The sequence below is a fragment of the Gymnoscopelus braueri genome (genome assembly GCF_963280865.1).
Source record: "Gymnoscopelus braueri genome assembly, chromosome: 1".
In the NCBI taxonomy this organism is placed as follows: domain Eukaryota; kingdom Metazoa; phylum Chordata; class Actinopteri; order Myctophiformes; family Myctophidae; genus Gymnoscopelus; species Gymnoscopelus braueri.
In genome coordinates this window covers 10,236,582-10,308,670 of record NC_137603.1, presented here as the reverse complement: position 1 = coordinate 10,308,670, position 72,089 = coordinate 10,236,582, and the positions used below count along the sequence as shown (strand labels likewise).

At 39.3% G+C, this 72,089-nt stretch overlaps 4 protein-coding genes across 5 annotated transcripts; all 4 read left to right on the top strand.

The window, feature by feature from the left end:
* Positions 1–1,311: 1,311 nt before the first annotated feature.
* Positions 1,312–10,140, top strand: LOC308087611 (uncharacterized protein; the record flags this gene model as incomplete). The annotated part of the gene is made up of 5 exons (XM_080431582.1): positions 1,312–1,441; positions 1,848–1,937; positions 3,958–4,059; positions 5,972–6,349; positions 10,112–10,140. Exons 2-5 carry the CDS (start codon positions 1,880–1,882, stop codon positions 10,138–10,140), a joined length of 567 nt encoding a protein of 188 aa, XP_080287708.1. The 5' UTR covers positions 1,312–1,441; positions 1,848–1,879.
* Positions 10,141–18,966: 8,826 nt separating this feature from the next.
* On the top strand, positions 18,967–27,913 carry LOC308087602 (uncharacterized protein; the record flags this gene model as incomplete). The annotated part of the gene is made up of 4 exons (XM_080431572.1): positions 18,967–19,148; positions 19,555–19,647; positions 21,808–22,692; positions 27,837–27,913. The coding sequence occupies exons 2-4, from the start codon at positions 19,587–19,589 to the stop codon at positions 27,911–27,913; spliced, it is 1,023 nt and encodes a 340-aa protein (XP_080287698.1). The 5' UTR covers positions 18,967–19,148; positions 19,555–19,586.
* An 11,844-nt stretch (positions 27,914–39,757) lies between these two features.
* Positions 39,758–45,966, top strand: LOC308082534 (uncharacterized protein). 2 transcript variants are annotated; one of them, XM_080424346.1, is made up of 3 exons: positions 39,758–39,863; positions 40,272–40,364; positions 43,597–45,966. In XM_080424346.1, the coding sequence occupies exons 2-3, from the start codon at positions 40,304–40,306 to the stop codon at positions 44,907–44,909; spliced, it is 1,374 nt and encodes a 457-aa protein (XP_080280472.1). In that variant the 5' UTR covers positions 39,758–39,863; positions 40,272–40,303; the 3' UTR covers positions 44,910–45,966. The 2 variants fall into 2 exon arrangements, with proteins under 2 accessions (XP_080280472.1, XP_080280473.1); XM_080424347.1 differs by having other exon boundaries at positions 39,820–39,906.
* An 11,589-nt stretch (positions 45,967–57,555) lies between these two features.
* LOC308087594 (uncharacterized protein) lies at positions 57,556–65,111 on the top strand (the record flags this gene model as incomplete). The annotated part of the gene is made up of 4 exons (XM_080431558.1): positions 57,556–57,686; positions 59,683–59,784; positions 61,905–62,252; positions 65,083–65,111. Exons 1-4 carry the CDS (start codon positions 57,626–57,628, stop codon positions 65,109–65,111), a joined length of 540 nt encoding a protein of 179 aa, XP_080287684.1. The 5' UTR covers positions 57,556–57,625.
* Positions 65,112–72,089: the final 6,978 nt, after the last annotated feature.

Here is a 72,089-nt window from a genome sequence, read left to right as displayed (position 1 = left end):
AATCGGTGGCCTCATATGCCACCGATTGGAATTGGATGCTTCGCGACCCTATCGGTTGGGAGATGTATTGCACTCTGATACATTATAACTCAATGAGAAAATCAGACACTGATCGGATTAACATGCTTTTTATTGAACAATACGACAGATACAGGTCTTTTTGAGGGCCCGTACATAATCGTATTATCCGTGGCCATTGGGTAAGCACTTTATATTTGAAATCTGAATGTTTATGTTGATGTACTGACCCCAAGTGCGAAAGTGCAAAGACTATTTTGAACTAACTCCAATACTGTCAGATAATATATGACAGTCTCGTATCAAGTCTTGTAAACCAGTAGGATCTTTACTCTGTCCACAGTAATGTTAATCTATGATGTTAATGTGATTGTCAAGTGAAGTTGGAGCTCCATGTCTTCATGAACCAGACATTGAATCCTTACCAACTAAACATTTGTCATGCTGTAGCGTGTCAGGCCTAGAATGACCATCCAGGTAATGCATGGCATTGAAAATAGTTTCCCTGTCTTGTTCATGGGCTGCAAATTGACAGTTTAGCTCCAAACTCACCTTTCTGCTGTTATTATAATTGACAAAGGTTTTCTCCTCATTTCTTCAAATTATATAGCGTGTATACTTCAAGTTTATTGTTACATCACAATTTAAGAAAACGGCAAACACGCAGAGGGAACATTAATTCAGCTCTAAATGCTGAAAATAAAATAAAAAACGGTTGAATTTGCATCATGTCTATAATATGCATACAGGCAATAGATCGTTTGACATAGACCCAGCCTATATTTTCTTTCTTAAGTGTTGACAAATGTTGGGCACACAAATATTTTTATTGAGATTTGGCACTTGTAATTGATTTTTCATGAAGAATAAGGCATTCTAATGACATACGCAAGCTTTGGTCCTACATAAGTCTGCCGCACAATTCGCCGTCAAAAAAGATGAATGAATCAGACTACTAACATGGGAAGTTGTGTAAATTCCTTTTCGTAAAAAAAAATATGGGCGTAAACAGCTTAGTGAATTGTGCCCAACGGGTCTCATTGGGATGCATCATTATTCAATACCTTGTAGATCTGCTATTTTCAGATCACCAAAGTATTATAGGTTTTAGTGGACTTGAACAACGAGAGACACCGCCAAACGTTGCAAGGTCCACTAGAGCCGACTCAGCGCCGTTCGAGTTATATACCGATAGGGAGGGACAGAATGGTTAATTATCTCCCCCCACCACACCCCAGGCAGTGCCCGAGGACTATTTTCCACCACGGAGGAAAGCCGGCCAGTGCTGTCCTCTTGGAATGAGACGCAGTGACTAGGGGCGAAGCAGTTCGGCGTGCGTCACAGAAGGGGGCGTTGCCAAGTTACTAAGAAAACGGCACATGCTGTACAGGTCCTGTAGAAGGACGGGGAAGGACTGGGTCAGGTGGGTTGTGCCAAGGTGCCAACCAGGTATACTTAATGAACTGGTGGGTTTTGTCCACACAAAAATATCATTTTAACACTTACTGTAGTACAATCTTTGGAAAAACATTCTTCCTCCGTATATATTAATATTCAATTCAATTCAAACTTTATTCCAGACACACAGGGGGTCCATAGAGTACATACAAATATCACACAACAAATACATAACAAGAAATAAAATCATACATAGAGGCTGACTCTCCGGTGTTTACGCAGCCTGGACGAGTACCAGAGACAGCTCTTCCCAGGATTGACTATATCCTCAATAATACTGTTCCGGGACTAATAATAATACCCAATGATCATGTTTTAGGGGAAGTAGAGCCATGGAACCCTAACGTCCTTATTCAATTCCTTCATTTCAGACCAGTGTGTGGAGTCCAGACTGCAGGTCAAGATGAACTCTCCAGACTCAGCCAGGGACATTAAACAGGAACCTGAAGACCACCCGCACTGTACGTTTTATGTTCTTTCTCTTTCTTTAATTTTTTCTGTTCTATTGTAGAGCTGTCGCAATATACATTTTTTACTATGCAATAATCATGACAAAATATATCATGATAATATGAAACCAATTGGTCGTGCTGTCTTGTGTTGCACGTACCATAGGCACCGGATGTCCCCCCATTATTTAGCGTTCGACTTGTCGATCTCGCCGCCCGCTGGTCTATTCTTTATTAATTTTTTCCCCGACTGGCGCTGGTCTAGCACCCCACTGTTCCCATTGTGTTGCACAATCGTCGTTGTGTATTGGCTGCATGCTTGCCTCTCGCTGCAATGACCGTTATGTTACTGGCTACGTGTGCTACGTTGCTCTCTCAACTCGATCAACTAGGTGCCAGACAAGCTTATACACAACAAATCGTTGTTCTCTGTATTCCGCCTGTGGGTGTGAAAGAAGCGGAAGCCCGTGGGGCTCGGGTTGCAAGAATCAAGTGCTGCTATGATAGACTGACTGACCAGGGATCAGATTACTGCAGCTCAATATAGGCTATGGGAACAAAGTTGTTCCCCCGTCAGTTAAAGGGTAAGACCACTTTGGTAGAGGTTTGGGTTGTGTAGTTACCTTGCCATGATGTAACTCCAAATGTGGGCAAGAAATACAAAATAATTGCTCCATTGATTGGAAATTGATAATTGAAAATATGCTCCTCATTGACTTACATTGTACGGTAAAACAGCTCTCAAAGTCACTCTTTTAGCCCATAAAGGAACCCAAACATAGCTGATTCAGACAATATAGAGCATCACCAAACCCAGTACTGTTTTTTTTTTAAATAAAAATGTCAACTTCCTGTTGATTTTACTATTTGAAGATCTGGATCCGGATCCGCTGATCCAGTCCAGGTTTTCTACTTATTAAAAATGGCAAAATCAACAGGAAGTGACATTTTAATAAAAAAAAAACAGTACTGGGTTTGGTGATGTTCTATATTGTCTGAATCAACTTTGTTTGCGTTTGTTTATGTGCTAAAAGAGTGACTTTGAGAGCTGTTTTACCGTACAATGTAAGTCAATGAGGAGCATATTTTGAATTATCAATTTCTATTCAATGGAGCAATTAATTTTTATTTCTTGCCCACCTTTGGAGTTACATAATGGCAAGGTAACTACACAACCCAAACCTCTACCAAAGTGGTCTTGCCCTTTAAAGTGAGAGCAGAGAGCGCACGCACAAAGCACATCAAACCTCTGTGGAATCAAAGTGCACCGTGGCATTTGTGATCATGGATTCCTTATTCATCGAGGTGAATGTTTCTTATTGTAGGCTGCTACAGCTAGGCTAGATTTCATATTTCATATGGAGTATAGCTGACATCTCGCCTATACTGTGTTAGAACAGCATTTTAGGTTTGTCGGGTCCATAAAATAATGGGTGCTTTTTTCATAATTGTAAGAAGCCAAAGTAAAAAAAAAAAGAAAAACATTGATTAATTGAGCAGTCCTACTTTGATCACTGCCCTCACAGAGGTCAAATATAGGCTGGTTATGTGATCCCATCCCTACTTGTGAACATTAGTTGTAACTTGGGGATGTATTTTGGGGCAAACAGTGTTTTCAGTTTTTCCACTAGATGGCGCTGTTCCCCAACCTGCGATCCGCCATTTCACTCTCAGGCACACAAAGAAACAGGAGATCACGTGATCGCAAAATCTTAGTCACCATTCGCTTCCTTGTTATTTGATTTGGGAAAACGTCTGTAACTTGCCTCCCTTGTTATCCTCTGATAAAAAACAAAGACAAACAAGAAATCTCACTACTGGCCATTATTCATTTATTTACTTGGCACAGAATGCGTTAAGCATGATTCCCTAATATGAATCTTATAATCTTTGCACAATTGCACCCAAGATTCATAATTGGAGAGTTGGGCTTAGGCCATTTTGTCTTTAGCATCTGCAAATATTGTTGTTATTCTTGACACCACTAGGTCTCCTGTTATTAAAGTCCAATTGTTCAATTGCTTCATTTCAGACCATGGTGTGGAGTCCAGACTGCAGGTGAAGATGAACTCTCCAGACTCAGCCAGGGAGATTTCTATTAAACAGGAGGAACCTGAAGACCACCCACACCTCAGTACGTATTGTTACTAATACGATAATCTTGGCAGACCAAAAGCATCTAGAACAGGGTTTGTCTGTCACACAGCTCAAGCCGCTAAGTGCTTGACGTCATGAATCAGAAGCACATGAAAGCCTGACATGCCTGGTAAAAGTTTTGTAGTAGGTGAAAACTGATTTTATGGCGTGCCTCTGTAGGGGGTGAGAGGTCTAGAAATGGGTCTGTTAGTCTGCTCTGTGTGAGATAACAGATCTTTGACAAGCTTTTTAGAAGCTTGTTGCTTTGAGGTGTAGCCACTTCAACCCTATCTGGCGGGGGGGATTTGAAAAAAATGCTGATCTACAAACTCAACAAGAGATTTGTTGTAGAGGGAAAAGAGAAAGGACCAAGTACAGAGTCGACCCTGCTCAACATTAGTATTAGTTAAAGGGCAAGACCACTTTGGTAACTACACAACCCAAACCTCTACCAAAGTGGTCTTGCCCTTTAACTAAGCATTTTTTTCACACTTTCAGAGAATATCCGTGGTCGTAATGGGGACATAGTTGGCAATAGATGCCAAAACAATAATATATTTATAATATTTACAATTGTTGAGAATATTTCCAATCTTAATTACTTCCCCGAGCCATGATGATGACTTACCCCAATCCAACCTTTGATGCTGAGAAAAATGGTGCCATATTATCATGAGCCTTAGTGAGGTCCAATTAAAGACAGGTTGAAAATGGGTGACGTCGTCCTTTAACTCATTCACTGCCTCTGACGTAATTGACGTAATTAACCAATACTGCCACTGACGTAAAATATATATATATATATATATATATATATATATATATATTTATTTATTTTTTTTCAAATTTGACCCAAAGACCAAGGAGATATGATTTTTCGAAGATCTAGACTCCCATCCACTTCCTTGTTAACTTAAAACTTAAAAATTCTGTATCTCGGCTCCTGAGTACTTTTTTTTTTTCAATGAAAAATCTCTGGCAGTGGGCAAACGCGGCCAGCAATAATTCAGGCAGTGAATGAGTTAAGTGGTTAACAACATTAAAATAAGTATATCTTCTTCAACTATTTCCAGATTTCAGTGCATGGCACGTCACTTGAAAACTTACAGTCTCCACTTTAATAATAAAACGGAATAACATAATGACCATGACTTGCAGCGCATTCTATCAGATGTAGAAAAAAGCTTGCTTGCTGGACCTATTGGCAGCATGCACAAGAAATGAGGCGCTGGACGGTACAGTGGTTTGTGAAATTAGCACCAGACACACAGACAGATTCACAGACTAATATCTAGACATACTCTACAGGGTCTGATCATGAAAATAAGTGTACATACATTTTAAACTACGACCCATTAACTTTCACCAGACATGTCAAGCTTTTGTGTTTGGAGGTGCTTCTGGTTCATAACATCATGCACTTAGTGGCATGAGCTATGATTGGTCTACTTTGGAGGTGACATACATACATACTGTACATACAGACACATCCAGTTGTATACAACTTGGCCTACAGCCTCACTTACTCCCAAATCAGAGCTCACATCTTGATTGATTGATTGGTTTAATACTTTATCAGTCAAAAAATGTAAACTGCATGGAGGTACAGTAAAACATTTGGGCTAAAAGGAACACAAAAAACACGTTTTAATGATAAATATTTGTTCTATCACCGTAATTCATTTGTTGGGTAATATAACTAAATATATTGATTCAGGTTACTTTTTAAAATATGTATTTTGCTATAATCTTGCTAACACTTTCGAGCCTTCTTTAGAGTTTCCAGAACCACCTGTAACAACCTGTACTTATTTAGTAACTGTTTTGTCAGTCTTAGTAGGTAATAGCTATGTACAATAGATATACATTTTAGGAATCCTGTGTTCACTATCATGTTATGTTTCTGTCAGACATCCTGCACATGGTTGTGTGTAAAGAGGAGGATTCTCCTGAGCAGAAGAGGAGCCCCAGTCTGCTCCAGGAGGAACCAGAGCCTCCACACATTAAAGAGGAACAGGAGGAGATACTTCAAAGACCAGAGGAGCTTGATGGGTCAATGTTGACATTATTATCAGTGAAAGTTGATGATGATGAAGACAGCTCTTCACACTGCTATGAAGTTGAAGTCAAGCTTGAATCTGACACTGAAGTCACTGAAGACAGTGATGATTGGGAGGAGTTAAGTGGAGGTGTCCACACTGGAGAAAACACTGAAGTCACTGAAGACAGTGATGATGATTGGGAGGAGTTAAGTGGAGGTGTCCACACTGGAGAAAAACCTTTCCAGTGTAAATATTGTGACAAGAGTTTCACTAGGTCAGCTTTAGTGGAAAGTCACCAGCGTATCCACACTGGAGAAAAACCTTTCCACTGTAAATATTGTGACAAGAGTTTCACTAGGTCAGATTCTGTGGAAAGTCACCAGCGTATCCACACTGGAGAAAAACCTTTCCATTGTAAACATTGTGACAAGAGTTTTAGAGTTTCAAATAACATGAAGAGACACCAGCATATCCACACTGGAGAAAAACCCTTCCAGTTAAGTGGAGGTGTCCACACTGGAGAAAAACCTTTCCAGTGTAAACATTGTGACAAGAGTTTCAGCTTTTCATCTCACCTGAAGGGACACCAGCATATCCACACTGGAGAAAAACCTTTCCTGTGTAAACATTGTGACAAGAGTTTCTTTCGGTCAAATCATCTGAAGTCACACCAGCTTGTCCACACTGGAGAAAAACCCTTCCAGTGTAAACATTGTGACAAGAGTTTTTCTAGTTCATCATATCTGAAAATACATCAGGGTGTCCACACTGGAGAAGAGAAGCCTTTCCACTGTAAATATTGTGACAAGAGTTTCTTGTCAAGAGTTTCTGTGGAAAGACACCAGCGTATCCACACTGGAGAAAAATCTTTCCAGTGTAAATATTGTGACAAGAGTTTCAGTTACTCAAGTTCACTGAAGAAACACCATCGTGTCCACACTGGAGAAAAACCTTTATAGTGTAAATATTGTGACAAGAGTTTCACTGAGTCAGGTTCACAGAAGAGACACCAGCGTGTCCACACTGCAGAAAAAACTTTCCAGTGTAAATATTGTGACAAGAGTTTCACTAGGTCAGCTTCTGTGGAAAGTCACCAGCGTATCCACACTGGAGAAAAACCTTTCCATTGTAAACATTGTGACAAGAGTTTCACTAGGTCAGCTTCTGTGGAAAGTCACCAGCGTATCCACACTGGAGAAAAACCTTTCCATTGTAAATATTGTGACAAGAGTTTCACTAGGTCAGCTTTAGTGGAAAGTCACCAGCGTATCCACACTGGAGAAAAACCTTTCCACTGTAAATATTGTGACAAGAGTTTCACTAGGTCAGATTCTGTGGAAAGTCACCAGCGTATCCACACTGGAGAAAAACCTTTCCATTGTAAACATTGTGACAAGAGTTTTAGAGTTTCAAATAACATGAAGAGACACCAGCATATCCACACTGGAGAAAAACCCTTCCAGTTAAGTGGAGGTGTCCACACTGGAGAAAAACCTTTCCAGTGTAAACATTGTGACAAGAGTTTCAGCTTTTCATCTCACCTGAAGGGACACCAGCATATCCACACTGGAGAAAAACCTTTCCTGTGTAAACATTGTGACAAGAGTTTCTTTCGGTCAAATCATCTGAAGTCACACCAGATTGTCCACACTGGAGAAAAACCTTTCCTCTGTAAACTGTGTAACAAGAGTTTCAGCTTTTCATCTAACCTGAAGCGACACCAGCTTGTCCACACTGGAGAAAAACCCTTCCAGTGTAAACATTGTGACAAGAGTTTTTCTAGTTCATCATATCTGAAAATACATCAGGGTGTCCACACTGGAGAAGAGAAGCCTTTCCACTGTAAATATTGTGACAAGAGTTTCTTGTCAAGAGTTTCTGTGGAAAGACACCAGCGTATCCACACTGGAGAAAAATCTTTCCAGTGTAAATATTGTGACAAGAGTTTCAGTTACTCAAGTTCACTGAAGAAACACCATCGTGTCCACACTGGAGAAAAACCTTTATAGTGTAAATATTGTGACAAGAGTTTCACTGAGTCAGGTTCACAGAAGAGACACCAGCGTGTCCACACTGCAGAAAAAACTTTCCAGTGTAAATATTGTGACAAGAGTTTCACTAGGTCAGCTTCTGTGGAAAGTCACCAGCGTATCCACACTGGAGAAAAACCTTTCCATTGTAAACATTGTGACAAGAGTTCACTAGGTCAGCTTCTGTGGAAAGTCACCAGCGTATCCACACTGGAGAAAAACCTTTCCATTGTAAATATTGTGACAAGAGTTTCACTAGGTCAGCTTCTGTGGAAAGTCACCAGCGTATCCACACTGGAGAAAAACCTTTCCATTGTAAACATTGTGACAAGAGTTTTAGAGTTTCAAATAACCTGAAGAGACACCAGCAGCGTAACTCTTGTCACATTAACAGTTTGAGAAGAGTTTCAGTCAGTTAAGTGCTCTGAAAAGACAAAAGTGCACCAGCGTGTTCACACTGGGGAAAAAAACTTTCCACTGTAAACAGTCTGACAAGAGTTGGGTCGCGTCAACTTAAGGTACACCAGCCCATCCACACTGGAGAAACACCTTTCCACTGTAAATATTATAACAAAGAGTTTCAGTCGGTCAGATTACCTGAAGAGACACCAGCAGCGTGTCCACACAGGAGAAATCTCTTGTCACATTAACAGTTTGAGTAGAGTTTCAGTCAGTTAAGTGCTCTGAAAAAACTAAAGTGCATTCACACCAAAGGGGGGAAAAAACATTCCAATATATTTACCTCACTTACCTCATCAAATGAAATAGCTGTATTTTGTCAGGGAGTTGGATAGAGAGGCACAAATATCATGTATATTTATACTGCTACTGTCAACAGAAGTTTCCATTAGGACTCGTCTTTTGGAGTCATTCCTTTTTTGTTTTCTTCTTTTAAAACCTTACTACAATCAGTTTATGATAACGGTATTTAAAAAAAAAAGTTTTTTACCTAGAGGTATGTAAATTATTTTGGCATTATTAAAGGTAGGGTAAGTGATTTGCGTTGGTTAAAATAATTGTTAAATAGCTCTATATTCTGATAGTACTCATTGCTATAGAGTGTTTGTTCAGTATTAGGAGTCTCTTTGTCTCTCCATCTCTTTATTAAACAGAAAATGCATTTTCGTTTCAGTTTCAGTTTCATTTCCAATTTTATCCAACCAGGACAGAGAACTCAATCAGGATACAGATTAAACAAGTGAAATTGGAAGTGATGACACTAAGAAATGAGCATGCAAAATTGGAACTGAAAACTATACAAATTAAGCTTAAAAATGGGTACCTTCTCCTGATTGGCTGAGATTTTGACACCTACCGAAAAATGTATTTTCTGTTTATTAAAGAGCTGGAGAGACGGGGAGACTCCTGTTACTGAACAAACACTCTATGGCAATGATTACTATCAGAATATAGTATTTTAACCTTTAAAAAAAATACTTTTTGTTTTAACCAAAAAATATCACTTACCCTACCTTTAATTTATACAAAAAATGACCCATGTAAAACCATATCAATTGTATGAGGTAGAACTGTTTGACTATAATGTTATAGTTTGTTTTATTATGATTTAATGTCATTTTGCTGTGTTCTATTACATGCCCAATGAATGGGCCACTATTTCAATTATTTTACTTATTAAATATCAGTTAACTGAGGTAAAACATACTCTGCATGTAGTTGTTTATGAATTATGACAGTGTTACAATTAATGGGATGGCTATGGTCATTATTTAGTTAATTACATTATTATTGTTATAGTGAATTAAAGTCTATGGAAAGCACTACGCGCGCACACATGCAATATGTTTCATGATTATGCTTTAGTATATAATACGTTTTTATGTATTGTATTATTATCAGGAAGGTGAAACATAAGCTATGTTCTCTTAACATTACTATATTTTGGATGTGTGGAAGAATTTAGTCTGGAGGCAGGAATCAGAATACACAACTTTAGTGTCACATCACATGATTACAGTCAGTTATCAGCAGTTACAGGAAGACTAGAGAAAAAAATATAGACAAAAGAATGTAGACAAAAAATTATTCAGGTACAATCAATCCATCTTACAGAACTGTTTCCCAGAACATTCTGGTACAAAAAACAAAACTGTATGTAAACAGTTCTGTTGAAAACAATGTTTCGTGTTTTTGATGTAAACCAGCATTTGTGGGGTTAACAATCTGCGGGAACTCAGAGTGGTGTGTGTTGCAACACGGATGAGAGAGAGGGACGGACACGTATCCGGTGTTAGTCTGGGTTGAAACATCCACCACGTCCGTTGTGAACGAGAGCAGAATTGCAGGAATTATTGATAAAGAGCATGATCGACAAGACAATTCATATGACACTGTGGTTGATGATATTTTTGACTTGACTGCTGATGTTCGTGAAGGTACATCTCCCTTTAAAGACCATTTTGAACAACTAAGGGGTACAGCCAATAATACAATTAAAACCATCAATGACACAGGTGAAAATAAATACAATGGAGAAACTATTTTAAACAAACTGTTCTCAAACTTCCTCCCAACTATTCCAATATGGTCAGATCTACTCTCAGGTGATTTGCAGCGATTCTCTGGAGCCTATGCTGCACAAATAAACCAGAGTAAGAAAAGAACAGCTATTAGTGAGGCCATGTTCAAAAACACAAAAGTGTTGCTTTTACAAAATGAGAAACAGACTTGACGAATGTATACAGCACATACACTCTCTATACAAGCAGTCAGCCATAGATTTCATTTACAAAGTAGGCTACAGGATACCACAGGCATCACAGCGTCCACACCACACGTGCGTATGTCACAAGTGCCACGGCAAATAGCTGTCTTGTGTCCACCGCCAATTTGTAAAGGCTATGCACTGATAATGTCCCTTTTCTGACCCCTGACCTCACTGGACGGCCCGCCACTTTCCAAAATACACCTGTCTGGCTTAGCGGAGAGTGTGGCGTTGTAGAGGGGGTCTCCCTGAAGGCGTGTGCATGTCACAAGTGCCACGGCAAATAGCTGTCTCGTGTCCAGCGTCCAATTTGTACAGGCTATGCAGTGAAAATGGCCCTTTTCTGACCCATGACCCATGACCTCACTGGACGGCCCGCCACTTTTCAAAATACACCTGTCTGGCTTAGCGGAGAGCGGAGAGCTAGGGCAGGATAGTTGTCTTTTTTTCCTTTTAGATGGTGACTATAAATTTGATTTTTTTACAAACTATTGCTGCTGCATTTGGGCTTAAAAAGCAGTATTGTCCCCTTGGGCTTTCCAGCCTCTGTGAGATGGGATTGTTGTTGACAAAGAGTAAAACTCAGAAGAGCATGGTTGAAAGCTAATGATATGTCTCCCAGAATGTAGTGTTGATGTCATACAAACAATGTGTTCAAGTGAAAAGTAGTTTAGAGAAAGCAGTGAAAACTGGGGACATGATATGGATAGCAAATTAGCACAAGCCACCACCAGACATCTGGTAAAATTCAGCTGTGGCTAGTAAGTATATACTATACTAACCATTGTGGCAGATACCCACCTACAGTATCATTTGGCACTGTTCTATTCTAAAGATCTAACAACCAACCTTTATTTGGAGGTCTCATTTTTTCTAAAATTATAATTGTTTGGTATGTTAAGACTACAATACCCTTTGGATGGTAACCAACCATCAGTAGGAGGTAGGGGGGGTTTACTGGCCACTGTGGTTGGTGTCTAATAAAATGTAGTTCACTGACCTTCAGAAAATGATCTCAATTGTGAACATGATGATTGTGAATTGGTCCTCATACCTTATCAAGCAACCACAAGACAAGGTCAATTATTTCTGCACACATGAAAGGCTACAAGCCTACGTGACAAAGATTGTACCGCTACGGTACGGATTACATGAAAAACACAGCTGGGCGGGCGTGTGTGTGTGTGTGTGTGAGAGAGAGGGGCGTGTGCGTGTGCGTGTGCGTGTGTGGCGAGGCGAGGCGATCGGGGGAAACTCTCTTATTGGCTTTTGATGTCTTTGGTCGTATTCTGGTTCTTCTTCATGTCGTAAAATCGGGGCGTTTTGAGAATATTTAAGGGCGTGTTATTTAAATGACGCTCGTTTTCAGATGTGAGATTTATCAAAGCTTCGACCTGATGTACGCCAGGATTGGCTGTGTAGGATTCATTGATAAATGGGACTTCGACGTTGGTGTACGGCCGAATATATGGAAAAATATAAGCCGGGTTATACGCTCCGTTGATAAATGAGGGCCACTATGTGCAACCAAGTATAACTCAGGCTTTAAATTGACATGTGTTACCCCGCTAAATAAATGGAAGGCAGACCAAAGTGTAGGTTATAAAAATAGCAAGTATTTTATTATAGAAAAGTTTACAAAATGGTACTTTCATTTATTTATTATCTATAGAAATGGTTAAAAAGTGTTGGAGCAAATACAATGTGAAAAGACTGGTACAAAAATAAAGTAAAGCAAACATAAATCAAAGGGAAAAGGAACAGCGGTCCAACAAGTGCCGCTTGTTCATAAGGTGTATCTACAATAAATGACAAAAGCACAAGGGTCAGTGTATAATATGCACATGGCATGATATCATATCACATCAACACAATATAATAAAATGCATTAATGCCATCTACAAAATGTCACAGATATATTACAATAGGCAAACCAATAAAAGGAATACCTTACCATATAGCTCTTAAGTTTTATGCTCAGTGGTGTCACACAGGCAAAACCTCCCTCTCAAAAGGTTAGACACACACACACCACAGAACAGGCCCCGTCTCCACCTGTATCTGTTGAGCAATGACATTATACATGAAAGTTAAACAGTGTTACCCAGAAACAAACCGCACATATATAAACCCCTGTTCACCTTTGCACCTACATATACATATACTCACATTTCTTCCGTTTAAATGCCCATATGTATCTAAAGCAGCCACACCCCAAACAATGGACCGGTCACAACAACAGTGCCGTGGAACAGACCTGACAACATAAAAACATTTCTTCATTGTAGACATACAAAATAAAACAATAAAAGCGAGGATACAAAACAAAACAAACAAACAGGCTTACCGAGTTAACAGGTCAGCATGCAAACCTCCTCCTCTCAACAAGCAACCGGCAGTGTTGAGGACCCACAGTTTACTGACCTGCTAACTGCCTGTTCAGAATCCACTTAAATAGGAGTCTCACTCAAGACGTCACTCTGTACTCACTGCTACCCTCTACCCCTCAGGTTTTACCTGTGTATGTACGGTAGCTCTGGGTTACCCACTAAACTGGCTGTGCCTCAAATAGGCTGTGCCTCAGCACATCAAGATGACATGTTGATTGATCTAATTACATTTCAATTATGAGTTCATTTGACTGGTTCAAGTGCATTTTGATTGACCTTTGACTTCCGCAGCTCAAAAGGCTGGGCTAAAACAACAGACAAACTGTCTTTGATATCTAAATGCTCACACAGTTGTCAGAGAAATTAACGTTTGCCTAAGCTTTGTGTCCAGGCGTTGTCATGACAAACAGTCAATAGATTTGGTTGTAACTTTGATGTCACCCATTTGCTACTGATGTCAGTAATGCATACAAGCATCTGACATCTGATTCTTTTTACACTCTTGTTTTTTCTCCATTGTATTCACAACATCAAAACAGTTCCCCTCCAGATTCAGAAATGGAAATGTGAATTATTTTGATTCATTTTGTAAATATGACTAAAGAAGAGGAATACGAATTTTAATGTGTCTTTTAAATAATTTTCAGTCTGCTTTGAATATTGGTCAATTGTACTTAGAATCCTGAATAAGCCCTTCATCAGAGGTGCATTAGACACATCTATTTTTGATGTGTGATGTATGAAAAAAAAATGAAAAAACATTTTGGATCAACTTAAAATGAGTCATTTGTTTTTAGGCTTATAACAACATCAACAAAGTTAAATGGAATGGGGTGGGGACAGGCGCCTGTCCAGTAGAGGGTGCCAGAAGAATAGTAGTAGTAGTATATTGTGGGTTGTATATTGAGATGGCAGGTATGTCACATTAAAAAGGACAAATAAAACAAATGGGACACTTTATTAGAACACAAAAAAACAAACGCTACAGCCTCAGTAGTCAACCAGTGAAATTACGGTAATGTACGATGCAGTGCCTCTCATAGAGAATGCATTGACAGCTGCAGTACATCGTTCTAACGTTCTAACATCTATCATTTGAGCATTGTAAATAGAGCATTTAGCCCTGGATCAAGACTGTCAGATTTTATTTTATAGGGTCTGGCATTTACATATGGCTCTATAGAAGAAATGTATGACAGTCTTGATCCAAGTCTAATGCCCATTCAAACTGCAGACATTTCAATAGAACTGTGTGTGGCTTTCACTGATGGATTATTAGGGTCATTCCAGCAATTCAGTGCCATTTCAGCCTAGTAACTTTTTTCAAAAAATAATAACATTTTACAGGATTTGAAATTTGTTCTGAAAGAGGGCATGTTCAGCTGTCAGAAAAACATATTGTCCAGCTTAATTAATTGGTCCCTAATAATTATGACCAAATTCATCAAACGAAGTGGGACAATGTCCCATTAAATAGTGTTTTCCAATAGATCAGATGTCCCTTCCTTTGCCATGCTAATGTATTTATTATCAAAGTAATTATAAACAATTATTATCTTATAAAGCACATATTTTTTATTAAGGCTCAATGTAATTTCACCCAACTTTTAATTGTGTTTATTTTACCAATCCCTTCCTTGCATATTACCAAAATAATATGCATATTATTTGTTGATTTCATTGAATTGTGATTAAAAAACAGCACTGTAACAGGGTGGACAGATAACAGGGTGGAAATAAAATACAATTAAGCTTATACAATTACTTTTTGTCCACCCAATGTAACAATGTGTATTGTGTCCACACTGTTATGTTTTACACTGTAATGAAGAACATGGTAGCACATTGTGAACACCGAGTAAGGATGTTTATATATTTATCAAGCATATTTTCATAATTATGAAAATGTATCAATTTCCTCTATAGTTAAGCATAACAGGGTGGACATGTTATGCTTTACCACACCAGTAATACATCCTAAAACATTGATAAAAATGCAAATTAAACAGTGATACTTATACTTCTTCTGGTTAAAGGTTTCCTATCAAAAATATATGCTACTTTCTGACGTCATGTGGCTAGAGGAATAGTCAGGGGACATGCACAGGTGGATTTGCATCAATGTAACAGGGGGGTAACAGGGGGGGACAGTCAACTCAGGGACACACATTAATTTTAAGATTTTAAACATTAAAAATACATTTATCACAATTAATAGACCCCTTAACAGACAACGTCACACTGGTTGCAAGCGTCATACTGGTTGCAAATGAAACCCATTCTGTCAGGTCTCGCTAGGACGCGCAGCACTAGCCAACACACAAGAGGGGGGTGGGGTGCGCACCCCGAAACAACAGGTTGAGAATTGATTGCATGGAACAATCACCTGTGCATCCAGTCTCAATCTTGGTAAACAAATAATTGGTGAGTAACATTGGAACTAATACTGAACTGTTTCCTGTTTCCCAGAACATTCTGGTTCAATAACCAAACTCATAACTATTTGGAACATACATTGCTTTGAAATAACTTGTGATAATCTTACTGTGTCACAGTCTGAATATGCCATACAGACTGAATTTATCATAGACATATTGATATAGTTACATACTGTAGTTTGAAAATAATATGGGTAATATGTTTAATACAAGGTATATGTTGCATCCTGTAACATGGTACTGTATTCTATGAGATGTGATCAGACCTGTGCAGCATCAATGTGCACTGATGAAAGCTGTGATGGATGTAGGGCTGCAACTATCCATGACTTTCTAAGCAATTCGTCTATAGATTACTTTTTTGATTAATCAAATAATTAGGAGCTGTTTTTTTCTTAATATGTTTTTACTTCTCAACAAATTGATTGACAACATCAGTTCTACAGTATGTCTGTGTTGTGTAAGACATGTGAAAATAGCTGATCTACAAGATCGAAACGCATCGCACTGTGACGTGTTGTGAGCTTGTAGATCTGCTATTTTCAATATTTTTGAATTTTAAATTTGTGGGAAGATGTTGCCTATAATGACATATCCAAAATAGCGATTGACTATTAATCGGTTAATATATCAAATTAATGATTAACAATTATTATTTTTATAATAATTTAATTTGATTAGTTGGATTAACTGCTTTACTCCTAGATGTATGTTCTCTTGTTTACAGGTCTGGAAGGTCACATAGTAGGCTACTCTACTGTTACTGTATATAAACAATGGACAGTACCCGAGACCAACAGCAGGGGGCAGCTATACACCAACTGGCGTCTAGACAAAGTGGTCGTCAGAAGAAGAATATACCCACAATGCAGTAGCTCGTTGCTCACGGAACACACTACACAGCTCAATGCAGTAGTGAAAACAACATGGTGTGTTGACTGACTGTTGTTGACACTTTAGAATACCATAGATTTATATAAAAGTAACATACAAAGAAAACTTAAGCGTGTCGTTTCTAAACAGTGTCGTCGTTAAGCAGCAGGAGGACGTTTGTTAGCAGCTCAACCACTGAAACACAGCAGGTAAAGATCAACTCATTCATGTTGGGTGTCATTTGTATTTATTGACTCAATATGGAACATAAATCTAATTGCTGTTACTTGCTAGATTATAATTCATGTGATCAGAAAAACACAACAACCAGTACTTAAAGCAATGAGGTGCAAACGTAGCTTGTACATGAGTAGCCCTGAAACATGACTGTCATACCAGTGCCGAGTCCCCCTGGTCTAAAGTTGTGTTCAATTTTTTCACATTGCCATCTCTCACATAAACATAAACGTTCAGATTTCAAATATAAAGTGCTTACCACCGAGCCACGGATGTTACAAGGCGACGCGGACCGCGATGAGTACCCGTATCTCCCGTATTGTTCAATAAAAAGTATTTTAATCCCATCGCCGGCCATTTTCTTTTCTTTTTCTTTTTTTTTTGTTGTAATGTATCAGAGTGCAATACACCTCCCAACCATTAGTGTCGCATGGTTGAAAGTATCGGAGACAATTTGGAGAAAATGGCCGGTGATGGGATTAAAATGCTTTTTATTGAACAATACGGGAGATACGAGTACTTATCGCGGTTCGCGTCGCCTTGTAACATCCGTGGCTCGGTGGTAAGCACTTTATATTTGAAATCTGAACGTTTATGTTTATGTGAGAGATGGCAATGTGAAAAAAATTGAACACAACTTTAGACCAGGGGGACTCGGCACCATGACGCTTGTGAACCATGGCTAGTATACAAGCGAACCATGGCTAGTACATGAGTAGACATGGTTCACATGACGCTCGTCTGTCATGACGGAACTTCAACCTGGTTTTGGCACTTTCTCCATTTACAACCCGTACATCTATATAAACGTTCAGGTTTCAAATATAAAGTTCTTACCTCATGGCCACGGATGTTACAAAACTGTACGGGCCCTCAGGAGTACCCGTATCTTCCGTATTGTTCAATAAAAAGCATTTCCAATCGGTGGCCTCATATGCTTTCAGCTTCGCGACCCTATCGGTTGGGAGATGTATTGCACTCTGATACATTATAACTCAATGAGAAAATCAGACACTGATCGGATTGACATGCTTTTTATTGAACAATACGACAGATACAGGTCTTTTTGAGGGCCCGTACATAATCGTATTATCCGTGGCCATTGGGTAAGCACTTTATATTTGAAATCTGAATGTTTATGTTGATGTACTGACCCCAAGTGCGAAAGTGCAAAGACTATTTTGTACTAACTCCAAGACTGTCAGATAATATATGACAGTCTCGTATCAAGTCTTGTAAACCAGTAGGATCTTTACTCTGTCCACAGTAATGTTAATCTATGATGTTAATGTGATTGTCAAGTGAAGTTGGAGCTCCATGTCTTCATGAACCAGACATTGAATCCTTACCAACTAAACATTTGTCATGCTGTAGCGTGTCAGGCCTAGAATGACCATCCAGGTAATGCATGGCATTGAAAATAGTTTCCCTGTCTTGTTCATGGGCTGCAAATTGACAGTTTAGCTCCAAACTCACCTTTCTGCTGTTATTATAATTGACAAAGGTTTTCTCCTCATTTCTTCAAATTATATAGCGTGTATACTTCAAGTTTATTGTTACATCACAATTTAAGAAAACGGCAAACACGCCGAGGGAACATTAATTCAGCTCTAAATGCTGAAAATAAAATAAAAAACGGTTGAATTTGCATCATGTCTATAATATGCATACAGGCAATAGATCGTTTGACAGACCCAGCCTATATTTTCTTTCTTAAGTGTTGACAAATGTTGGGCACACAAATATTTGTATTGAGATTTGGCACTTGTAATTGATTTTTCATGAAGAATAAGGCATTCTAATGACATACGCAAGCTTTGGTCCTACATAAGTCTGCCTCCGAGCAGACTTGAGAAAGAGCGTGCCTCCCGCACAATTCACCGTAAAAAAATGGGAAGTTGTGTAAATCCCTTTACCTAAAAAAAATATGGGCGTAAACAGCTTAGTGAATTGTGCCCAACGGGTCTCATTGGGATGCATCATTATTCAATACCTTGTAGATCTGCTATTTTCAGATCACCAAAGTATTATAGGTTTTAGTGGACTTGAACAACGAGAGACACCGCCAAACGTTGCAAGGTCCACTAGAGCCGACTCAGCGCCGTTCGAGTTATATACCGATGGGGAGGGACAGAATGGTTAATTATCTCCCCCCACCACACCCCAGGCAGTGCCTGAGGACTATTTTCCACCACGGAGGAAAGCCGGCCAGTGCTGTCCTCTTGGAATGAGACGCAGTGACTAGGGGCGAAGCAGTTCGGCGTGCGTCACAGAAGGGGGCGTTGCCAAGTTACTAAGAAAACGGCACATGCTGTACAGGTCCTGTAGAAGGACGGGGAAGGACTGGGTCAGGTGGGTTGTGCTAAGGTGCCAACCAGGTATACTTAATGAACTGGTGGGTTTTGTCCACACAAAAATATCATTTTAACACTTACTGTAGTACAATCTTTGGAAAAACATTCTTCCTCCGTATGTATTAATATTCAATTCAATTCAAACTTTATTCCAGACACACAGGGGGTCCATAGAGTACATACAAATATCACACAACAAATACATAACAAGAAATAAAATCATACATAGAGGCTGACTCTCCAGTGTTTACGCAGCCTGGACAAGTACCAGAGACAGCTCTTCCCAGGATTGACTATATCCTCAATAATACTGTTCCGGGACTAATAATAATACCAAATGATCATGTTTTAGGGGAAGTAGAGCCATGGAACCCTAACGTCCTTATTCAATTCCTTCATTTCAGACCAGTGTGTGGAGTCCAGACTGCAGGTCAAGATGAACTCTCCAGACTCAGCCAGGGACATTAAACAGGAACCTGAAGACCACCCGCACCTCAGTAAGTTTTATGTTCGTTCTTTCTTTCATTTTTTCTGTTCTATTGTAGAGCTGTCGCAATATAATTTTTTTACTATGCAATAATCATGACAAAATATATCATGATAATATTCCGATGATGAAACCAATTGGTCGTGCTGTCTTGTGCACGTACCATAGGCACCGGATGTCCCCCCCATTATTTAGCGTTCGACTTGTCGATCTCGCCGCCCACTGGGCTATTTTTTATTTATTTTCCCCTACTGGCGCTGGTCTAGCACCCCACTGTTCCCATTGTGTTGCACAATCGTCGTTGTGTATTGGCTGCATGCTTGCCTCTCGCTGCAATGACCGTTATGTTACTGGCTACGTTGCTCTCTCAACTCGATCAACTAGGTGCCAGACAAGCTTATACATAACAAATCGTTCTCTGTATTCCGCCTGTGGGTGTGAAAGAAGCGGAAGCCCGTGGGGCTCGGGTTGCAAGAATCAAGTGCTGCAATGATAGACTGACTGACCAGGGATCAGATTACTGCAGCTCAATATAGGCTATGGGAACAAAGTTGTTCCCCCGTCAGTTAAAGTGAGAGCAGAGAGCGCACGCACAAAGCACATCAAACCTCTGTGGAATCAAAGTGCACCGTGGCATTTGTGATCATGGATTCCTTATTCATCGAGGTGAATGTTTCTTATTGTAGGCTGCTACAGCTAGGCTAGATTTCATATTTCATATGGAGTATAGCTGACATCTCGCCTATACTGTGTTAGAACAGCATTTTAGGATTGTCGGTTATAAAATAATGGTTGCTTTTTTCATAATTGTAAGAAGCCAAAATAAAAAAAAACATTGATTAATTGAGCAGTCCTACTTTGATCACTGCCCTCACAGAGGTCAAATATAGGCTGGTTATGTGATCTAGATTTGTTGTAGAGGGAAAAGAGAAAGGACCAAGTACAGAGTCGACCCTGCTCAACATTAGTATTAGTTAAAGGGCAAGACCACTTTGGTAACTACACAACCCAAACCTCTACCAAAGTGGTCTTGCCCTTTAACTAAGCATTTTTTTCACACTTTCAGAGAATATCCGTGGTCGTAATGGGGACATAGTTGGCAATAGATGCCAAAACAATAATATATTAATAATATTTATAATTGTTGAGAATATTTCCAATCTTAATTACTTCCCCGAGCCATGATGATGACTTACCCCAATCCAACCTTTGATGCTGAGAAAAATGGTGCCATATTATCATGAGCCTTAGTGAGGTCCAATTATATGAAGACAGGTTGAAAATGGGTGACGTCGTCCTTTAAGTGGTTAGCAACATTAAAATAAGTGTATCTTCTTCAACTATTTCCAGATTTCAGTGCATGGCACGTCAATTGAAAACTTACAGTCTCCACTTTAATAATAAAACGGAATAATATAATGACCATGACTTGCAGCGCATTCTATCAGATGTGGAAAAAAAGCTTGCTTGCTTGACCTATTGGCAGCATGCACAAGAAACGAGGCGCTGGTCGGTACAGTGGTTTGTGAAATTAGCACCAGAGACACAGACAGATTCACCGACTAATATCTAGACATACTCTACAGGGTCTGAAGTGTACACATTTTAAACTACGACCCATTAACTTTCACCAGACATGTCAAGCTTTTGTGTTTGGAGGTGCTTCTGGTTCATAACGTCATGCACTTAGTGGCATGAGCTATGATTGGTCTACTTTGGAGGTGACATACATACATACTGTACATACGGACACGTCCAGTTGTATACAGCTTGGCCTACAGCCTCACTTACTCCCAAATCAGAGCTCACATCTTGATTGGTTTAATACTTTATCGGTCAAAACATGTAAACTGCATGGAGGTACAGTAAAACATTTGGGCTAAAAGGAACACAAAAAACACGTTTTAATGATAAATATTTGTTCTATCACCGTAATTCATTTGTTGGGTATTATAACTAAATATATTGATTCAGGTTACTTTTTAAAATATGTATTTTGCTATAATCTTGCTAACACTTTCGAGCCTTCTTTAGAGTTTCCAGAACCACCTGTAACAACCTGTACTTATTTAGTAACTGTTTTGTCAGTCTTAGTAGGTAATAGCTATGTACAATAGATATACATTTTAGGAATCCCGTGTTCACTATCATGTTATTTTTCTGCTCCTAGACATCCTGCACATGGTTGTGTGTAAAGAGGAGGATTCTCCTGAGCAGAAGAGGAGCCCCAGTCTGCTCCAGGAGGAACCAGAGCCTCCACACATTAAAGAGGAACAGGAGGAGATACTTCAAAGACCAGAGGAGCTTGATGGGTCAATGTTGACATTATTATCAGTGAAAGTTGATGATGATGAAGACAGCTCTTCACACTGCTATGAAGTTGAAGTCAAGCTTGAATCTGACACTGAAGTCACTGAAGACAGTGATGATTGGGAGGAGTTAAGTGGAGGTGTCCACACTGGAGAAAACACTGAAGTCACTGAAGACAGTGATGATGATTGGGAGGAGTTAAGTGGAGGTGTCCACACTGGAGAAAAACCTTTCCAGTGTAAACATTGTGACAAGAGTTTCTTTCGGTCAAATCATCTGAAGTCACACCAGATTGTCCACACTGGAGAAAAACCTTTCCTCTGTAAACTGTGTAACAAGAGTTTCAGCTTTTCATCTAACCTGAAGCGACACCAGCTTGTCCACACTGGAGAAAAACCTTTCCAGTGTAAATATTGTGACAAGAGTTTCTTTGACTCAAGTTCACAGAAGACACACCACCGTGTCCACACTGGAGAAAAACCTTTCCAGTGTAAACATTGTGACAGGAGTTTTTCTAGTTCATCATATCTGAAAATACATCAGGGTGTCCACACTGGAGAAGAGAAGCCTTTCCACTGTAAATATTGTGACAAGAGTTTTAATCAGTCAGCTTCTGTGGAAAGACACCAGCGTATCCACACTGGAGAAAAACCTTTCCAGTGTAAATATTGTGACAAGAGTTTCTTTGACTCAAGTTCACAGAAGAAACACCAGCGTGGCCACACTGGAGAAAAACCTTTCCAGTGTAAATATTGTGACAAGAGTTTCAGTGACTCAAGTTCACAGAAGAGACACCAGCGTGTCCACACTGCAGATTTCCAGTGTAAATATTGTGACAAGAGTTTCACTAGTTCAGCTTCTCTGGAAAGTCACCAGCGTATCCACACTGGAGAAAAACCTTTCCATTGTAAACATTGTGACAAGAGTTTCACTACGTCAGCTTCTGTGGAAAGTCACCAGCGTATCCACACTGGAGAAAAACCTTTCCATTGTAAATATTGTGACAAGAGTTTCGCTAGGTCAGCTTCTGTGGAAAGTCACCAGCGTATCCACACTGGAGAAAAACCTTTCCATTGTAAACATTGTGACAAGAGTTTTAGTCAGGCATCTAACCGGAATAGACACCAGCAGCGTGCCCACACACATCAGGGTGTCCACACTGGAAAAAAACCTTTCCAGTGTAAATATTGTGACAAGAGTTTCAGTGACTCAAGTTCACAGAAGAAACACCAGCGTGTCCACACTGGAGAAAAACCTTTCCATTGTAAACATTGTGACAAGAGTTTTAGTCAGGTATCTAACCTGAATACACACCAGCGTGTTCACACTGGGGGAAAAAACTTTCCACTGTAAACAGTCTGACAAGAGTTTTGTTGGGTCGCGTCAACTTAAGGTATACCAGCGCATCCACACTGGAGAAACACCTTTCCACTGTAAACATTATAACAAAGAGTTTCAGTCGGTCAGATTACCTAAAGAGACACCAGCAGCGTGTCCACACAGGAGAAAACTCTTGTCACATTAACAGTTTGAGAAGAGTTTCAGTCAGTTAAGTGCTCTGAAATGACAAAAGTGCATTCACACCAAAGGGGGGAAAAAAACAAAAAAACATTCCAATATATTTACCTCACTGGGAGGATCAAATGAAATAGCTGTATGTTGTCAGGGAGTTGGATAGAGAGGCACAAATATCATGTATATTTATACTGCTACTGTCAACAGAAGTTTGCATTAGGACTCGTCTTTTGGAGTCATTCCTTTTTTGTTTTCTTCTTTTAAAGCCTTACTACAATCAGTTCATGATAACGGTATTTAAAAAAAAGTTTTTTACCTAGAGGTATGTAAATTATTTTGGCATTATTAATTTATACAAAAAATGACCCATGTAAACCATATCAATTGTATGAGGTAGAACTGTTTGACTATAATGTTATAGTTTGTTTTATTATGATTTAATGTCATTTTGCTGTGTTCTATTACATGCCCAATGAATGGGCCACTATTTCAATTATTTTACTTATTAAATATCAGTTAACTGAGGTAAAACATACTCTGCATGTAGTTGTTTATGAATTATGACAGTAAGTGTTACAATTAATGGGATGGCTATGGTCATTATTTAGTTGTATTACATTATTATTGTTATAGTGAATTAAAGTCTATGGAAAGCACTACGCGCGCACACATGCAATATGTTTCATGATTATGCTTTAGTATATAATACGTTTTTATGTATTGTATTATTATCAGGAAGGTGAAACATATTCTATGTTCTCTTAACATTACTATATTTTGGATGTGTGGAAGAATTTAGTCTGGAGGCAGGAATCGGAATACACAACTTTAGTGTCACATCACATGATTACAGTCAGTTATCAGCAGTTACAGGAAGACTAGAGAAAAAATATATAGACAAAAGAATTTAGACAAAAAATGATTCAGGTACAATCAATCCATCTTACAGAACTGTTTCCCAGAACATTCTGGTACAAAAAACAAAACTGTATGTAAACAGTTCTGTTGAAAACAATGTTTCGTGTTTTTGATGTAAACCAGCATTTGTGGGGTTAACAATCTGCGGGAACTCAGAGTGGTGTGTGTTGCAACACGGATGAGAGAGAGGGACGGACACGTATCCGGTGTTAGTCTGGGTTGAAACATCCACCACGTCCGTTGTGAACGAGAGCAGAATTGCAGGAATTATTGATAAAGAGCATGATCGACAAGACAATTCATATGACACTGTGGTTGATGATATATTTGACTTGACTGCTGATGTTCGTGAAGGTACATCTCCCTTTAAAGACCATTTTGAACAACTAAGGGCTACAGCCAATAATACAATTAAAACCATCAATGACACAGGTGAAAATCAATACCATGGAGAAACTATTTTAAACAAACCGTTCTCAAACTTCCTCCCAACTATTCCAATATGGTCAGATCTACTCTCAGGTGATTTGCAGCGATTCTCTGGAGCCTATGCTGCACAAATAAACCAGAGTAAGAAAAGAACAGCTGTTAGTGAGGCCATGTTCAAAAACACAAAAGTGTTGCTTTTACGAAATGAGAAACAGACTTGACGAATGTATACAGCACATACGCTCTCTATACAAGCAGTCAGCCATAGATTTCATTTACAAAGTAGGCTACAGGATACCACAGGCATCACAGCGTCCACACCACACGTGCGTATGTCACAAGTGCCACGGCAAATAGCTGTCTTGTGTCCACCGCCAATTTGTAAAGGCTATGCACTGATAATGTCCCTTTTCTGACCCCTGACCTCACTGGACGGCCCGCCACTTTCCAAAATACACCTGTCTGGCTTAGCGGAGAGTGTGGCGTTGTAGAGGGGGTCTCCCTGAAGGCGTGTGCGTATGTCACAAGTGCCACGGCAAATAGCTGTCTCGTGTCCAGCGTCCAATTTGTAAAGGCTATGCACTGAAAATGTCCCTTTTCTGACCCCTCACCTCACTGGACGGCCCGCCACTTTTCAAAATACACCTGTCTGGCTTAGTGGAGAGCGGAGAGCTAGGGCAGGATAGTTGTCTTTTTTTCCTTTTAGATAGTGACTATGAATTTTTACAAACTATTGCTGCTGCATTTGGGCTTACATTACATTACATTACATTACAGTCATTTAGCAGACGCTTTTATCCAAAGCGACTTACAATAAGTGTATTCAACATAGGTAGGGAACGAAAACTACTAATCACCAGAAGTCTTTAGTGCATTTTCTGCAAAAACAAGCAACCAAGAGTATACGTAGCGCCAAGGTAAAAGTGCAATATATCAGCTACCTATTTCCTTAAACAGATGAGACAAAATAGCTAAATCAAATGAGCATGAGCTAAAACAAATAAGTGTATCGACTAAACAAGATCCAATAAACAATCCAATAATCCAATAAACAATACAGCAATAGAAAACAAGCGTTCGTACAACTAGTTAACAACAAGTAGGTCAGGCAGAGAGGAAGGGTAGTGTTTCCTGAAGAGGTGAGTTTTCAGCCTGCGGCGAAATATGGGCAGTGACTCTGCTGTCCTAACATCAGTGGGAAGTTCATTCCACCACTGTGGGGCCAGAACAGAAAAGAGTCGTGACCGTGTGGATCGGCCAGAAGGACCCTTGAGTGACGAGGAAATCAGTCGCCCCGAGGTGGCAGACCGAAGTGGTCGGGCAGGGGTGTAGGCATCGACCATAGCCCGGAGGTAGGAAGGAGCTGTTCCTTTCACTGCCCTATAGGCTAGCACCAGGGTTTTGAACTGGATGCGAGCCGCTACGGGGAGCCAGTGTAGAGAGCGGAGAAGGATGGTTGTGTGGGAGAACTTGGGGCGGTTGAACACCAGGCTTAAAAAGCAGTATTGTCCCCTTGGGCTTTCCAGCCTCTGTGAGATGGGATTGTTGTTGACAAAGAGTAAAACTCAGAAGAGCATGGTTGAAAGCTAATGATATGTCTCCCAGAATGTAGTGTTGATGTCATGCAAACAATATGTGTTCAAGTGAAAAGTAGTTTAGAGAAAGCAGTGAAAACTGGGGACATGATATGGATAGCAAATTAGCACAAGCCACCACCAGACATCTGGTAAAATTCAGCTGTGGCTAGTAAGTATATACTATAGTAGCCATTGTGGAAGATACCCACCTACAGTATCATTTGGCACTGTTCTATTCTAAAGATCTAACAACCAACCTTTATTTGGAGGTTCATTGTTTCAAAAATTATAATTGTTTGGTATGTTAAGACTACAATACCCTTTGGATGGTAACCAACCATCAGTAGGAGGTAGGGGGGGTTTACTGGCCACTGTGGTTGGTGTCTAATAAAATGTAGTTCACTGCCCTTCAGAAAATTATCTCAATTGTGAACATGATGATTGTGAATTTGTCCTCATACCTTATCAAGCAACCACAAGACAAGGTCAATTATTTCTGCACACATGAACTTTGACCTGAGAAAGATCTACATGGATTGGAGAAAACAAATTGAGAGTTTGTTCACTCGCCCTCTCAGAGTAACACCTGATTTATACGTAGTTGCACGCCAGTGTTGCGCACCAAAAATAGCCTATTTTAGGTGCGCAACACACTATGTGCAACCAAGTATAACTCGGGCTTTAAATTGACAGGCAGGATTTTTTACTGTGTGGGTTTTACCTGTGTATGTACGGTTGCTCTGGGTTACCCACTAAATTGGCTGTGCCTCAAATAGGCTGTGCCTCAGCACATCAAGATGACATGTTGATTGATCTAATTACATTTCAATTATGAGTTCATTTGACTGGTTCAAGTGCATTTTGATTGACCTTTGACTTCCACAGCTCAAAAGGCTGGGCTAAAACAACAGACAAACTGTCTTTGATATCTAAATGCTCACACAGTTGTCAGAGAAATTAACGTTTGCCTAAGCTTTGTGTCCAGGCGTTGTCAGGACAAACAGTCAATAGATTTGGTTGTAACTTTGATGTCACCCATTTGCTACTGATGTCAGTAATGCATACAAGCATCTGACATCTGATTCTTTTTACACTCTTGTTTTTTCTCCATTGTATTCACAACATCAAAACAGTTCCCCTCCAGATTCAGAAATGGAAATGTGAATTATTTTGATTCATTTTGTAAATATGACTGTAAAGAAGAGGAATACCAATTTTAATGTGTCTTTTAAATAATTTTCAGTCTGCTTTGAATATTGGTAAATTGTACTTAGAATCCTGAATAAGCCCTTCATCAGAGGTGCATTAGACACATCTATTTTTGATGTGTGATGTATGAAAAAAAACAAAAAAACATATATAAAGGTTGGAACAAAGCTAGCAAGTAATGCTATGTCACTGTGTTTATTCTGTGTGAAATACAGCATCTTTGTGTGTTATCGTGTATCAGATCTATGGGTAAAGCAAGGCACTAACATCAGGGTTGGGGTTCACCCGCTGGACCTCCATGTACCCTATTCCCTATGATACCATACTTCCTTTTGGATCAACTTAAAATGAGTCATTTGTTTTTAGGCTTATAACAACATCAACAAAGTTAAATGGAATGGGGTTGGGACAGGCGCCTGTCCAGTAGAGGGTGCCAGAAGAATAGTAGTAGTAGTAGCACCAGCAGCAGCAGGCTAATAGTCCTATGAGTATAGTAGTAATAGTCAGTGATGGTAATAGTCAGTGATGGAAAAAGTACTTGCATTTCTTACTTAAGTAAAAGTATCAATACTGCAATGTAGAAATACTCTGTTACAAGTAACATGTAAGTTGGGGAAATAACTCAACTACTTAACTACTTAGTGAATTATCCAGGATAGTAATATACAAATAGTCTTGCAAGATGCTGTTTGGATAATTGTCCAAAATAAATAGCCTATAAAAATTATACATGAGAATTGGGTATTGAAAACGTCCGTGACGTACCATGCGACCACTTAAACTTTAGATTTCAGATGCTAGAACTTTGGACACACTGATGGAGTATATTATAGTATATTGTGGGTTGTATATTGAGATGGCAGGTATGTCACATTAAAAAGGACGAATAAAACAAATGGGACACTTTATTAGAACACAAAAAAAAACGCTACAGCCTCAGTAGTCAACCAGTGAAATTACGGTAATGTACGATGCAGTGCCTCTCATAGAGAATGCATTGACAGCTGCAGTACATCGTTCTTACGGACCTCGCGTGGGTGCACTGTCTCAATAGTGGGCGTGAAATTTGTAGTCCAGTGTGTCTCTCACGACGGCCGTGGGGGCGTGTTTGGGTTCAAGGTGCGCGGCCTTGCCGGCGAGTGCTGCGTAATTAGACACACGTGGAAGTTATCATTTGAGCATAGTAAATAGAGCATTTAGCCCTGGATCAAGACTGTCAGATTTTATTTTATAGGGTCTGGCATTTACATATGGCTCTATAGAAGAAATGTATGACAGTCTTGATCCAAGTCTAATGCCCATTCAAACTGCAGACATTTCAATAGAACTGTGTGTGGCTTTCACTGATGGATTATTAGGGTCATTCCAGCAATTCAGTGCCATTTCAGCCTAGTAACTTTTTTCAAAAAATAATAACATTTTACAGGATTTGAAATGTGTTCTGAAAGAGGGCATGTTCAGCTGTCAGAAAAACATATTGTCCAGCTTAATTAATTGGTCCCTAATAATTATGACCAAATTCATCAAACGAAGTGGGACAATGTCCCATTAAATAGTGTTTTCCAAGAGATCAGATGTCCCTTCCTTTGCCATGCTAATGTATTTATTATCAAAGTAATTATAAACAATTATTATCTTATAAAGCACATATTTTTTATTAAGGCTCAATGTAATTTCACCCAACTTTTAATTGTGTTTATTTTACCAATCCCTTCCTTGCATATTACCAAAATAATATGCATATTATTTGTTGATTTCATTGAATTGTGATTAAAAAACAGCACTGTAACAGGGTGGACAGATAACAGGGTGGAAATAAAATACAATTAAGCTTATACAATTACTTTTTGTCCACCCAATGTAACAATGTGTGTCCACACTGTTATGTTTTACACTGTAATGAAGAACATGGTAGCACATTGTGAACACCGAGTAAGGATGTTTATATATTTATCAAACATATTTTCATAATTATGAAAATGTATCAATTTCCTCTATAGTTAAGCATAACAGGGTGGACATGTTATGCTTTACCACACCAGTAATACATCCTAAAACATTGATAAAAATGCAAATTAAACAGTGATACTTATACTTCTTCTGGTTAAAGGTTTCCTCTCAAAAATATATGCTACTTTCTGACGTCATGTGGCTAGAGGAATAGTCAGGGGACATGCACAGGTGGATTTGCATCAATGTAACAGGGGGGTAACAGGGGGGGACAGTCAACTCAGGGACACACATTCATTTTAAGATTTTAAACATTAAAAATACATTTATCACAATTAATAGACCCCTTAACAGACGACGTCACACTGGTTGCAAGCGTCATACTGGTTGCAAATGAAACCCATTCTGTCAGGTCTCGCTAGGACGCGCAGCACTAGCCAACACACAAGAGGGGGTTGGGGTGCGCACCCCGAAACAACAGGTTGAGAATTGATTGCATGGAACAATCACCTGTGCATCCAGTCTCAATCTTGGTAAACAAATAATTGGTGAGTAACATTGGAACTAATACTGAACTGTTTCCTGTTTCCCAGAACATTCTGGTTCAATAACCAAACTCATAACTATTTGGAACATACATTGCTTTGAAATAACTTGTGATAATCTTACTGTGTCACAGTCTGAATATGCCATACAGACTGAATTTATCATAGACATATTGATATAGTTACATACTGTAGTTTGAAAATAATATGGGTAATATGTTTAATACAAGGTATATGTTGCATCCTGTAACATGGTACTGTATGAGATGTGATCAGACCAATGCAGCATCAATGTGCACTGATGAAAGCTGTGATGGATGTAGGGCTGCAACTATCCATGACTTTCTAAGCAATTCGTCTATAGATTACTTTTCTGATAAATCAAATAATTAGGAGCTGTTTTTTTCTTAATATGTTTTTACTTCTCAACAAATTGATTGACAACATCAGTCCTATGTCTGTGTCGTGTAAGACATGTGAAAATAGCTGATCTACAAGCTCGAAATGCATCGCACTGTGACGTGTTGTGAGCTTGTAGATCTGCTATTTTCAATATTTTTGTATTTAAAATTTGTGGTAAGATGTTGCCTATAATGACATATCCAAAATAGAGATTGACTATTAATCGGTTAATTTATCAAATTAATGATTAACAATTATTATTTTTATAATCATTTAATTTGATTAGTTGGATTAACTGCTTTACTCCTAGATGTATGTTCTCTTGTTTACAGGTCTGGAAGGTCACATAGTACTCTACTGTTACTGTATATAAACAATGGACAGTACCCGAGACCAACAGCAGGGGGCAGCTATACACCAACTGGCGTCTAGACAAAGTGGTCGTCAGAAGAAGAATATACCCACAATGCAGTAGCTCCAGAGTAGCTCCGTTCCGTGAGCAACGATAGGACATCCGGTTTTTGAGCTATTCAAAATAAGATCGAAAATTTGTAACGTTTTTTAAAAGACACAAATCTATTTTAAAAATACATTTATGATGTATGTCTTTTAAATGGCGCATACTAGAACACCTCGTAAGTGCCAATTTAATTTTTAAAGACACAAATGTATTTTTAAAATATATTTATGATGTATGTCTTTTTAAATGGTTTATTCTAGATCGCTTCCAAGTGCTAGGTTGTTCCTGATTTAAACTGGCTATTGATCCCCATTAAATGTGCACTTAGCACAGTTTCTGATCCTGTTTTGCACTTTAACTGGATATTAATTTGTGTTTGTTACCTATGTATTGTATTGTTTGTCCATTATTGTAATAATGCTGCCTCTAGGCCAGGTCACTCTTGGAAAATTATCAGGATATAATATTGTTTATTGCAGAAGCAAATACAAAGTGATAAAAGCAACAACAAAATATGCTACAAATAATAATAGTAGATAGTGCAGGTGAGTTTTAAAAAATAAAGCAGGGGGGTTTATAAAGTTGATCTCACCTATTTAAAAACTAAAATACAATACAAATAAGAATGTAATCCGAAAAATTAATACAAAATGTGTGTGTGTGTGTGTGTGTGTGTGTGTGTGTGTGTGTGTGTGTGTGTGTGTGTGTGTGTGAGAACTGTTCCATAACTGAGCGCCCCTGAACTTGATAAAGAATTGATACAGACCAGTAGTACGGAATGTTGGTGAACATTGAGAGATAATTATAATAGAATTATATATTATATTATATATAAAGTGGCAGGCCGTGCAGTGAGGTCAGAGGCCCGAAAAGTGCTGTTTTCAGACAATAGTGGACACTGGACAGGAGACGGTTCTTGGTGCCAGCACTTCTGAGGTACGCACGCGTTCGGCGAGACCCCCTCTACACCGCCACACTCTCCGCTAAGCGGCACAGGTGTAGAAAAAAGTGTGGCGGACCGTCCAGTGAGGTCAGAGGCCCGAAAAGTGCCGTTTTCAGACAATAGTGGACACTGGACAGGAGACGGTTCTTGGTGACAGCACTTCTGAGGTACGCACACGTTCGGGGACACCTCCCCTACAACGCCACACTCTCAGATAAGCCCGAGAGGCGTAAAAAAAAGTGTGGCGGACCGTCCAGTGAGGTCAGAGGCCCGAAAAGTGCCGTTTTCAGACAATAGTGGACACTGGACAGGAGACGGTTCTTGGTGCCAGCACTTCTGAGGTACGCACGCGTTCGGGGACACCTCCCCTACAACGCCACACTCTCAGATAAGCCCGAGAGGCGTAAAAAAAAGTGTGGCGGACCGTCCAGTGAGGTCAGAGGCCCGAAAAGTGCCGTTTTCAGACAATAGTGGACACTGGACAGGAGACGGTTCTTGGTGCCAGCACTGCTGAGGTACGCACAGGTTCGGCGAGACCCCCTCTACACCGCCACACTCTCCGCTAAGTGGCACAGGGGTAGAAAGAAGTGTGGCGGACCGTCCAGTGAGGTCAGAGGCCCGAAAAGTGCCGTTTTTAGACAATAGTGGACACTGGACAGGAGACGGTTCTTGGTGCCAGCACTTCTGAGGTACGCACGCGTTCGGCGAGACCACCTCTACACCGCCACACTCTCCGCTAAGTGGCACAGGTGTAGAAAAAAGTGTGGCGGACCGTCCAGTGAGGTCAGAGGCCCGAAAAGTGCTGTTTTCAGACAATAGTGGACACTGGACAGGAGACGGTTCTTGGTGCCAGCACTTCTGAGGTACGCACGCGTTCGGCGAGACCCCCTCTACACCGCCACACCCTCCGCTAAGTGGCACAGGGGTAGAAAGAAGTGTGGCGGACCGTCCAGTGAGGTCAGAGGTCCGAAAAGTGCCGTTTTCAGACAATAGTGGACACTGGACAGGAGACGGTTCTTGGTGCCAGCACTTCTGAGGTACGCACGCGTTCGGGGACACCTCCCCTACAACACCACACTCTCAGATAAGCCCGAGAGGTGTAAAAAATAAAGTGTGGCGGACCGTCCAGTGAGGTCAGAGGTCAGAAAAGTGCTGTTTTCAGACAACAGTGGACACTGGACAGGCGCCGGCTGACGATGCCAACACTTTTGACATACGCATGCGTGCGGGGACACCTCCCCTACAACACCACACTCCCCGCTAAATAAAATCCGAGAGTGTGGCGTTGTAGGGGAGGTGTCCCCGCACGCGTGCGTATGTCAGAAGTGTCGGCAGTGTCCGCCGGCGCCGGTCCAGTGTCCACTGTTGTCTGAAAACTGCACTTTTCTGACCTCTGACCTCACTGGACGGTCCGCCACACTTCTTTTTACACCTCTCGGGCTTATCCGAGAGTATGGCGTTGTAGGGGAGGTGTCCCCGCACGCGTGCGTATGTCAGAAGTGTCGGCAGTGTCCGCCGGCGCCTGTCCAGTGTCCACTGTTGTCTGAAAACGGCACTTTTCTGACCTCTGACCTCACTGGACGGTCCGCCACACTTTTCTTTACACCTCTAGGGCTTATCCGAGAGTGTGGCATTGTATGGGAGGTGTCCCCGCACGCGTGCATATGTCAGAAGTGTCGGCAGTGTCCGCCGGCGCCTGTCCAGTGTCCACTGTTGTCTGAAAACGGCACTTTTCTGACCTTTTCTGACCATTTATCCATTTAGATAAGTTATTAATGTTTTAAAACCCGTTTTTGTCACACAGAAACATAATATGTGTTGTATAGCTTCGTTTAAATGCTTAATTTATAGTTTAATGTGCAAATTAACCGTTTTTCAATGGCTCCTTTTTGCTCTAGAGGGTCCTCTTATTCTGAAGACATCGTCCACCGGAAGTCTTATCGTTGCTCACGGAACACAGCTCAATGCAGTAGTGAAAACAACATGGTGTGTTGACTGACTGTTGTTGACACTTTAAAATACCATAGATTTATATAAAAGTAACATACAAAGCAAACTTAAACGTGTCGTTTCTAAACAGTGTCGTCGTTAAGCAGCAGGAGGACGTTTGTTAGCAGCTCAACCACTGAAACACAGCAGGTAAAGATCAACTCATTCATGTTGGTAGCTCCATAAAGAACCTCTCACTCCGCTACACAGCTCCGAGATGAGGTTCTATGTCGTTCTCTTCCAGAATCGGGTGAACGACGGCCAAGGCTCCGCTGTTTACCCTTTTGTATACATCGTATCCCAAAACTAATGGTAGATTCCAAACCACACGGATGTTTAAGGTTTGGTTCGGAGCATAATATTTTAGGTCCGGAGCGAAACTAGAAACCACCCGTTTAAATCGCTTATTTAGTCAGCCTGTGGCCATGTTTCCCATTGTAGCCAAACCGGGCAGCGGACGTAGGGGGGGTTTCCGGGTTGAATGGGAAACATGGCCACAACTGTTTGTTTTTTTAATATTTTTTTTTACTTTTTTTACTTACTATTTGAAGATCCGGATCCGCGAATCCAGTTCTTCTTAATAAAATAGCAAAATAGTTAGTTAGTTAGTTAAAGTTTATTTCGGTCAATACAACCATACACCCATATGGCATTTCATACAATTAACGAAAAAAACAATTACAAACAAAAACAAAGCAGAACAAAACTGCTTGACCGAAAAGGCGTAGGCTGAAGCTAATAGCTTATAGCGCCTACCCTTCTTGCATTGAATAATATATTAAAACAGAAAATCTTTTTTTTTTAATTATACTCAAACATTGAAAAAGAAAATATTCCTTTGCTATATAAATCAAAATATATATCTACATAAATATATATATATATAATATTTCCAAGCTATACAAAACAGAAAATCAAGCACATATCAATCATTGATAATACTTCTATTCTTCAAATAATTGCTTAATCAACAATTCCACATCACTATATTTACTATTACAGCGTATATCATTATCCTATCATATTATATTATTATATTTCATTATCATTTTAATTTTATACATTTTCTTAAATTTGCCAATAGAGCTACATATTTTTAAATCATTTTCACATTTATTCCATATTTGAATTGCTTTTGCTGAGACACATTGTTTTTTTATATTTGTTCTGGCCTTCGTTACCTTTAGCATATTTGCTCCCCTTAACCAATACCTGGTTTCTTTAGCTTCAAACAGCCCCTGAATGCAGATCGGGAGCTGATTATTGTGCGCCTTGTATGCTATTAGCACCGTTTTTAAGTGAACTAGATCTTCGAATTTTAGGGTATTTAATTTGATAAAAAGTTTATTAGTTGGTTCATAGTAATCAGTTCTATTTATTATTCTTATAGCTCTCTTCTGTAATATAAATATTGGGTTTGTGTTAGTTTTATATGTGTTCCCCCATATTTCCACACAATAAGTAATATATGGAACTATTAAAGAACAATATAGTATATACAGTGTCTTCTGATTCAAAATATGTTTGGTTTTATATAATATTGCAATAATTTTAGACATTTTTATTTTTACATTATCTATATGAGATTTCCAGTTTAATCTGCTATCAATTATTACACCCAAGAATTTATTTTCATATACTCTTTCTATCTCGACCTCATTAATTTTTAATTTTAGTTTACAATTTATTTTCCTTGTGCCAAATATCATAAATTTAGTTTTATTTATATTCAGGGATAATTTATTTATATCGAACCACTTCTTTAGTGTTTTCAACTCTACCTCTACCGCATTCAGGAGCTGCTCCAAGTTCTCCCCAGAACAATACAGATTAGTATCATCTGCAAAAATAACATATTTCAATAGGGTAGACACTTTACAGATATCATTTATGTATAAAATAAACAACTTTGGGCCAAGTACAGAACCCTGCGGGACCCCGTATGTTACCCTTGCTAACTCAGATTTTATATTATTTAACTGAACATATTGATTACGATCAGCAAGGTAACTCTTTAACCATGAGTGGGCTATCCCTCTAACACCATATCTCTCCATTTTATCTAATAACAAGCTGTGGTCTAATGTGTCAAATGCTTTTTTAAGATCAATAAACACCCCTACAGTATATTTTCCGTCTATTGCTGTTGTAATTTCTTCCACCATTTCCGTCACAGCCATCGAGGTGGACCTGTTTGATCTAAAACCATATTGGTGGTTGCTAAGAAGGTTGTTTTTTTCAATGAATTGATCCAATCTTTTGACAAATAGTTTTTCTATTATTTTTGAAAATTGTGAAAGCAGAGATATGGGTCTGTAGTTGGAGAATTGATGTCTATTACCACTTTTGAAAATCGGAATTACTTTTGCAGTCTTCATTTTAGTTGGGAAAATACCTGTTAAAAATGATTGGTTACAAATATATGTTAATGGTTTTGCTATATTTTCTATTATATTTTTAACTAGTGACATATCTATCTCGTTTGAGTCGGCTGATTTTTTTTCCTTAAATTGTTTTACTATTTCAAGTATTTCTGTTACCTCAACCCCTCTAATAAAAATAGAATTAAGATTCCGGGGAACAATACCCTCCAACCCATCCCTGTCTCTTGGTTCCACTATCTCGTTTGCAAGATTCTTACCAACATTTGCGAAATACTGATTAAATTCATTTACTATTTCCCTTGGATTATTTATAGTTATATTATTATTGTTTACATAGTAGTTTGGATATTCTGCTTTTGATGTACTCTTTCTTATTATGCTGTTTAATACCCTCCATGTCCCTTGTATGTTGGTTCTATGCTGATCCAATAATTTATGATAATACTCTTTCTTATTAGATCTTATAATATTTATTAGTTTATTTTTATATGTTTTATATCTAATTTCTGTATCCTTTGTTCTATTTTTAAAAAAAGTTTTATATAATAAATTCTTCTTTTTACATGCATTTTCTAGTCCCCTGGTGATCCATGGTTTGCTCACATCCTTGTGTTTATTAGTCTGTTTTCTGACTGGACAGTTTTTATCATAAAGTGTAATTAATGTGTTTAAAAAGGCATCATATGCTTTATTTGGATTTGCGTCTGCATAGACCTCCTCCCAGTTCTGTTTGCTAAGGTCCACTTTGAGGGCTGCAACGGCCTTCGGTGTTTTAAGTCTATACATTATGCAGTTGTCATCGCTGAATTGCCTCTGGCTCTTGAGACAGTGTTGAAGGATTGCAAAAACAGGAAGATGGTCAGTTATATCATTTATGAGTAGTCCACTTATTATTTTGGTGTCAATGTAATTTGTGAATATATTATCTATCAGAGTAGCTGTGTCTATTGTAATCCTACTGGGCTTTATGATCAAAGGAAAGAGACTATTGCTATACATATTATTAATGAAATCTGACATTTTTTTATTTCCTTGTGCTTTTAAAAGATCAATATTAAAATCTCCACAAGCTACTTGAATCTTATTATTATTACAATTACCAAGCATGGCCACTAGTTTGCTATTAAATGTGTCCAGACAAGTACCTGGACACCTATAAACACAACTAATTATTATATTTTTCGCCTTCTCAGCTTTAATTTCAATTGTTAGGCATTCTAACATATTATCTATACTTTGTGTCTTACATTTAACAATATTGCATTGCAGAGATGTATCTACATAAATAGCAACTCCTCCTCCTGTTTTATTAGTCCTGTTAGATGTAAACAGCTCATATCCTTCCAGGTCCATCTCATATCCTTTCTTACTATTAAGCCAGGTCTCTGATATTGCAATCACGCTGAATTTATTAAATTTATTAAGGTATGCTTTGATTTTACTAAAGCTACTGTAGAGGCTTCTGCCATTAAAATGTATAATTGATAACGCGCCTTCCATTTTAATATTACTTATAGGGTGCGTTCGGATATTGCACACCGGAGCGCACTCGCCTATTAGTTTGTATTGGCCAGTGCGCTCAGTGCTGTATTTCCGAACGCACCCATAAATTGCTCATCGGTGTAGTACTCGCAGTTGATATCTAGATTATTATACAAATGGCTATCAGGGTCCACATCGTTTTCAATCCCATATAATTTATGTTCAGTGAGGTCAAAAGTTTCGTAATTTATGTTTTCATACCTGCGATATAAACTATGCACATTTTCATCCCCACAATACATGTTCCTTTTTATAAAGTCCTCATCCTCTATATCTCCAAATGGCAAATGGCAAAATCAACAGGAAGTTAACATTTGTATTTAAAAAAAAACAGTACTGGGTCTGGTGATGTTCTATATTGTCTGAATCAACTTCGTTTGTGTTCATTTATGTGCTAAAAGAGTGACTTTGAGAGCTGTTTTACCGTACAATGTAAGTCAATGAGGAGCATATCTTGAATTATCAATTTCTAATCAATGGAGCGATTCTTTTTGATTTCTTGTCCACCTTTGTAGTTACATCATGGCAAGGTAAATACACAACCCAAACCTCTACCAAAGTGGTCTTACCCTTTAAAGCAATGAGGTGCAAACGTAGCTTGTACATGAGTAGACATGGCTCGTCTGTCATGACGGCACTTTCTCCATTTACAACCCGTACATCTATATAAACGTTCAGGTTTCAAATATAAAGTTCTTACCTCATGGCCACGGATGTTACAAAACTGTACGGGCCCTCAGGAGTACCCGTATCTTCCGTATTGTTCAATAAAAAGCATTTCCAATCGGTGGCCTCATATGCTTTCATCTTCGCGACCCTATCGGTTGGGAGATGTATTGCACTCTGATACATTATAACTCAATGAGAAAATCAGACACTGATCGGATTAACATGCTTTTTATTGAACAATACGACAGATACAGGTCTTTTTTAGGGCCCGTACATAATCGTATTATCCGTGGCCTTTGGGTAAGCACTTTATATTTGAAATCTGAATGTTTATGTTGATGTACTGACCCCAAGTGCGAAAGTGCAAAGAATATTTTGAACTAACTCCAATACTGTCTGATAATATATGACAGTCTCGTATCAAGTCTTGTAAACCAGTAGGATCTTTACTCTGTCCACAGTAATGTTAATCTATGATGTTAATGTGATTGTCAAGTGAAGTTGGAGCTCCATGTCTTCATGAACCAGACATTGAATCCTTACCAACTAAACATTTGTCATGCTGTAGTGTGTCAGGCCTAGAATGACCATCCAGGTAATGCATGGCATTGAAAATAGTTTCCCTGTCTTGTTCATGGGCTGCAAATTGACAGTTTAGCTCCAAACTCACCTTTCTGCTGTTATTATAATTGAAAAAGGTTTTCTCCTCATTTCTTCAAATTATATAGCGTGTATACTTCAAGGTTACAAATATTTGTATTGAGATTTGGCACTTGTAATTGATTTTTCATGAAGAATAAGGCATTCTAATGACATACGCAAGCTTTGGTCCTACATAAGTCTGCCTCCGAGCAGACTTGAGAAAGAGCGTGCCTCCCGCACAATTCACCGTCAAAAAAGATGAATGAATCAGACTACTAACATGGGAAGTTGTGTAAATTCCTTTACGTAAAAAAAATATGGGCGTAAACAGCTTAGTGAATTGTGCCCAACGGGTCTCATTGGGATGCATCATTATTCAATACCTTGTAGATCTGCTATTTTCAGATCACCAAAGTATTATAGGTTTTAGTGGACTTGAACAACGAGAGACACCGACAAACGTTGCAAGGTCCACTAGAGCCGACTCAGCGCCGTTCGAGTTATATACCGATAGGGAGGGACAGAATGGTTAATTATCTCCCCCCACCACACCCCAGGCAGTGCCTGAGGACTATTTTCCACCACGGAGGAAAGCCGGCCAGTGCTGTCCTCTTGGAATGAGACGCAGTGACTAGGGGCGAAGCAGTTTGGCGTGTGTCACAGAAGGGGGCGTTGCCAAGTTACTAAGAAAACGGCACATGCTGTACAGGTCCTGTAGAAGGACGGGGAAGGACTGGGTCAGGTGGGTTGTGCTAAGGTGCCAACCAGGTATACTTAATGAACTGGTGGGTTTTGTCCACACAAAAATATCATTTTAACACTTACTGTAGTACAATCTTTGGAAAAACATTCTTCCTCCGTATATATATTAATATTCAATTCAATTCAAACTTTATTCCAGACACACAGGGGGTCCATAGAGTACATACAAATATCACACAACAAATACATAACAAGAAATAAAATCATACATAGAGGCTGACTCTCCAGTGTTTACGCAGCCTGGACAAGTACCAGAGACAGCTCTTCCCAGGATTGACTATATCCTCAATAATACTGTTCCGGGACTAATAATAATACCCAATGATCATGTTTTAGGGGAAGTAGAGCCATGGAACCCTAACGTCCTTATTCAATTCCTTCATTTCAGACCAGTGTGTGGAGTCCAGACTGCAGGTCAAGATGAACTCTCCAGACTCAGCCAGGGACATTAAACAGGAACCTGAAGACCACCCGCACCTCAGTACGTTTTATGTTCTTTCTCTTTATTTCATTTTTTCTGTTCTATTGTAGAGCTGTCGCAATATACATTTTTTACTATGCAATAATCATGACAAAATATATCATGATAATATTCCGATGATGAAACCAATTGGTCGTGCTGTCTTGTGCACGTACCATAGGCACCGGATGTCCCCCCATTATTTAGCGTTCGACTTGTCGATCTCGCCGCCCACTGGTCTATTTTTTATTTATTTTTTCCCCTACTGGCGCTGGTCTAGCACCCCACTGTTCCCATTGTGTTGCACAATCGTCGTTGTGTATTGGCTGCATGCTTGCCTCTCGCTGCAATGACCGTTAAGTTACTGGCTACGTGTGCTACGTTGCTCTCTCAACTCGATCAACTAGGTGCCAGACAAGCTTATACACAACAAATCGTTGTTCTCTGTATTCCGCCTGTGGGTGTGAAAGAAGCGGAAGCCCGTGGGGCTCGGGTTGCAAGAATCAAGTGCTGCTATGATAGACTGACTGACCAGGGATCAGATTACTGCAGCTCAATATAGGCTATGGGAACAAAGTTGTTCCCCCGTCAGTTAAAGTGAGAGAGCGCACGCACAAAGCACATCAAACCTCTGTGGAATCAAAGTGCACCGTGGCATTTGTGATCATGGATTCCTTATTCATCGAGGTGAATGTTTCTTATTGTAGGCTGCTACAGCTAGGCTAGATTTCATATTTCATATGAAGTATAGCTGACATCTCGCCTATACTGTGTTAGAACAGCATTTTAGGTTTGTCGGTCCATAAAATAATGGGTGCTTTTTTCATAATTGTAAGAAGCCAAAGTAAAAAAAAAACAAAAAAACATTGACTAATTGAGCAGTCCTACTTTGATCACTGCCCTCACAGAGGTCAAATATAGGCTGGTTATGTGATCCCATCCCTACTTGTGAACATTAGTTGTAACTTGGGGATGTATTTTGGGGCAAACAGTGTTTTCAGTTTTTCCGCTAGATGGCGCTGTTCCCCAACCTGTGATCCGCCATTTCACTCTCAGGCACACAAAGAAACAAGAGATCACGTGATCGCAAAATCTTAGTCACCATTCGCTTCCTTGTTATTTGATTTGGGAAAACGTCTGTAACTTGCCTCCCTTGTTTTCCTCAGTACGTATTGTTACTATACGATAATCTTGGCAGACCAAAAGCATCTAGAACAGGGTTTGTCTGTCACACAGCTCAAGCCGCTAAGTGCTTGACGTCATGAATCAGAAGCACATGAAAGCCTGACATGCCTGGTAAAAGTTTTGTAGTAGGTGAAAACTATGAAAACTGATTTTATGGCGTGCCTCTGTAGGGGGTGAGAGGTCTGTTAGTCTGCTCTGTGTGAGATAACAGATCTTTGACAAGCTTTTTAGAAGCTTGTTGCTTTGAGGTGTAACCACTTCAACCCTAGCATCCCTTTGCCGGTGGGGGGGATTTGAAAAAAATGATGATCTACAAACTCAACAAGAGATTTGTTGTAGAGGGAAAAGAGAAAGGACCAAGTACAGAGTCGACCCTGCTCAACATTAGTATTAGTTAAAGGGCAAGACCACTTTGGTAACTACACAACCCAAACCTCTACCAAAGTGGTCTTGCCCTTTAACTAAGCATTTTTTTCACACTTTCAGAGAATATCCGTGGTCGTAATGGGGACATAGTTGGCAATAGATGCCAAAACAATAATATATTTATAATATTTATAATTGTTGAGAATATTTCCAATCTTAATTACTTCCCCGAGCCATGATGATGACTTACCCCAATCCAACCTTTGATGCTGAGAAAAATGGTGCCATATTATCATGAGCCTTAGTGAGGTCCAATTATATGAAGACAGGTTGAAAATGGGTGACGTTGTCCTTTAAGTGGTTAGCAACATTAAAATAAGTATATCTTCTTCAACTATTTCCAGATTTCAGTGCATGGCACGTCACTTGAAAACTCACAGTCTCCACTTTAATAATAAAACGGAATAATATAATGACCATGACATTGCAGCGCATTCTATCAGATGTGGAAAAAAGCTTGCTTGCTTGACCTATTGGCAGCATGCACAAGAAATGAGGCGCTGGTCGGTACAGTGGTTTGTGAAATTAGCACCAGACACACAGACAGATTCACAGACTAATATCTAGACATGGGTCTGATCATGAAAATAAGTGTACATACATTTTAAAGGTATCATGACATTCATTTTCACTTTTTTTATTTTCAATGTTTTATTTGGGGTTTTATGACTTCAATTACACCAAAAAAACTTGAACTTAGAACATTCAGTGGATTTTCTGTGGTCTGGGGTTTTCTGAATAATTAGGCTGAAAAGTAATCTGAGCTTGGCCCTTCGACAGTGAGGTCACAGTCGATTAATCCCGCCCACTCTCCTCCTCGCCCCTCCCCTCCCCTATCCTTTGCTTTGGGGGGGGGGGCGGAGCAGAGGCGATGATTGACAGGCAAAATCCCTCACCAGCGACACCCGCAGGCAAAGATTTCTTTTTTCATTGCAGTTGAAAAGGCTTTAGAAATGTGAGAGAAAAACACCTGCCATGGATCACTGGAATGGAATTTAACACTTTTGAAGGACCAGGACAAAGACTTTGAATGTGGTGTAAAAGTGAATGTCATTAAACCTTTAAACTACGACCCATTAACTTTCACCAGACATGTCAAGCTTTTGTGTTTGGAGGTGCTTCTGGTTCATAACGTCATGCACTTAGTGGCATGAGCTATGATTGGTCTACTTTGGAGGTGACATACATACATACTGTACATACAGACACATCCAGTTGTATACAGCTTGGCCTACAGCCTCACTTACTCCCAAATCAGAGCTCACATCTTGATTGATTGATTGGTTTAATACTTTATCGGTCAAAACATGTAAACTGCATGGAGGTACAGTAAAACATTTGGGCTAAAAGGAACACAAAAAAACACGTTTTAATGATAAATATTTGTTCTATCACCGTAATTCATTTGTTGGGTAATATAACTAAATATATTGATTCAGGTTACTTTTTAAAATATGTATTTTGCTATAATCTTGCTAACACTTTCGAGCCTTCTTTAGAGTTTCCAGAACCACCTGTAACAACATGTACTCATTTAGTAACTGTTTTGTCAGTCTTAGTAGGTAATAGCTATGTACAATAGATATACATTTTAGGAATCCCGTGTTCACGAATCACTATCATGTTATTTTTCTGCTCCTAGACATCCTGCACATGGCTGCGTGTAAAGAGGAGGATTCTCCTGAGCAGAAGAGGAGCCCCAGTCTGCTCCAGGAGGAACCAGAGCCTCCACACATTAAAGAGGAACAGGAGGAGATACTTCAAAGACCAGAGGAGCTTGATGGGTCAATGTTGACATTATTATCAGTGAAAGTTGATGATGATGAAGACAGCTCTTCACACTGCTATGAAGTTGAAGTCAAGCTTGAATCTGACACTGAAGTCACTGAAGACAGTGATGATTGGGAGGAGTTAAGTGGAGGTGACCACACTGGAGAAAACACTGAAGTCACTGAAGACAGTGATGATGATTGGGAGGAGTTAAGTGGAGGTGTCCACACTGGAGAAAAACATTTCCAGTGTAAACATTGTAACAAGAATTTCAGCTTTTCATCTAACCTGAAGCGACACCAGCGTATCCACACTGGAGAAAGACCTTTCCACTGTAAACATTGTGGCAAGAGTTTCAGTGACTCAGATTCACTGAAGCAACACCAGCTTGTCCACACTGGAGAAAAACCTTTCCAGTGTAAACATTGTGACAAGAGTTTCTTTCGGTCAGGTCATCTGAAGTCACACCAGATTGTCCACACTGGAGAAAAACCTTTCCTCTGTAAACTGTGTAACAAGAGTTTCAGCTTTTCATCTAACCTGAAGCGACACCAGCGTATCCACACTGGAGAAAGACCTTTCCACTGTAAACATTGTGACAAGAGTTTCATTGACTCAGATTCACTGAAGAAACACCAGCTTGTCCACACTGGAGAAAAACCATTCCAGTGTAAACATTGTGACAGGAGTTTTTCTAGTTCTGAAAATCTGAAAATACATCAGGGTGTCCACACTGGAGAAGAGAAGCCTTTCCACTGTAAATATTGTGACAAGAGTTTTAATCAGTCAGCTTCTGTGGAAAGACACCAGCGTGTCCACACTGGAGAAAGACCTTTCCACTGTAAACATTGTGACAAGAGTTTTTCTACGTCAACATATCTGAAAATACATCAGGGTGTCCACACTGGAGAAAAACCTTTCCAGTGTAAACATTGTGACAGGAGTTTTTCTAGTTCATCATATCTGAAAATACATCAGGGTGTCCACACTGGAGAAGAGAAGCCTTTCCACTGTAAATATTGTGACAAGAGTTTTAATCAGTCAGCTTCTGTGGAAAGTCACCAGCGTATCCACACTGGAGAAAAACCTTTCCATTGTAAACATTGTGACAAGAGTTTTAATGTGTCATCTAACCTGAAGAGACACCAGCGTGTTCACATTGGGGGAAAAAACTTTCCATTGTAAACATTGTGACAAGAGTTTTAGTCATCTAACCTGAATACACACCAGCGTGTTCACACTGGGGAAAAAACTTTCCACTGTAAACAGTCTGACAAGAGTTTTGTTGGGTCGCGTCAACTTAAGGTATACCAGCGCATCCACACTGGAGAAACACCTTTCCACTGTAAACATTATAACAAAGAGTTTCAGTCGGTCAGATTACCTGAAGAGACACCAGCAGCGTGTCCACACAGGAGAAAACTCTTGTCACATTAACAGTTTGAGAAGAGTTTCAGTCAGTTAAGTGCTCTGAAATGACAAAAGTGCATTCACACCAAAGGGGGGGAAAAAACAAAAAAACATTCCAATATATTTACCTCACTGGGAGGATCAAATGAAATAGCTGTATGTTGTCAGGGAGTTGGATAGAGAGGCACAAATATCATGTATATTTATACTGCTACTGTCAACAGAAGTTTCCATTAGGACTCGTCTTTTGGAGTCATTCCTTTTTTGTTTTCTTCTTTTAAAACCTTACTACAATCAGTTCATAATAACGGTATTTTAAAAAAAGTTTTTTACCTAGAGGTATGTAAATTATTTTGGCATTATTAATTTATACAAGAAATGACCCATGTAAACCATATCAATTGTATGAGGTAGAACTGTTTGACTATAATGTTATAGTTTGTTTTATTATGATTTAATGTCTCTTTGCTGTGTTCTATTACATGCCCAATGAATGGGCCACTATTTCAATTATTTTACTTATTAAATATCAGTTAAAGGAGGAGTTCACCCAAAAAATGACTTATTTTCTATCAATTATTCACCCCATGAAGCCTTGATTTCATGGATTTATTTTAGTTTTTATGGCATTCCTAAGACAATAATTTGATGACCGTGTGTATTTCCGGTAGGAGACACAAATAATCTACTTTGTGTCTCCTACCGGATACATTAGCCGGTAGGAGACGGGAATCAAATTATTAGCTTAAGAATGCGACAAAAACAAAAAAGAATCCATGGATTCAAAGCTTCATAGGGTGTGCAATCTATAGAAAATAAGTCATTTTTTGGGTGAACTCCTCCTTTAACTGAGGTAAAACATACTCTGCATGTAGTTGTTTATGAATTATGACAGTAAGTGTTACAATTAATGGGATGGCTATGGTCATTATTTAGTTGTATTACATTATTATTGTTATAGTGAATTAAAGTCTATGGAAAGCACTACGCGCGCACACATGCAATATGTTTCATGATTATGCTTTAGTATATAATACGTTTTTATGTATTGTATTATTATCAGGAAGGTGAAACATAAGCTATGTTCTCTTAACATTACTATATTTTGGATGTGTGGAAGAATTTAGTCTGGAGGCAGGAATCAGAATACACAACTTTAGTGTCACATCACATGATTACAGTCAGTTATCAGCAGTTATAGGAAGACTAGAGAAAAAAAATATAGACAAAAGAATGTAGACAAAAGATTATTCAGGTACAATCAATCCATCTTACAGAACAGTTTCCCAGAACATTCTGGTACAAAAAACAAAACTGTATGTAAACAGTTCTGTTGAAAACAATGTTTCGTGTTTTTGATGTAAACCAGCATTTGTGGGGTTAACAATCTGCGGGAACTCAGAGTGGTGTGTGTTGCAACACGGATGAGAGAGAGGGACGGACACGTATCCGGTGTTAGTCTGGGTTGAAACATCCACCACGTCCGTTGTGAACGAGAGCAGAATTGCAGGAATTATTGATAAAGAGCATGATCGACAAGACAATTCATATGACACTGTGGTTGATGATATATTTGACTTGACTGCTGATGTTCGTGAAGGTACATCTCCCTTTAAAGACCATTTTGAACAACTAAGGGCTACAGCCAATAATACAATTAAAACCATCAATGACACAGGTGAAAATCAATACCATGGAGAAACTAAACCGTTCTCAAACTTCCTCCCAACTATTCCAATATGGTCAGATCTACTCTCAGGTGATTTGCAGCGATTCTCTGGAGCCTATGCTGCACAAATAAACCAGAGTAAGAAAAGAACAGCTATTAGTGAGGCCATGTTCAAAAACACAAAAGTGTTGCTTTTACGAAATGAGAAACAGACTTGACGAATGTATACAGCACATACGCTCTCTATACAAGCAGTCAGCCATAGATTTCATTTACAAAGTAGGCTACAGGATACCACAGGCATCACAGCGTCCACACCACACGTGCGTATGTCACAAGTGCCACGGCAAATAGCTGTCTTGTGTCCACCGCCAATTTGTAAAGGCTATGCACTGATAATGTCCCTTTTCTGACCCATGACCTCACTGGACGGCCCGCCACTTTTCAAAATACACCTGTCTGGCTTAGCGGAGAGCGGAGAGCTAGGGCAGGATAGTTGTCTTTTTTTCCTTTTAGATGGTGACTATAAATTAGATTTTTTTACAAACTATTGCTGCTGCATTTGGGCTTAAAAAGCAGTATTGTCCCCTTGGGCTTTCCAGCCTCTGTGAGATGGGATTGTTGTTGACAAAGAGTAAAACTCAGAAGAGCATGGTTGAAAGCTAATGATATGTCTCCCAGAATGTAGTGTTGATGTCATACAAACAATATGTGTTCAAGTGAAAAGTAGTTTAGAGAAAGCAGTGAAAACTGGGGACATGATATGGATAGCAAATTAGCACAAGCCACCACCAGACATCTGGTAAAAATTCAGCTGTGGCTAGTAAGTATATACTATACTAACCATTGTGGCAGATACCCACCTACAGTATCATTTGGCACTGTTCTATTCTAAAGATCTAACAACCAACCTTTATTTGGAGGTCTCATTTTTTCTAAAATTATAATTGTTTGGTATGTTAAGACTACAATACCCTTTGGATGGTAACCAACCATCAGTAGGAGGTAGGGGGGGTTTACTGGCCACTGTGGTTGGTGTCTAATAAAATGTAGTTCACTGACCTTCAGAAAATGATCTCAATTGTGAACATGATGATTGTGAATTGGTCCTCATACCTTATCAAGCAACCACAAGACAAGGTCAATTATTTCTGCACACATGAACTTTGACCTGAGAAAGATCTGCATGGATTGGAGAAAACAAATTGAGAGTTTGTTCACTCGCCCTCTCAGAGTAACACCTGATTTATACGTAGTTGCACGCCAGTGTTGCGCACCAAAAATAGCCTATTTTAGGTGCGCAACACACTGGCCCTCATTTATCAACGTGGTGCAGCCCAAATAATGGGCGTATGGCGAGATCACCGCACCTTTCGGCATTTATCAATATATCCTGACGTGGGCTTCATCCTACCGTACGCTGAGATCTCACGTCTGGTCGAGACCAGTTGTTGACGTTGGCTGCGCCCGTTTATTCCATTCTAGACCTGCGGAGCAGCATTGTCTGACAGGCATCTGGACACATAATCCACTCCTAAATGTATATCTACACTAATAAATAATCCCTGTGAAAATATAACATTTTATAAAGTAATTTAAACAAACTGCTTTAACAGTCATTCAGTTGCATTGGCTATTTGAAAATAGCAGATCTGCAAGCTCAAAAACGGGTCGCATCGCGACGCGTTGTGAGCTTGTAGATCTGCTATTTTCAAACTCAACTCAACTCAACTCAACTTTATTTATAAAGCACATTTCAAACAACCACAGCTGCCACAAAGTGCTGTACAGTGCATAGGTAATAAGTAAAACAGTAGCTAAAAACACAGTATACAATGACAACACACAAAACAAGAAAAACTGAGGGGGGGGGGGCAGCACAGGGTCAGAGGTCTCATGCTATGTTAAAAGCCAAAGAATAAAAGTGCGTTTTAAGAGAGGATTTAAAAATGGCCAGAGAAGGGGCTTGCCTAATCTGCAGGGGAAGGTCGTTCCAGAGCTTGGGGGCCGCGACCGAAAAAGCTCTGTCCCCTCTAAGCTTCCGCTTCGCCCTCGGAACCTCCAGCAGCATCTGGTCAGCTGACCTGAGGGAGCGGGCAGGAGAGTAGGGGTGGAGGAGCTCAGAGAGGTATGGGGGGGCGAGACCACTTAATGATTTAAAGGTCAGAAGCAGAACCTTGAACTGGATTCTAAAGTGCACGGGCAGCCAGTGGAGAGAGGCGAGGATGGGAGTTATATGCTCTCTCTTGCGCGTGCCAGTTAGAAGACGGGCAGCAGCATTCTGTATTAACTGGAGGCGTGCAAGGGAAGATTGACTGGCTCCAATATAGAGGGCGTTACAGTAATCCAGCCGAGAAGTAATAAATGCATGGATTACTGTTTCAAAGTGCTGTGTGGTTAAAAAGGGTTTTACTTTGGCCAGCTGTCTCAAGTGAAAAAAAGCTAGACTTCACCACTGAACTAATTTGGCGATCTAACTTAAACTCATTGTCCATTTTAAAACCCAGGTTGGGGACTGTTGGCTTCACAAACTGAGCCAGGGGGCCTAGATCAAATGGAGGGGGGTTACAAGAACCATTTGGGGCAAACACCACCACCTCAGTTTTCTTTTCGTTAAAGCTAAGAAAGCTTAGGGCCATCCAGGCTTTAATGTCGTCCAGGCAAGAGAGAAGAGCTTTAGGAGCAGCGTCTTTCTTCTTCAGGGGGACGTAGATCTGGCTGTCATCAGCATAAAAATGGAATAGAATGCCATGTTTCCTGAGGATAGACCCTAGCGGCAGGAGATATAAAGAGAAGAGCACCGGAGCTAAAATTGAGCCCTGTGGAACACCATAGGACAACGGAGCCGGGGAGGATTCTGAGCCAGCGGCGCTGACAGACATGGTTCTGCCTGTCAGGTAGGACCTGAACCACCCTAGCGCAGTGCCACAGATACCCACTAGGTGCAAAATATACAGCGCTTCTGCGAGCGCATTTTCGGGACTCCCGACGATCTTTTCATAGACAGTGAGGTGTACAAACTTACAGTAGCTTGTCCTATGTTATGGAGTTATGTCATAGAGAGTTGAAGACTACAACCTGGCTGGGTTAAGGATATAAACCCGACGCTCCAATCTCTTATTAACGTGGCGGCACGGTGACGAATCACTGCCGCCCGTCTGAGTCTCACGGGGAATATCCTACATGACTGCTTGTGCACTGCTCGGTATGGGTTAAATAAATTAATATACAAACGTATTCCATTCATGGCAATGTGATTGGTATCATAATATGTCATTCATGTAGGCTACAAGCCTACGTGACAAAGATTGTACCGCTACGGTACGGATTACATGAAAAACACAGCTGGGCGGGCGTGTGTGTGTGTGTGTGTGTGTGTGAGAGAGAGGGGCGTGTGCGTGTGTGGCGATCAGGGGAAACTCTCTTATTGGCTTTTGATGTCTTTGGTCGTATTCTGGTTCTTCTTCATGTCGTAAAATCGGGGCGTTTTGAGAATATTTAAGGGCGTGTTATTTAAATGACGCTCATTTTCAGATGTGAGATTTATCAAAGCTCCGACCTGATGTACGCCAGGATTGGCTGTGTAGGATTCATTGATAAATGTGACTTCGACGTTGGTGTACGGCCGAATATATGGAAAAATATAAGCCGGTTTATACGCTCCGTTGATAAATGAGGGCCACTATGTGCAACCAAGTATAACTCAGGCTTTAAATTGACATGTGTTACCCTGCTAAATAAATGGAAGTCAGACCAAAGTGTAGGTTATAAAAATAGCAAGTATTTTATTATAGAAAAGTTTACAAAATGGTACTTTCATTTATTTATTATCTATAGAAATGGTTCAAAAGTGTTGGAGCAAATACAATGTGAAAAGACTGGTACAAAAATAAAGTAAAGCAAACATAAATCAAAGGGAAAAGGAACAGCGGTCCAACAAGTGCCGCTTGTTCATAAGGTGTATCTACAATAAATGACAAAAGCACAAGGGTCAGTGTATAATATGCACATGGCATGATATCATATCACATCAACACAATATAATAAAATGCATTAATGCCATCTACAAAATGTCACATATATTACAATAGGCAAACCAATAAAAGGAATACCTTACCATATAGCTCTTAAGTTTTATGCTCAGTGGTGTCACACAGGCAAAACCTCCCTCTCAACAGGTTAGACACACACACACACCACAGAACAGGCCCCGTCTCCACCTGTATCTGTTGAGCAATGACATTATACATGAAAGTTAAACAGTGTTACCCAGAAACAAACCGCACATATAAACCCCTGTTCACCTTTGCACCTACATATACATATACTCACATTTCTTCCGTTTAAATGCCCATTATGTATCTAAAGCAGCCACACCCCAAACAATGGACCGGTCACAACAACAGTGCCGTGGAACAGACCTGACAACATAAAAACATTTCTTCATTGTAGACATGTACAAAATAAAACAATAAAAGCGAGGATACAAAATAAAACAAACAAACAGGCTTACCGAGTTAACAGGTCAGCATGCAAACCTCCTCCTCTCAACAAGCAACCGGCAGTGTTGAGGACCCACAGTTTACTGACCTGCTAACTGCCTGTTCAGAATCCACTTAAATAGGAGTCTCACTCAAGACGTCACTCTGTACTCACTGCTACCCTCTACCCCTCAGGTTTTACCTGGGTATGTACGGTAGCTCTGGGTTACCCACTAAATTGGCTGTGCCTCAAATAGGCTCTGCCTCAGCACATCAAGATGACATGTTGATTGATCTAATTACATTTCAATTATGAGTTCATTTGACTGGTTCAAGTGCATTTTGATTGACCTTTGACTTCCACAGCTCAAAAGGCTGGGCTAAAACAACAGACAAACTGTCTTTGATATCTAAATGCTCACACAGTTGTCAGAGAAATTAACGTTTGCCTAAGCTTTGTGTCCAGGCGTTGTCATGACAAACAGTCAATAGATTTGGTTGTAACTTTGATGTCACCCATTTGCTACTGATGTCAGTAATGCATACAAGCATCTGACATCTGATTCTTTTTACACTCTTGTTTTTTCTCCATTGTATTCACAACATCAAAACAGTTCCCCTCCAGATTCAGAAATGGAAATGTGAATTATTTTGATTCATTTTGTAAATATGACTGTAAAGAAGAGGAATACGAATTTTAGTGTGTCTTTTAAATAATTTTCAGTCTGCTTTGAATATTGGTAAATTGTACTTAGAATCCTGAATAAGCCCTTCATCAGAGGTGCATTAGACACATCTATTTTTGATGTGTGATGTATGGAAAAAAAATGAAAAAACATATAAATATATATATATAAAGGTTGGAACAAAGCTAGCAAGTAATGCTATGTCACTGTGTTTATTCTGTGTGAAATACAGCATCTTTGTGTGTTATCGTGTATCAGATCTATGGGTAAAGCAAGGCACTAACATCAGGGTTGGGGTTCACCCGCTGGACCTCCATGTACCCTATGCCCTATGATACCATACTTCCTTTTGGATCAACTTAAAATTAGTCATTTGTTTTTAGGCTTATAACAACATCAACAAAGTTAAATGGAATGGGGTGGGGACAGGCGCCTGTCCAGTAGAGGGTGCCAGAAGAATAGTAGTAGTAGTATATTGTGGGTTGTATATTGAGATGGCAGGTATGTCACATTAAAAAGGACAAATAAAACAAATGGGACACTTTATTAGAACACACAAAAAAAACGCTACAGCCTCAGTAGTCAACCAGTGAAATTACGGTAATGTACGATGCAGTGCCTCTCATAGAGAATGCATTGACAGCTGCATACATCGTTCTAACGTTCTAACATCTATCATTTGAGCATTGTAAATAGAGCATTTAGCCCTGGATCAAGACTGTCAGATTTTATTTTATAGGGTCTGGCATTTACATATGGCTCTATAGAAGAAATGTATGACAGTCTTGATCCAAGTCTAATGCCCATTCAAACTGCAGACATTTCAATAGAACTGTGTGTGGCTTTCACTGATGGATTATTAGGGTCATTCCAACAATTCAGTGCCATTTCAGCCTAGTAACCTTTTTCAAAAAATAATAACATTTTACAGGATTTGAAATTTGTTCTGAAAGAGGGCATGTTCAGCTGTCAGAAAAACATATTGTCCAGCTTAATTAATTGGTCCCTAATAATTATGACCAAATTCATCAAACGAAGTGGGACAATGTCCCATTAAATAGTGTTTTCCAAGAGATCAGATGTCCCTTCCTTTGCCATGCTAATGTATTTATTATCAAAGTAATTATAAACAATTATTATCTTATAAAGCACATATTTTGTATTAAGGCTCAATGTAATTTCACCCAACTTTTAATTGTGTTTATTTTACCAATCCCTTCCTTGCATATTACCAAAATAATATGCATATTATTTGTTGATTTCATTGAATTGTGATTAAAAAACAGCACTGTAACAGGGTGGACAGATAACAGGGTGGAAATAAAATACAATTAAGCTTATACAATTACTTTTTGTCCACCCAATGTAACAATGTGTAATGTGTCCACACTGTTATGTTTTACACTGTAATGAAGAACATGGTAGCACATTGTGAACACCGAGTAAGGATGTTTATATATTTATCAAACATATTTTCATAATTATGAAAATGTATCAATTTCCTCTATAGTTAAGCATAACAGGGTGGACATGTTATGCTTTACCACACCAGTAATACATCCTAAAACATTGATATAAATGCAAATTAAACAGTGATACTTATACTTCTTCTGGTTAAAGGTTTCCTATCAAAAATATATGCTACTTTCTGACGTCATGTGGCTAGAGGAATAGTCAGGGGACATGCACAGGTGGATTTGCATCAATGTAACAGGGGGGTAACAGGTGGGGACAGTCAACTCAGGGACACACATTAATTTTAAGATTTTAAACATTAAAAATACATTTATCACAATTAATAGACCCCTTAACAGACGATGTCACACTGGTTGCAAGCGTCATACTGGTTGCAAATGAAACCCATTCTGTCAGGTCTAGCTAGGACGCACAGCACTAGCCAACACACAAGAGGGGGTTGGGGTGCACACCCCGAAACAACAGGTTGAGAATTGATTGCATGGAACAATCACCTGTGCATCCAGTCTCAATCTTGGTAAACAAATAATTGGTGAGTAACATTGGAAAGTTCTAATACTGAACTGTTTCCTGTTTCCCAGAACATTCTGGTTCAATAACCAAACTCATAACTATTTGGAACATACATTGCTTTGAAATAACTTGTGATAATCTTACTGTGTCACAGTCTGAATATGCCATACAGACTGAATTTATCATAGACATATTGATATAGTTACATACTGTAGTTTAAATAATATGGGTAATATGTTCACCCTCTGGAACCCACTCCCACCTCACATCAAAACCGCCCCCACCCTTGCCGTGTTCAAAACCTCCCTCAAAACCCACCTCTTCAGAACTGCTTTTCCCACCTAGCCTGATCTCCTACCACCTTTTCAACTGCCATCCAAATTTGTTTTATTCCCTGGCCCTCTGCAGCCTTTTTAACTTTTTAACTTTTATTCTCTAGATTGATTCTCTTATTAAAGTTGTTTTGTTTTGTTTTGTTTTTATTTTGCTCTTCTTAGTTCTATGTAAAGCGTCTTTGAGTATTCAGAAAAGCGCTATATAAATCCCAGGTATTATTATTATTATTATTATTATTAATGCAAGGTATATTTTGCATCCTGTAACATGGTACTGTATTCTATGAGATGTGATCAGACCTGTGCAGCATCAATGTGCACTGATGAAAGCTGTGATGGATGTAGGGCTGCAACTATCCATGACTTTCTAAGCAATTCGTCTATATATTACTTTTCTGATTAATCAAATAATTAGGAGCTGTTTTTTTCTTAATATGTTTTTACTTCTCAACAAATTGATTGACAACATCAGTCCTATGTCTGTGTCGTGTAAGACATGTGAAAATAGCTGATCTACAAGCTCGAAAAGCATCGCACTGTGACGTGTTGTGAGCTTGTAGATCTGCTATTTTCAATATTTTTGTATTTTAAATTTGTGGGAAGATGTTGCCTATAATGATCCAAAATAGCGATTGACTATTAATCGGTTAATTTATCAAATTAATGATTAACAATTATTATTTTTATAATCATTTAATTTGATTAGTTGGATTAACTGCTTTACTCCTATGTATGTTCTCTTGTTTACAGGTCTGGAAGGTCACATAGTACTCTACTGTTACTGTATATAAACAATGGACAGTACCCGAGACCAACAGCAGGGGGCAGCTATACACCAACTGGCGTCTAGACAAAGTGGTCGTCAGAAGAAGAATATACCCACAATGCAGTAGCTCGTTGCTCACGGAACACAGCTCAATGCAGTAGTGAAAACAACATGGTGTGTTGACTGACTGTTGTTGACACCTTAAAATACCATAGATTTATATAAAAGTAACATACAAAGAAAACTTAAACGTGTCGTTTCTAAACAGTGTCGTCGTTAAGCAGCAGGAGGACGTTTGTTAGCAGCTCAACCACTGAAACACAGCAGGTAAAGATCAACTCATTCATGTTGGGTGTCATCTGTATTTATTGACTCAATATGGAACATAAATGATAAATCTAATTGCTGTTACTTGCTAGATTATAATTCATGTGATCAGAAAAACACAACAACCAGTAATTAAAGCAATGAGGTGCAAACGTAGCTTGTACATGAGTAGCCCTGAAACATGACTGTCATACCAGTGCCGGTATCAAGAAGACTCACTCCAAAACCAACTCACCCCGGGGGTAGGAAAACTCACTCCGGAAGACTCACCCCACAGGGGAGGAAAACTCACCCCCAAGATTTTGGGGGGTAGGAAAACTCACCCCAGGACCTGAGAAAACTCACTCCGGAAGACTCACTCCACAGGGGAGGAAAACTCACCCCAATGGTTTTCACAGAATGCTTTCATAATGTGATGGTGAAAAATGTTTTAAAAAAAAAGAAAACCTTTCTTTGAAGGTATGGAATTACCAAATGATGTTGCTTTAAATACAAGGTAGATTTCATCAGAAAAGTGAACATTCCAATGTCAAATTATGTTGTTCAATTACATTTAGCTAATTAAAGTGCTTTAAATACAAGGCAGATTTCATCAGAAAAGTGAACATTCCAATGTGTTTATAATCAATGTGTTTATAATGCAAACAAATACTAACTTAACAAAGAAAAATTACGAAAAACTCCAGTGAAGGTAAAACACAGGTATAATGTTTTGTTTTCTGTATGAACACATTTGTGAGAAAAGCTTTTGGTAAGCATTATTGAACTTTAGTTACTATTAGATATACATTTCACTATTACACAAAAATATAATTGAACGACATAATTTGGTCATTCTATACCTTCAAAGAAAGAATTTAATCCAGTATGGATTAAACATGTCTCATTATGAAAGCATTCTGTGAAAAAGGAAAGCTCACAAGCCGGTAGATGTAACTTTTTTAAACATACAGACTTGGTGTAGAGGGGAAAAGTTAAACCCACCCACAAAACAAAAACTCACTGTACTTTACACCATTGAGTTTTTCTGGGGTGAGTTTTCCTACCCCCGGGGGGAGTTTTCCTACCCCCGGGGTGAGTGTTCCGGAGTGAGTTTTCTCATGGCCTGGGGTGAGTTTACCCACCCCCCGGGGTGAGTGTTCCTAGCTCCGGGGTGAGTTTTCCTTTTTGAGTTGGGGTGAGTTGGTTTTGGAGTGAGTCTTCTTGTATTCCCAGTGCCGAGTCCCCCTGGTCTAAAGTTGTGTTCGATTTTTTTCACATTGCCATCTCTCACATAAACATAAACGTTCAGATTTCAAATATAAAGTGCTTACCACCGAGGCACGGATGTTACAAGGCGACGCGGACCGCGATGAGTACCCGTATCTCCCGTATTGTTCAATAAAAAGTATTTTAATCCCATCGCCGGCCATTTTCTTTTCTTTTCTTTTTTTTTTTGGTAATGTATCAGAGTGCAATACACCTCCCAACCATTAGTGTCGCATGGTTGAAAGTATCGGAGACAATTTGAAGAAAACCGCCAAACGTTGCAAGGTCCACTAGAGCCGACTCAGCGCCGTTCGAGTTATATACCGATAGGGAGGGACAGAATGGTTAATTATCTCCCCCCACCACACCCCAGGCAGTGCCTGAGGACTATTTTCCACCACGGAGGAAAGCCGGCCAGTGCTGTCCTCTTGGAATGAGACGCAGTGACTAGGGGCGAAGCAGTTCGGCGTGCGTCACAGAAGGGGGCGTTGCCAAGTTACTAAGAAAACGGCACATGCTGTACAGGTCCTGTAGAAGGACGGGGAAGGACTGGGTCAGGTGGGTTGTGCTAAGGTGCCAACCAGGTATACTTAATGAACTGGTGGGTTTTGTCCACACGAAAATATCATTTTAACACTTACTGTAGTACAATCTTTGGAAAAACATTCTTCCTCCGTATATATTAATATTCAATTCAAACTTTATTCCAGACACACAGGGGGTCCATAGAGTACATACAAATATCACACAACAAATACATAACAAGAAATAAAATCATACATAGAGGCTGACTCTCCAGTGTTTACGCAGCCTGGACAAGTACCAGAGACAGCTCTTCCCAGGATTGACTATATCCTCAATAATACTGTTCCGGGACTAATAATACCAAATGATCATGTTTTAGGGGAAGTAGAGCCATGGAACCCTAACGTCCTTATTCAATTCCTTCATTTCAGACCAGTGTGTGTGGAGTCCAGACTGCAGGTCAAGATGAACTCTCCAGACTCAGCCAGGGACATTAAACAGGAACCTGAAGACCACCCGCACCTCAGTACGTTTTATGTTCGTTCTTTCTTTCATTTTTTCTGTTCTATTGTAGAGCTGTCGCAATATACATTTTTTACTATGCAATAATCATGACAAAATATATCATGATAATATTCCGATGATGAAACCTGCTGTCTTGTACGTACCATAGGCACCGGATGTCCCCCCCATTATTTAGCGTTCGACTTGTCGATCTCGCCGCCCACTGGGCTATTTTTTATTTATTTTTTCCCCTACTGGCGCTGGTCTAGCACCCCACTGTTCCCATTGTGTTGCACAATCGTCGTTGTGTATTGGCTGCATGCTTGCCTCTCGCTGCAATGACCGTTATGTTACTGGCTACGTGTGCTACGTTGCTCTCTCAACTCGATCAACTAGGTGCCAGACAAGCTTATACACAACAAATCGTTGTTCTCTGTATTCCGCCTGTGGGTGTGAAAGAAGCGGAAGCCCGTGGGGCTCGGGTTGCAAGAATCAAGTGCTGCTATGATAGACTGACTGACCAGGGATCAGATTACTGCAGCTCAATATAGGCTATGGGAACAAAGTTGTTCCCCCGTCAGTTAAAGGGTAAGACCACTTTGGTAGAGGTTTGGGTTGTGTAGTTACCTTGCCATGATGTAACTCCAAATGTGGGCAAGAAATACAAAATAATTGCTCCATTGATTGGAAATTCATAATTGAAAATATGCTCCTCATTGACTTACATTGTACGGTAAAACAGCTCTCAAAGTCACTCTTTTAGCCCATAAATGAACCCAAACATAGCTGATTCAGACAATATAGAGCATCACCAAACCCAAATAAAAATGTCAACTTCCTGTTGATTTTACTATTTGAAGATCTGGATCCGGATCCGCTGATCCAGTCCAGGTTTTCTACTTATTAAAAATGGCAAAATCAACAGGAAGTGACATTTTAATTAAAAAAAAACAGTACTGGGTTTGGTGATGTTCTATATTGTCTGAATCAACTTTGTTTGCGTTTGTTTATGTGCTAAAAGAGTGACTTTGAGAGCTGTTTTACCGTACAATGTAAGTCAATGAGGAGCATATTTTGAATTATCAATTTCTATTCAATGGAGCAATTAATTTTTATTTCTTGCCCACCTTTGGAGTTACATAATGGCAAGGTAACTACACAACCCAAACCTCTACCAAAGTGGTCTTGCCCTTTAAAGTGAGAGCAGAGAGCGCACGCACAAAGCACATCAAACCTCTGTGGAATCAAAGTGCACCGTGGCATTTGTGATCATGGATTCCTTATTCATCGAGGTGAATGTTTCTTATTGTAGGCTGCTAACAGCTAGGCTAGATTTCATATTTCATATGAAGTATAGCTGACATCTCGCCTATACTGTGTTAGAACAGCATTTTAGGTTTGTCGGGTCCATAAAATAATGGGTGCTTTTTTCATAATTGTAAGAAGCCAAAGTAAAAAAAAACAAAAAAACATTGATTAATTGAGCAGTCCTACTTTGATCACTGCCCTCACAGAGGTCAAATATAGGCTGGTTATGTGATCCCATCCCTACTTGTGAACATTAGTTGTAACTTGGGGATGTATTTTGGGGCAAACAGTGTTTTCAGTTTTTCCACTAGATGGCGCTGTTCCCCAACCTGCGATCCGCCATTTCACTCTCAGGCACACAAAGAAACAGGAGATCACGTGATCGCAAAATCTTAGTCACCATTCGCTTCCTTGTTATTTGATTTGGGAAAACGTCTGTAACTTGCCTCCCTTGTTTTCCTCTGATAAAGAACTAAGACAAACAAGAAATCGCACTACTGGCCATTATTCATTTATTTACTTGGCACAGAATGCGTTAAGCATGATTCCCTAATATGAATCTTATAATCTTTGCACAATTGCACCCAAGATTCATAATTGGAGAGTTGGGCTTAGGCCATTTTGTCTTTAGCATCTGCAAATATTGTTGTTATTCTTGACACCACTAGGTCTCCTGTTATTAAAGTCCTTATTCAATTGCTTCATTTCAGACCATGGTGTGGAGTCCAGACTGCAGGTGAAGATGAACTCTCCAGACTCAGCCAGGGACATTTCTATTAAACAGGAGGAACCTGAAGACCACCCACACCTCAGTACGTATTGTTACTATACGATAATCTTGGCAGACCAAAAGCATCTAGAACAGGGTTTGTCTGTCACACAGCTCAAGCCGCTAAGTGCTTGACGTCATGAATCAGAAGCACATGAAAGCCTGACATGCCTGGTAAAAGTTTTGTAGTAGGTGAAAACTATGAAAACTGATTTTATGGCGTGCCTCTGTAGGGGGTGAGAGGTCTGTTAGTCTGCTCTGTGTGAGATAACAGATCTTTGACAAGCTTTTTAGAAGCTTGTTGCTTTGAGGTGTAACCACTTCAACCCTAGCATCCCTTTGCCGGCGGGGGGGATTTGAAAAAAATGATGATCTACAAACTCAACAAGAGATTTGTTGTAGAGGGAAAAGAGAAAGGACCAAGTACAGAGTCGACCCTGCTCAACATTAGTATTAGTTAAAGGGCAAGACCACTTTGGTAACTACACAACCCAAACCTCTACCAAAGTGGTCTTGCCCTTTAACTAAGCATTTTTTTCACACTTTCAGAGAATATCCGTGGTCGTAATGGGGACATAGTTGGCAATAGATGCCAAAACAATAATATATTTATAATATTTATAATTGTTGAGAATATTTCCAATCTTAATTACTTCCCCGAGCCATGATGATGACTTACCCCAATCCAACCTTTGATGCTGAGAAAAATGGTGCCATATTATCATGAGCCTTAGTGAGGTCCAATTATATGAAGACAGGTTGAAAATGGGTGACGTTGTCCTTTAAGTGGTTAGCAACATTAAAATAAGTATATATTCTTCAACTATTTCCAGATTTCAGTGCATGGCACGTCACTTGAAAACTCAGTCTCCACTTTAATAATAAAACGGAATAATATAATGACCATGACATTGCAGCGCATTCTATCAGATGTGGAAAAAAGCTTGCTTGCTTGACCTATTGGCAGCATGCACAAGAAATGAGGCGCTGGTCGGTACAGTGGTTTGTGAAATTAGCACCAGACACACAGACAGATTCACAGACTAATATCTAGACATACTCTACAGGGTCTGATCATGAAAATAAGTGTACATACATTTTAAAGGTATCATGACATTCATTTTCACTTTTTTTATTTTCAATGTTTTATTTGGGGTTTTATGACTTCAATTACACCAAAAAAACTTGAACTTAGAACATTCAGTGGATTTTCTGTGGTCTGGGGTTTTCTGAATAATTAGGCTGAAAAGTAATCTGAGCTTGGCCCTTCGACAGTGAGGTCACAGTCGATTAATCCCGCCCACTCTCCTCCTCGCCCCTCCCCTCCCCTCCCCTATCCTTTCCTTTCGGGGGGGGGGGGGGCGGAGCAGAGGCGATGATTGACAGGCAAAATCCCTCACCAGCGACACCCGCAGGCAAAGATTTCTTTTTTCATTGCAGTTGAAAAGGCTTTAGAAATGTGAGAGAAAAACACCTGCCATGGATCACTGGAATGGGATTTTCACTTAAAACTTTTTGTACACTTTTGAAGGACCAGGACAAAGACTTTGAATGTGGTGTAAAAGTGAATGTCATTAAACCTTTAAACTACGACCCATTAACTTTCACCAGACATGTCAAGCTTTTGTGTTTGGAGGTGCTTCTGGTTCATAACGTCATGCACTTAGTGGCATGAGCTATGATTGGTCTACTTTGGAGGTGACATACATACATACTGTACATACAGACACATCCAGTTGTATACAGCTTGGCCTACAGCCTCACTTACTCCCAAATCAGAGCTCACATCTTGATTGATTGATTGGTTTAATACTTTATCGGTCAAAACATGTAAACTGCATGGAGGTACAGTAAAACATTTGGGCTAAAAGGAACACAAAAAAACACGTTTTAATGATAAATATTTGTTCTATCACCGTAATTCATTTGTTGGGTAATATAACTAAATATATTGATTCAGGTTACTTTTTAAAATATGTATTTTGCTATAATCTTGCTAACACTTTCGAGCCTTCTTTAGAGTTTCCAGAACCACCTGTAACAACATGTACTCATTTAGTAACTGTTTTGTCAGTCTTAGTAGGTAATAGCTATGTACAATAGATATACATTTTAGGAATCCCGTGTTCACGAATCACTATCATGTTATTTTTCTGCTCCTAGACATCCTGCACATGGCTGCGTGTAAAGAGGAGGATTCTCCTGAGCAGAAGAGGAGCCCCAGTCTGCTCCAGGAGGAACCAGAGCCTCCACACATTAAAGAGGAACAGGAGGAGATACTTCAAAGACCAGAGGAGCTTGATGGGTCAATGTTGACATTATTATCAGTGAAAGTTGATGATGATGAAGACAGCTCTTCACACTGCTATGAAGTTGAAGTCAAGCTTGAATCTGACACTGAAGTCACTGAAGACAGTGATGATTGGGAGGAGTTAAGTGGAGGTGTCCACACTGGAGAAAACACTGACGTCACTGAAGACAGTGATGATGATTGGGAGGAGTTAAGTGGAGGTGTCCACACTGGAGAAAAACCTTTCCAGTGTAAATATTGTGACAAGAGTTTCACTAGGTCAGCTTTAGTGGAAAGTCACCAGCGTATCCACACTGGAGAAAAACCTTTCCATTGTAAATATTGTGACAAGAGTTTCACTAGGTCAGATTCTGTGGAAAGTCACCAGCGTATCCACACTGGAGAAAAACCTTTCCATTGTAAACATTGTGACAAGAGTTTTAGAGTTTCAAATAACATGAAGAGACACCAGCATATCCACACTGGAGAAAAACCCTTCCAGTTAAGTGGAGGTGTCCACACTGGAGAAAAACCTTTCCAGTGTAAACATTGTGACAAGAGTTTCAGCTTTTCATCTCACCTGAAGGGACACCAGCATATCCACACTGGAGAAAAACCTTTCCAGTGTAAACATTGTGACAAGAGTTTCTTTCGGTCAAATCATCTGAAGTCACACCAGATTGTCCACACTGGAGAAAAACCTTTCCTCTGTAAACTGTGTAACAAGAGTTTCAGCTTTTCATCTAACCTGAAGCGACACCAGCTTGTCCACACTGGAGAAAAACCTTTCCAGTGTAAACATTGTGACAAGAGTTTTTCTAGTTCATCATATCTGAAAATACATCAGGGTGTCCACACTGGAGAAGAGAAGCCTTTCCACTGTAAATATTGTGACAAGAGTTTCTTGTCAAGAGTTTCTGTGTTAAGACACCAGCGTATCCACACTGGAGAAAAATCTTTCCAGTGTAAATATTGTGACAAGAGTTTCAGTTACTCAAGTTCATTGAAGAAACACCATCGTGTCCACACTGGAGAAAAACCTTTATAGTGTAAATATTGTGACAAGAGTTTCAGTGAGTCAGGTTCACAGAAGAGACACCAGCGTGTCTACACTGCAGAAAAAACTTTCCAGTGTAAATATTGTGACAAGAGTTTCACTAGGTCAGCTTCTGTGGAAAGTCACCAGCGTATCCACACTGGAGAAAAACCTTTCCATTGTAAACATTGTGACAAGAGTTTCACTAGGTCAGCTTCTGTGGAAAGTCACCAGCGTATCCACACTGGAGAAAAACCTTTCCATTGTAAATATTGTGACAAGAGTTTCACTAGGTCAGCTTCTGTGGAAAGTCACCAGCGTATCCACACTGGAGAAAAACCTTTCCATTGTAAACATTGTGACAAGAGTTTTAGAGTTTCAAATAACCTGAAGAGACACCAGCAGCGTAACTCTTGTCACATTAACAGTTTGAGAAGAGTTTCAGTCAGTTAAGTGCTCTGAAAAGACAAAAGTGCACCAGCGTGTTCACACTGGGGAAAAAAACTTTCCACTGTAAACAGTCTGACAAGAGTTTTGTTGGGTCGCGTCAACTTAAGGTACACCAGCCCATCCACACTGGAGAAACACCTTTCCACTGTAAATATTATAACAAAGAGTTTCAGTCGGTCAGATTACCTGAAGAGACACCAGCAGCGTGTCCACACAGGAGAAATCTCTTGTCACATTAACAGTTTGAGAAGAGTTTCAGTCAGTTAAGTGCTCTGAAAAAACTAAAGTGCATTCACACCAAAGGGGGGAAAAAAACATTCCAATATATTTACCTCACTGGGAGGATCAAATGAAATAGCTGTATTTTGTCAGGGAGTTGGATAGAGAGGCACAAATATCATGTATATTTATACTGCTACTGTCAACAGAAGTTTCCATTAGGACTCGTCTTTTGGAGTCATTCCTTTTTTGTTTTCTTCTTTTAAAACCTTACTACAATCAGTTTATGATAACGGTATTTTAAAAAAAATACCTAGAGGTATGTAAATTATTTTGGCATTATTAAAGGTAGGGTAAGTGATTTGCGTTGGTTAAAATAATTGTTAAATAGCTCTATATTCTGATAGTACTCATTGCTATAGAGTGTTTGTTCAGTATTAGGAGTCTCTTTGTCTCTCCATCTCTTTATTAAACAGAAAATGCATTTTTGTTTCAGTTTCAGTTTCATTTCCAATTTTATCCAACCAGGACAGAGAACTCAATCAGGATACAGATTAAACAAGTGAAATTGGAAGTGATGACACTAAGAAATGAGCATGCAAAATTGGAACTGAAAACTATACAAATTAAGCTTAAAAATTGGTACTTTCTCCTGATTGGCTGAGATTTTGACACCTACCGAAAAATGTATTTTCTGTTTATTAAAGAGCTGGAGAGACGGGGAGACTCCTGTTACTGAACAAACACTCTATAGCAATGATTACTATCAGAATATAGTATTTTAACCTTTAAAAAAAATATTTTTTGTTTTAACCAAAAAATATCACTTACCCTACCTTTAATTTATACAAAAAATGACCCATGTAAAACCATATCAATTGTATGAGGTAGAACTGTTTGACTATAATGTTATAGTTTGTTTTATTATGATTTAATGTCATTTTGCTGTGTTCTATTACATGCCCAATGAATGGGCCACTATTTCAATTATTTTACTTATTAAATATCAGTTAACTGAGGTAAAACATACTCTGCATGTAGTTGTTTATGAATTATGACAGTAAGTGTTACAATTAATGGGATGGCTATGGTCATTATTTAGTTAATTACATTATTATTGTTATAGTGAATTAAAGTCTATGGAAAGCACTACGCGCGCACACATGCAATATGTTTCATGATTATGCTTTAGTATATAATACGTTTTTATGTATTGTATTATTATCAGGAAGGTGAAACATAAGCTATGTTCTCTTAACATTACTATATTTTGGATGTGTGGAAGAATTTAGTCTGGAGGCAGGAATCAGAATACACAACTTTAGTGTCACATCACATGATTACAGTCAGTTATCAGCAGTTACAGGAAGACTAGAGAAAAAAATATAGACAAAAGAATGTAGACAAAAAATGATTCAGGTACAATCAATCCATCTTACAGAACTGTTTCCCAGAACATTCTGGTACAAAAAACAAAACTGTATGTAAACAGTTCTGTTGAAAACAATGTTTGGGGTTAACAATCTGCGGGAACTCAGAGTGGTGTGTGTTGCAACACGGATGAGAGAGAGAGACGGACACGTATCCGGTGTTAGTCTGGGTTGAAACATCCACCACGTCCGTTGTGAACGAGAGCAGAATTGCAGGAATTATTGATAAAGAGCATGATCGACAAGACAATTCATATGACACTGTGGTTGATGATATTTTTGACTTGACTTCTGATGTTCGTGAAGGTACATCTCCCGGCAAATAGCTGTCTCGTGTCCAGCGTCCAATTTGTAAAGGCTATGCACTGAAAATGTCCCTTTTCTGACCCCTGACCTCACTGGACGGCCGCCACTTTTCAAAATACACCTGTCTGGCTTAGCGGAGAGCGGAGAGCTAGGGCAGGATAGTTGTCTTTTTTTCCTTTTAGATGGTGACTATAAATTTGATTTTTTTACAAACTAACTAATTACTGCTGCATTTGGGCTTAAAAAGCAGTATTGTCCCCTTGGGCTTTCCAGCCTCTGTGAGATGGGATTGTTGTTGACAAAGAGTCAAACTCAGAAGAGCATGGTTGAAAGCTAATGATATGTCTCCCAGAATGTAGTGTTGATGTCATACAAACAATGTGTTCAAGTGAAAAGTAGTTTAGAGAAAGCAGTGAAAACTGGGGACATGATATGGATAGCAAATTAGCACAAGCCACCACCAGACATCTGGTAAAATTCAGCTGTGGCTAGTAAGTATATACTATACTAACCATTGTGGCAGATACCCACCTACAGTATCATTTGGCACTGTTCTATTCTAAAGATCTAACAACCAACCTTTATTTGGAGGTCTCATTTTTTCAAAAATTATAATTGTTTGGTATGTTAAGACTACAATACCCTTTGGATGGTAACCAACCATCAGTAGGAGGTAGGGGGGGTTTACTGGCCACTGTGGTTGGTGTCTAATAAAATGTAGTTCACTGACCTTCAGAAAATGATCTCAATTGTGAACATGATGATTGTGAATTGGTCCTCATACCTTATCAAGCAACCACAAGACAAGGTCAATTATTTCTGCACACATGAAAGGCTACAAGCCTACGTGACAAAGATTGTACCACTACGGTACGGATTACATGAAAAACACAGCTGGGCGGGCGTGTGTGTGTGTGTGAGAGAGAGGGGCGTGTGCGTGTGCGTGTGTGGCGAGGCGAGGCGATCGGGGGAAACTCTCTTATTGGCTTTTGATGTCTTTGGTCGTATTCTGGTTCTTCTTCATGTCGTAAAATCGGGGCGTTTTGAGAATATTTAAGGGCGTGTTATTTAAATGACGCTCGTTTTCAGATGTGAGATTTATCAAAGCTTCGACCTGATGTACGCCAGGATTGGCTGTGTAGGATTCATTGATAAATGGGACTTCGACGTTGGTGTACGGCCGAATATATGGAAAAATATAAGCCGGTTTATACGCTCCGTTGATAAATGAGGGCCACTATGTGCAACCAAGTATAACTCAGGCTTTAAATTGACATGTGTTACCCCGCTAAATAAATGGAAGGCAGACCAAAGTGTAGGTTATAAAAATAGCAAGTATTTTATTATAGAAAAGTTTACAAAATGGTACTTTCATTTATTTATTATCTATAGAAATGGTTAAAAAGTGTTGGAGCAAATACAATGTGAAAAGACTGGTACAAAAATAAAGTAAAGCAAACATAAATCAAAGGGAAAAGGAACAGCGGTCCAACAAGTGCCGCTTGTTCATAAGGTGTATCTACAATAAATGACAAAAGCACAAGGGTCAGTGTATAATATGCACATGGCATGATATCATATCACATCAACACAATATAATAAAATGCATTAATGCCATCTACAAAATGTCACAGATATATTACAATAGGCAAACCAATAAAAGGAATACCTTACCATATAGCTCTTAAGTTTTATGCTCAGTGGTGTCACACAGGCAAAACCTCCCTCTCAAAAGGTTAGACACACACACACCACAGAACAGGCCCTGTCTCCACCTGTATCTGTTGAGCAATGACATTATACATGAAAGTTAAACAGTGTTACCCAGAAACAAACCGCACATATATAAACCCCTGTTCACCTTTGCACCTACATATACATATACTCACATTTCTTCCGTTTAAATGCCCATATGTATCTAAAGCAGCCACACCCCAAACAATGGACCGGTCACAACAACAGTGCCGTGGAACAGACCTGACAACATAAAAACATTTCTTCATTGTAGACATACAAAATAAAACAATAAAAGCGAGGATACAAAACAAAACAAACAAACAGGCTTACCGAGTTAACAGGTCAGCATGCAAACCTCCTCCTCTCAACAAGCAACCGGCAGTGTTGAGGACCCACAGTTTACTGACCTGCTAACTGCCTGTTCAGAATCCACTTAAATAGGAGTCTCACTCAAGACGTCACTCTGTACTCACTGCTACCCTCTACCCCTCAGGTTTTACCTGTGTATGTACGGTAGCTCTGGGTTACCCACTAAACTGGCTGTGCCTCAAATAGGCTGTGCCTCAGCACATCAAGATGACATGTTGATTGATCTAATTACATTTCAATTATGAGTTCATTTGACTGGTTCAAGTGCATTTTGATTGACCTTTGACTTCCGCAGCTCAAAAGGCTGGGCTAAAACAACAGACAAACTGTCTTTGATATCTAAATGCTCACACAGTTGTCAGAGAAATTAACGTTTGCCTAAGCTTTGTGTCCAGGCGTTGTCATGACAAACAGTCAATAGATTTGGTTGTAACTTTGATGTCACCCATTTGCTACTGATGTCAGTAATGCATACAAGCATCTGACATCTGATTCTTTTTACACTCTTGTTTTTTCTCCATTGTATTCACAACATCAAAACAGTTCCCCTCCAGATTCAGAAATGGAAATGTGAATTATTTTGATTCATTTTGTAAATATGACTGTAAAGAAGAGGAATACGATTTTAATGTGTCTTTTAAATAATTTTCAGTCTGCTTTGAATATTGGTAAATTGTACTTAGAATCCTGAATAAGCCCTTCATCAGAGGTGCATTAGACACATCTATTTTTGATGTGTGATGTATGAAAAAAAAAAGAAAAAACATTTTGGATCAACTTAAAATGAGTCATTTGTTTTCAGGCTTATAACAACATCAACAAAGTTAAATGGAATGGGGTGGGGACAGGCGCCTGTCCAGTAGAGGGTGCCAGAAGAATAGTAGTAGTAGTATATTGTGGGTTGTATATTGAGATGGCAGGTATGTCACATTAAAAAGGACAAATAAAACAAATGGGACACTTTATTAGAACACAAAAAAAACAACGCTACAGCCTCAGTAGTCAACCAGTGAAATTACGGTAATGTACGATGCAGTGCCTCTCATAGAGAATGCATTGACAGCTGCAGTACATCGTTCTAACGTTCTAACATCTATCATTTGAGCATTGTAAATAGAGCATTTAGCCCTGGATCAAGACTGTCAGATTTTATTTTATAGGGTCTGGCATTTACATATGGCTCTATAGAAGAAATGTATGACAGTCTTGATCCAAGTCTAATGCCCATTCAAACTGCAGACATTTCAATAGAACTGTGTGTGGCTTTCACTGATGGATTATTAGGGTCATTCCAGCAATTCAGTGCCATTTTACAGGATTTGAAATTTGTTCTGAAAGAGGGCATGTTCAGCTGTCAGAAAAACATATTGTCCAGCTTAATTAATTGGTCCCTAATAATTATGACCAAATTCATCAAACGAAGTGGGACAATGTCCCATTAAATAGTGTTTTCCAATAGATCAGATGTCCCTTCCTTTGCCATGCTAATGTATTTATTATCAAAGTAATTATAAACAATTATTATCTTATAAAGCACATATTTTTTATTAAGGCTCAATGTAATTTCACCCAACTTTTAATTGTGTTTATTTTACCAATCCCTTCCTTGCATATTACCAAAATAATATGCATATTCTTTGTTGATTTCATTGAATTGTGATTAAAAAACAGCACTGTAACAGGGTGGACAGATAACAGGGTGGAAATACAATACAATTAAGCTTATACAATTACTTTTTGTCCACCCAATGTAACAATGTGTATTGTGTCCACGCTGTTATGTTTTACACTGTAATGAAGAACATGGTAGCACATTGTGAACACCGAGTAAGATGTTTATATATTTATCAAGCATATTTTCATAATTATGAAAATGTATCAATTTCCTCTATAGTTAAGCATAACAGGGTGGACATGTTATGCTTTACCACACCAGTAATACATCCTAAAACATTGATAAAAATGCAAATTAAACAGTGATACTTATACTTCTTCTGGTTAAAGGTTTCCTATCAAAAATATATGCTACTTTCTGACGTCATGTGGCTAGAGGAATAGTCAGGGGACATGCACAGGTGGATTTGCATCAATGTAACAGGGGGGTAACAGGGGGGGACAGTCAACTCAGGGACACACATTAATTTTAAGATTTTAAACATTAAAAATAAATTTATCACAATTAATAGACCCCTTAACAGACAACGTCACACTGGTTGCAAGCGTCATACTGGTTGCAAATGAAACCCATTCTGTCAGGTCTCGCTAGGACGCGCAGCACTAGCCAACACACAAGAGGGGGGTGGGGTGCGCACCCCGAAACAACAGGTTGAGAATTGATTGCATGGAACAATCACCTGTGCATCCAGTCTCAATCTTGGTAAACAAATAATTGGTGAGTAACATTGGAACTAATACTGAACTGTTTCCTGTTTCCCAGAACATTCTGGTTCAATAACCAAACTCATAACTATTTGGAACATACATTGCTTTGAAATAACTTGTGATAATCTTACTGTGTCACAGTCTGAATATGCCATACAGACTGAATTTATCATAGACATATTGATATAGTTACATACTGTAGTTTGAAAATAATATGGGTAATATGTTTAATACAAGGTATATGTTGCATCCTGTAACATGGTACTGTATTCTATGAGATGTGATCAGACCTGTGCAGCATCAATGTGCACTGATGAAAGCTGTGATGGATGTAGGGCTGCAACTATCCATGACTTTCTAAGCAATTCGTCTATAGATTACTTTTTTGATTAATCAAATAATTAGGAGCTGTTTTTTTCTTAATATGTTTTTACTTCTCAACAAATTGATTGACAACATCAGTCCTACAGTATGTCTGTGTTGTGTAAGACATGTGAAAATAGCTGATCTACAAGATCGAAACGCATCGCACTGTGACGTGTTGTGAGCTTGTAGATCTGCTATTTTCAATATTTTTGAATTTTAAATTTGTGGGAAGATGTTGCCTATAATGACATATCCAAAATAGCGATTGACTATTAATCGGTTAATATATCAAATTAATGATTAACAATTATTATTTATTATTTTTATAATAATTTAATTTGATTAGTTGGATTAACTGCTTTACTCCTAGATGTATGTTCTCTTGTTTACAGGTCTGGAAGGTCACATAGTACTCTACTGTTACTGTATATAAACAATGGACAGTACCCGAGACCAACAGCAGGGGGCAGCTATACACCAACTGACGTCTAGACAAAGTGGTCGTCAGAAGAAGAATATACCCACAATGCAGTAGCTCGTTGCTCACGGAACACAGCTCAATGCAGTAGTGAAAACAACATGGTGTGTTGACTGACTGTTGTTGACACTTTAAAATACCATAGATTTATATAAAAGTAACATACAAAGAAAACTTAAACGTGTCGTTTCTAAACAGTGTCGTCGTTAAGCAGCAGGAGGACGTTTGTTAGCAGCTCAACCACGGAAACACAGCAGGTAAAGATCAACTCATTCATGTTGGGTGTCATTTGTATTTATTGACTCAATATGGAACATAAATCTAATTGCTGTTACTTGCTAGATTATAATTCATGTGATCAGAAAAACACAACAACAACCAGTACTTAAAGCAATGAGGTGCAAACGTAGCTTGTACATGAGTAGCCCTGAAACATGACTGTCATACCATGACAGTCATGGTGCCGAGTCCCCCTGGTCTAAAGTTGTGTTCGATTTTTTCACATTGCCATCTCTCACATAAACATAAACGTTCAGATTTCAAATATAAAGTGCTTACCACCGAGCCACGGATGTTACAAGGCGACGCGGACCGCGATGAGTACCCGTATCTCCCGTATTGTTCAATAAAAAGTATTTTAATCCCATCGCCGGCCATTTTCTTTTCTTTTCTTTATTTTTTTTTGTAATGTATCAGAGTGCAATACACCTCCCAACCATTAGTGTCGCATGGTTGAAAGTATCGGAGACAATTTGGAGAAAATGGCCGGTGATGGGATTAAAATGCTTTTTATTGAACAATACGGGAGATACGAGTACTTATCGCGGTCCGCGTCGCCTTGTAACATCCGTGGCTCGGTGGTAAGCACTTTATATTTGAAATCTGAACGTTTATGTTTATGTGAGAGATGGCAATGTGAAAAAATCGAACACAACTTTAGACCAGGGGGACTCGGCACCATGACGCTTGTATACAAGCGAACCATGGCTAGTACATGAGTAGACATGGTTCACATGACGCTCGTCTGTCATGACGGAACTTCAACCTGGTTTTGGCACTTTCTCCATTTACAACCCGTACATCTATATAAACGTTCAGGTTTCAAATATAAAGTTCTTACCTCATGGCCACGGATGTTACAAAACTGTACGGGCCCTCAGGAGTACCCGTATCTTCCGTAATGTTCAATAAAAAGCATTTCCAATCGGTGGCCTCATATGCTTTCAGCTTCGCGACCCTATCGGTTGGGAGATGTATTGCACTCTGATACATTATAACTCAATGA

Excerpts from the sequence above, each read along its gene's own strand:
- LOC308082534 (XM_080424346.1), top strand. The coding sequence starts at position 40,304 with ATGAACTCTCCAGACTCAGCCAGGGACATTAAACAGGAACCTGAAGAC. Across the intron at positions 40,365-43,596 it reads TGAAGACCACCCGCACCTCA|ACATCCTGCACATGGCTGCG; the intron begins GTACGTTTTATG and ends TTCTGCTCCTAG.